General features: G+C 39.2%; 1 protein-coding gene across 1 annotated transcript; it reads right to left on the bottom strand.

Annotated features, from left to right (window-relative positions):
* Positions 1-26,007: 26,007 nt before the first annotated feature.
* Positions 26,008-68,840, bottom strand: CRISPLD1 (cysteine rich secretory protein LCCL domain containing 1). The gene is given in 16 exon segments (XM_066266345.1): positions 26,008-27,032; positions 27,035-27,051; positions 29,633-29,763; positions 34,846-34,921; positions 38,109-38,181; positions 38,278-38,321; positions 39,949-40,079; positions 40,286-40,352; positions 40,462-40,522; positions 40,697-40,837; positions 42,371-42,471; positions 43,190-43,305; positions 44,296-44,428; positions 44,765-44,883; positions 67,191-67,507; positions 68,455-68,840. Coding segments are annotated over 15 exon segments (1,530 nt in total). The 5' UTR covers positions 67,449-67,507; positions 68,455-68,840; the 3' UTR covers positions 26,008-26,970.
* Between the last annotated feature and the right edge of the window lie 3,249 nt (positions 68,841-72,089).

The following is a 72,089-nucleotide window of genomic DNA, read 5'->3' as shown; positions in this document are numbered from 1 at the left end:
TCCAGCACCCATTCATGATCAAAACTCTCAACAAAGTGGGAATACAGGGAACATACCTCAACATGATAAAAGCCATCTATGACAAACCCACAGCCAACATCATACTCAATGGCTTATTTCACTTAGCAAAATATTATCCAACTCCATCTATGCTGTCACAAACGGTAACATTTCCTTCTTTTTCACAGTCATATAGTATTTCATTGTGCATATGTACCACCACTTTTTAATCCAATCATAAATTGATGGACACTTAGGCTGTTTCCAGAGCTTGGTTATTGTAAACAATGCTGCAATAAACATGGGGGTGCATGTCTTCTTTTGAATCAGTGATTTGGTATTGTTAGGATATATTCCTAAAAGTGGGATAGCTGGGTCAGAAGGCAGTTCCATTTCTAATATTTTTTTTTGTATTTTTCTGAAATTGGAAACAGGGAGGCAGTCAGACAGACTCCCGCATGCGGCCGACCAGGATCTGACTGAGATCCACCTGGCATTCCCACCAGGGGGCGATGCTCTGCCCATCTGGGGCATCGCTCTGTTGCAACTGTGCCATTCTAGCGCCTGAGGCAGAGGCCATAGAGCCATCCTCAGTGCCCGGGCCAACTTTGCTCCAATGGAGCCTTGGCTGTGGGAAGGGAAGAGAGAGACAGAGAGGAAGGAGAGGGGGAGGGGTAGAGAAGCAGATGGGCACTTCTCCTGTGTGCCCTGGTCAGGAATCGAACCCAAGACTCCTGCACGCCAGGCCGACACTCTACCACTGAGCCAACCGGCCAGGGCCCATTTTTAATATTTTGAGCCCCATATGGTTCTCCACAGTGGCTGCACCAGTTTGCATTCCCACCAGCAGTGCAGGAAAGTTCCCTTGTCTCTACACCCTCACCAGCACTTATTGTGTGTTGTTTTCTTAATGAGCACCATTCTGACAGATGTGAGATGGTATTTCATTATGGTTTTACTTTGCGTTTTCTGATGATTAGTGATGTTTAACATTTTTTCATATGCCTATTGGCCATCTGTATGTCCTCTTTGAAGAAGTGTCTATTCCATTTTTGAATTGGATTGTTTACCTTCCTGTTGGTGAGTTTTACAAGTTCTTATAAATTTGGGTTACTAAACCCTTATCAGACGTATTGACAAATATGTTCTCTCATTGTGTGGATTATCTTTTTATTTTGTTCATGGTGTCTTTTGCTGTGCAAAAGCTTTTTAGTTTCATATAGTCCCATTTGTTCATCCTGTCCTTTATTTCAATTGCCAGTGGAGATAAATCAGCAAAAATATTGCTATGAGAGATATCAGAGAGTTTACTGCCTATGTTTTCTTCCAAGATATTTATGGTTTCACAACTTACATTTAAGTCTTTTATCCATTTTGAGTTTATTTTTGTGAATGGTGTAAGTTGGTGGTCTAGTTTCATTTTTTTACATGTACCTGTTCAATTTTACCAACACCATTTATTAAAGAGACTGTCTTTACTACAGTGTTTGCTCTTACCTCCTTTGTCAAATATCAATTGACCATAAAGGAATGGGTTTATTTCTGGGCTCTCTGTCCTGTTCCATTGATCTGAATGCCTGTTCTTATGCCAGTACCAAGCCAGTACAATGGCCTTGTAATATAACTTGATGTCGGGAAGTGTGATACTTCTCATTTTATTCTTCATTTTCAAGACTGCTATGGCTGTTTGTGTTCTTTTTTGGTTCCAAATACATTTTTGGAATATATGTTCTATATCTTTAAAGTATGCCATTGGTATTTTAATAGGTATTGCATTGAATTTATATATTGCTTTGGGTAGTATAGACATTTTAATAATGTTTCTTCTTCCTATCCATGAACATGGTATATGCTTCCACTTGTTTGTATCTTCCTTAATTTCTTTTATCAATGTTTTATAATTTACTGAGTACAAGATTTTTATCTCCTTGATTAAATTTACTCCTAGGTACTTTATTTTTTGTTGTTGTTGCAGAAGTAAAGGGGATTGTTTCCTTAATTTCTCTTTCAGACAGTTTATTGATGGTGTATAAATATGCCACTGATTTCTGAATATTAATTTTATATCCTGCCACCTTGCCAAATTCATTTTCAAGTCTAGTAGTTTTTTGACTGAGACTTTAGGTATTTCTATGTACAGTATTATGTCATCAGCAAATAATGATGGTTTTACTTCTTCTTTTTCAATTTGGTTGCCTTTTATTTCTTCTTGTTGTCTGATTGTTGTGGCTAGGACTTCCAGAACTATGGTGAATAAAAGTGGTGAAATGGGGCACCTCTGCTTTGTTCTTGATCTCAAGGGGATTGCATTTAGTTTTTGCCCATTGAGTATGATGTTGGTTATGGGTTTATCATAAATAGCCTTTATCATGTTGAGGAGTTACCTGTATTCTCACTTTACTGAGAATTTTGATAATAAATGGGTGCTGGATTTTATCAAATGCTTTTTCTGCTTCTATTGATATTATCATGTGATTTTTATCCTTCCTTTTATGTGATGAATCACATTGGTTGATTTGCAAATATTGTACCAGCCTTACTCCACAGAATAAATCCCACTTGATCATGATGTATAATTTTTTTCATGTATTGCTGGATCCAGTTTGCTAATATTTTGTTAAGAATCTTGGCATCTAAGTTTATCAGGGATATAGGCCTATAGTTTTCTTTCTTGGTAGTGTCTTTACCTGGTTTTAAAATAATGATTATGCTCGCCTCATAAAAGGAGCTTGGAAGTCTTCCCTCCTCTTTAATTTTTTGAAATAGCTTGAGAAGGAAAGGAATTAGTTCTTTTTTTGAATATTTGGTAAAATTCACCTGTGAAGCCATCTGGTCCAGGACTTTTGTTTGCTGGGAGTTTTTGATAATTGTTTCAATTTCTTTTGTTGTAATCTGTCTGTTTAGGTTTTCTGATTATTCCAGGCTTAGTTTTGGAAGATTATATTTTTCTAGGAATTTATCCATTTCATCTAGGTTTTCCAATTTTTTGAATACAGATCTTCATAGTATTTTCCTACAATCCTTTGTATTTCTGCTGAGTCAGCTGTTTCTTTCCACTTTCATTTCTAATTTTATTTATTTGAGAACTCTTTTTTTTTTCTTGATGAGTCCAGTTAAAGGTTCATCAATCTTGTTCAACTCTTCAAAAAACCATCTCTTGGTTTCATTGCTCTTGTCTATTTTTTTTTTTTAGCCTCTATGTCATTTATTTCCACTCTGGTCTTTATTATTTCCTTCCTTTTACTTCCTCTGGGCTTTATTTGTTGTTCTTTTTTTAGTTCTTTTAAATGAAGGGTTAAGTTGTTTATTTGAGTTCTTTTTGTTTTGTTTTGTTTCATTTTGTTTTGCTTTTTAAGGTATGCCTATAGTGCTGTGAACTTCTCTCTTAGGACTGCTTTTGTGGTGCTCCATAACTTTTGAGTTGTTGTATCCTCATTTCATTTGTTTCAAGAAAATTTTTTATTTCTTCCTTGATCTCATTGTTAATCCATTCATTATTTAATAACATGTTATTTAGCCTCTAAATGTTTAAATGTTTTTCAATTTTTCTATTGTAGCTGATTTCTAGTTCCATGCCATTGTGAACAGAGAAGATGCTTGATATGATTTCAGTCTTCTTAAATTTATTGAGACTTGTTTTGTATCCTAAAATGGGGCCCATCCTAGAGAATGTACCATGAGCACTTGAAAAGAATGTGTATTCTGTTGCTTAGGGGTGAAAGGTTCTGAAGATATCTATTAAATCTAGTTGATCTACTGTGTTATTTAAGGCTGCTATTTCTTTGTTTATTATCTGTCTGGAGGATCTATCCATTGATGTTAGTGGGGTATTAAAATCATCTACTAGTATAGAATTGTTGTTGATCTCACCCTTTATGTCCATCAAAATCTGCTTTATATATTTAGGTGCTCCTATATTAGGCACATAAATATTATCAATGGTTATATCCTCCTGTTGGTTTTCTCTCTTATCATTACATATTGACCTTCTTTATCCCTTATTATAGCCTTTGTTTTAAAGTCTATTTTGTCAGATATAAGTATTGCTACTGCAGCTTTTTTTTATATCCTTTTGCATAAAATACCTTTTTCCATCCTTTCACTTTTAGTCTATGTGTATCGTTTGTTCTGAGGTGGATCTCTTGTAGACAGCATATGTATGGATCCTGTTTTCTTATTCACACAACTGCCCTATGTCTTTTGATTTGAGCATTTAATCCATTAACATTTAAGGTTATTATTGCTATGTAGTTGTTTATTGCCATTTTATTCTTTAATCCACAGTCCTTTTTTTCTCAAATTTTTTCCCTTTGCTCTTTTTACAGCAGGTCCCTTAACATTTTCTGCAATACTGGTTTGGTTATAATAAATTCCTTGAGTGTTTTTTTGTGTGGGGGAAGCTTTTTATTTCTCCTTTCATTTTAAATGATAGCCTTGCTAGATAAAAAAAAGTCTTGGTTGTAGGTTCTTGCTTTGCATCACTTTGAATATTTCTTGCCTTCTGGCCTCAAGTGTTTCTGCTGAGAAGTCAGATATCATCCTTATGGGGGATCCTCTGCAGGTGATTAACAGTTTTTCTCTTGCAGCTTTTGGTATTCTTTTTTTTGTCTCTTAACTTTGACACTTTAATTATGATGTGTCTTGCTGTAGGCCTCCTTGGGTTCCTCTTTAATGGGACTCTCTGTTTCTTAAACTTGTGTGACTTTTTCTTTCATCAGTTTAGGGAAGTTTTCAGCTGTGATTTCTTCAAACAGATTCTCTATTCCTTCTACGTTCTCTTCTCCTTCAGGAACCCCTATGGTACGGATGTTGTTTCTCTTCATGTTGTCACAGAGCTCTCTTAGAGTTTCTTCAGACTTTTTGAGTCTCCTTTCTTTTTGCTGCTCTGCTTCTGAGCTTTCATTTATCTTGTCCTCTAAATTGCTGATTCAATGCTCTGCTTCATCCAGCCTGCTGTTAATTCCTTCTAGTGCAGTCTTCATTTTTGATATTGTATTTGTCATTTCTGACTGGTTCTTTTTTATGATTTCAATGTTTTGTTGATTTTTTTTGATCCTTGCTATCTCTTTATTTAGATGCTAATTATGTCCATCCACTGTTGCTCTAAGATTCTTGAGCATCCTAAAAATCAGTGTTTTAAACTCTGCATTTGTTATTTTGGTTACTTCCATTTCATTCAGTTCTTTTTCTGTGGATTTTTTGTTGTTGTTGTTAATACATTTGGGTGGCATTTCTCTGTCTGCCCATTTTGTCTGTGTATTAGGTAACACTGTCTGACTTTGCAACTTTTGTGTGGTCATTATGAGAAAGATGAGCTCATTGGTATTGTTCTCCAGACCACTTGTTTTCCTTGTATTTGGAATGCTTCTTGAGAGTACTATTTTCCCTCTTGTTAAATGTGAGTATTAGATGCAGTTGGTCTTTCTGTGGGTATGTTTATTCCTTCAGGCTGGCTGGCTCTAAGGGTCAAACTTGATTATGTGTATTACACACTGTGCAATGTCTGTCCCCATTGAGCACAGTCTTTCTCCACAGTGTCTGGTGCCTGCTAGACTCCACATTTGGCTGTGCTGCTTCTGCAGGTAGTTGAGTCTAGGGTTTGTGCTGTCTGCCACCCACTACCAGTAGTGTTAGCTCTAGTTCTTCTTGGGTTGGCATAGCTGTTGTTTGTAACTCACTGTGGGCTACCAGTCTGTAGCTACTGCACTTTTTTCTGTTTGTGTCTGCATTTTCTGAGTCTAGGTACTGTGAGAGGGACCAACATTTGCATAAGGATCAGCTTCCTCCTGCTTAGAGATGACAATAGCTACATAAAAGCTCCCCAAGCTCTGTAAGATTTGTCTCCCCTTTTCAGCTTCTCCTCCTCTTCTTGCAGCTGCCTGGTCTTCCCACAGAATCTTCTGTAGTAAGACTGTAGAGTAGGCTAAGATTGGCCTCACCTGACCAACCCCTTATAGGTTGCACACTTGATGGGTTACAGCAGCTGAGGTGGTGAATACATTTATGGGATCCCCTACTTCAGGAGTCTCTTGGTCAGAAGCTCAGTACAGGGAATGTGACCCCTACTCCAGAGCTTGAACCCTCAGCCACTGGTGGATACTAAAAATTTATTTCTCCCCAACAAGTTGAGCAGTAGATTCTGATCGACTGTGGCCAACAGTACCCTCTGAAGAAGTTCTTTCAGCTGTTGAGACCTCAGTCTCAGGGAGAAAAACTGAGAGAGTCCTTTCCTGGGGCTGACTGTACCCCTCCCAAAGGTGGCTAAGCCCCTTGACCAGATCCAACAATAGACTCATAGTGTCCTACACTTTAAATGTCCATACTCAAAGCCTCTCTCCCTTCCCTCTGTGGAATCTAGCCTAGCAGGATAGAATATCCAGCACCCAGGCCAGCTGACTGTGAATCTCTTACCCTATCCAATGCACATGAGCCACTGTGCTGGTGCTGATCACAGAGAGTGGAACTCGCCTCAGCTGGGCCCAGTGTGAGGAGCTTTTCCTTAGGATACCACTCTAGCAAGTGTTGTTAGGTCCTGAGCAAATGCTTTCTGCAGCTGGTCCCTGGATGTACCAGCCCTGGGCCTCCCAAAGAAGAACCCAACACAGACCAGTGGAATTCACTGCCCATGACTGGCCCTCAGCAATTCCTGGAACTACAAGCAATTCAGAATTTGTGGCTGCCTTTGCTAAGCCCAGGTGTACATGGAAATACAAGTTGCATACCTAGGCTGGCTTTTACCAACTCTGGGCCTCGGGGAAGGTCTGCTCAAATGGTCAAGTTTCCCTGAGTCTTGCCTCCTGCAGCTCATTCTATTAATTAATATTTTTTCAATTGATTGCGATACAGTTTGGATATTTATATGGTATATAATTATATTTTTATTAAAATAATATTGTATATTAAATTTTTTCACTCATTTACATTTATTCATAAACAAATTACATAATAAAATTTTGTTTACTTAAATGAATCATTTTCATATTTAACATTTTTTAATTTTAATATTTTGTTTGGCCCATGAAAAAGTTTTCTTTCTAATCTGGCCCAGAGGCAAAAACTGTTGGCCATGCCTGGTCTAGAGCCTGCTGTAATTCAGAGATTAAGAAGGGTGGTGGGTGTGGCTCTGCCCCTTGGCCCCAGGTGTCAGTCTGTTCAGATTTTTTCCACAGACCTCAGTGGGGTGAAGTCCCAGGAGTCTGATGGATGTGGCCTATGAGACTCAGAGGTGTGGTCTGCCTCCTCTCCACCCAGTTTCACCTGAATCTCTTCTGAGGTGGAAGCACCAGTCATAGACTCAGTAGAGTGTGTGGCAGGGAACTCCGGTCGGTCTCAACACCAGAAAACAGAGTCACTGACATACCCCCTGCTTCCTGATCTCTCAGAACGTCCCCTTGCCATCCCTGGGGTAGGAGAGACTCCTGAGGGTGGAGCAGCTGCTTTTTCCAGGTTGATACCACTCAAAGGGGATTGCTCCACCAAAAATATGGCGACTGCCATACCAGAGAATGACTCAGCACAGGAGTTCTGGTGGCCATCCCCTACAGTGTCTTTCTGGGCCTCCAACTTTACACTCTCCTCCTGCAACTTCAGTCCTTTCATCTCTCCCTCACTGTAGCCCCAGTTAAGTGGCTGTGAACAAAGTTTTCTGCAGAGGCCCTTTAAAACGGCATCTATATCCAAGAGGTGTGTCTCTTTCTCACGGACAGAAACCCGGCTCTTTTCAGAGCCAAATGCTGTTTGGATGCCTCTTCTAGGCTCTAGGTAGGGCTCTAGGCCGGGGCTCTGGGCCTGAGGCATAGGACCCACACCTCTCCAGGCAACCCACCCTGTCGTGAGAGTCCCTCCCGGGCCACAGCTTGTTCCTAGGAGAAGTGAAGCCTTTTGCCCATCTCCTCACCCCCTACAACTCTCGGTGTGGCTTCTTTGGTGATCCTCGGTTATTGATTCCTCTTAGTTTAGTCCAAAGTTTGTTTTTCAAGATGTTTGTTCTTAAATTAAGTTGTAATCCAATTTGGTCCTGGGAGGTGCCAGTTGGAACGTCTACCTACTCTGTCTCCATCTTCCTTCCCTTTCCAAAGTAGATTTTTCATTGATCCAACATTTAAGTATAATGAATAAAAATCTTAAAGGGCTTTAAGAAAATATTGAAGATTTTAAAAAATATATGCTTGAAATAAGAATGGCCCTTCTAAGAAAGATGCTATACAATTCAGAAATCATTAAGAAAAAGATTTCATAAACTTAATAATATACATATACAAAATTTTAAATTACAAAAAAATGACCAGTGAAAATGTTTTAAATTAATAAGGAATTAGATAGAGTGGCATAATGGTTAAGAGTTCACATGCATGTATGCATAAATTCATAAAGACATACATATCTGTGATTATAAATACATATAAAACTTAGTTGGATCTACAAAGAATAACTAGAATCAAGGCACTATACTTCTCATCATATAGAATTTCTGAATTTTAATAATTGTTACCATGGGTTACTTTACCTTTTGTGAATAAAATAATTTATTAAAAAATTAATCTTCTCTTTCAACCATAGTAGAACAGCTTGTTTTAAACTAAACCTTCATCACAAAACCAACTTAAAAGCTGGAAAAATGTATAAAACATGAATTTTGCCTGACCAGGCAGTGGCACAGTGGATAGAGCTTCAGACTGAGACATGGAAGACCCAGGTTCAGAACCCTGAGATCATCAGCTTGAGCACAGGATCACTAGTTTGAGCATGGGATCATAGACATGACCCCATGGTCGCTAGCTTGAGCCCAAAGGTTGCTGGCTTGAAGCCCAAGGTCACTGGCTTGAGCAAGGGGGCACTTGCTTTGCTGTAGTTCCCCCGATCAAGGCACATATGAGAAAGCAACCAGTGAACATCTAAGGTGCTGCAAGGAAGAATTAATGCTTCTCATCTCTCTCTTTGTTCCTGTCTGTCCCTCTCTCTGACTCTTTCTCTGTCTCTGTCAAAAAATTAAAACAACAGCAACAAAAAAACCCCATGAAATTAAAAGTTTTTGGAAAGCATCCAATACAGGTAGGGTTGAAGGGCTAAAGTCCATGAGAGAGGGGCAGTGTGTAATGTGAGATCACGTTCTTTCTGAAAAAAGGGGCTTCCCTGAAGTCCTTTTCCAAACCCCAGACAAGAGAAATAGAGCACAAGCAGGAAGAGTAAATCTCCCTGTGCTGAGAAAACTGCAGCCAGTTTGGGAGTTACCATACTGAGCAAATACCAGGAAGGGAGGAATCCTCAGGGACATTTCAAAAATTAGTGCCCTGTTCTACACTAAATCATCAGCTGATTCCTATCCTAAACTGCACTTACAGGTAAGACTCAAAAAGATTTTATTTTAAAACTGAGAAACAGCATCTGAGAGGTTAGAATGCTAAAGAAGACATGACAGCCAGCCACATGGTGTTGGAAGAAAGGTTGGAGTTCAACCCTGCCAAGGTGGGTAGCTTTGGTAAACACCCAAGCAGAGATAGATTAAGGGTGGTTGAGGCCACGGGCCCAGAAGAAAATATTGGACCTCTTACACTAGGAAAAAGTGTACTGTTTGGGTTTTAGGGGCCATTCGAAAGTTGCGGCTCAGGGCGCACACCAGGTGCACCCGCCATTAAATCTGCTTCTGTACCCAAGGCTTTCGTTTCAGATCTGAGAAGGGCTAACAGGGGTTCCCAAACTTTTTACACAGGGGGCCAGTTCACTGTGCCTCAGACCGTTGGAGGGCCACCACATACAGTGCTCCTCTCACTGACCACCAATGAAAGAGGTGCCCCTTCCGGAAGTGCGGTGGGGGGGCCGGATAAATGGCCTCAGGGGGCTGCAAACTACAGCCCATAGGCTGTAGTTTGGGGACACCTGCAGGGTCACACCTTGAGAATAAAGACAAAACTAATATAAGTAGCCCTAGGAGAGACTCAGGGCAAGCCTTACTAGGACCAGGTATTCCATTAGTACCCTGCTGTTCTCCAAAAGAAAATTTAGCCCACCTGGAGAGAGATAACATCATTTAGAATTTCTACAATTTTCTTCCAATCCAAACATATGAGGCACGCAAAAAGAAAAAAGAAAATCAAAGAAAATTAAGAAAAAAAGAGATATCTACAAGTGATGTATATATTTTATATACTAGTTAGTTATTAGTGTCAGGCTGACAAGAAATAAAGAGAAAATTTAAGAACAGCCAAAGAAAATCAGTTTGCTTTTAAAAGTGCAAAAGTAAAACAGATCATCATTACTGTGGAAGGGAGAAGACAACAGAATATCTTTTTTTTTTTTTTCAAATTTTATCTAGAAGATTAAATTTAATAGCATGACATTGTTCAATAAGAGTACATGGGTTTCAGGTAAATGTTTCTATAGCATTTGAATTGTTGATTATGTTGTTTACCCATCATCCAAAGCCAAATAATTTTCCGTCACTGTATATTTGTCCCTCTTTACTCTCTTCCCCCGTCCCCTTCCTCATAATAGAGTATCTTTAAAGAGATTAAAACAAAAGACAATTCACCTGGAACTTTTTATCTAGCAAAATATCCTTGAAAAATGAAAGGAAAGTCAAGATCTATCAGATAAACAAAAGTTGAGCAAATACACGATCAGTAGGTCTACACCATCAAATAGTTCCTCATATTAAATAATTATGGCACTATATGGGAACACAGAACTTCAAAAATAAAGATAAACACTGGAAATGGTAAATATAAATGAAAACTGACTACTTCAATGAACAAAAATATCTTGTACGGTGTATCACAAAACTAGAAGTAAAATTATGACAACATGAACACAGAAAGCAGGAGTGGGGTAAATGGAGTTAAACTGCTAGAACATACTTATGTTGAGAAGTAACAAATATGCTAATTTAAGGTGAACAGTAATATATTAACCAAATGCATAGTACAGTTTCTGGAAATTACCACCATAAGGAAACTAAAAGAATACAAGTTAAAACGTTAATGGAAAAGAAAAAAAAATGGAATAATTAAATATACTATTCATCCAAAGGAGACAAGAGAGAAGGAATCAAGAAATAAAAAACAGATGGGCAAATGGAAATTATATACTAAAGTGCAAGGGGCTCAAGAAATTCCAGAGCTGATTAAGGGAAAAGATGTCAAGTCGAAGATGGCAGAAGCACACACAGCTTCAATGGGCTACGCTTTGACAGGTTTGCATGATCAGAGGCTAATTTGTGGGGAAGAAAATGAGGAAATGTAACCAAGATGCCAGGGTATCACATAGGGGACTTACATGTTCTGGATGAGGTCTTCCAGCAGCCTGGTGGGGAGAATGTCTGTCTGTCTGGTTACTGGAAGATCCTCTGCATAGATGACTTCTTCTGGACATTTGCTTTTGACAAAAATAGTTGCATACTCTGTACCAATTCAGAAAAGTATATTTGCTATACAGAAATTAGACTCCCTAAATGTGAAATAAAAAAATGCTGGCTGTGAGAGGGGAAATAATAAAGGCACAGAATATATGGTCATAATTTAAGAGTTTAAATCCTGGCGCCAATATTTATTTCCTGGGTGATTCTAAGGAAGTTACTGAACTCCTCTTATCCATAAAATGAACATGATAATAACAGTATTCTCCTCCTGTATTATGGTGTGGATTGTGTAAATTTAAGTATAAACTGCTTACTTAGTGGCTGGTACAAAATAAGCACTATATAAAAATGGCTATTATTAGTACAATTTTAAAATGGATTTGATAGGCTTCTGAGTATTTAACACAGAAATACTAGTTGTCTGGTACCTTTTTAATGCTCGAGTGTATGTGTTGTAAAGATGTTTTTTACTTTTTAAAAACTAAGTTTAGATGCAAAAGAATACGTATATATGTTTCTAAATTAACACATCAAGTTAACACATTAAACTACCTAATTAGGTTTATTTCTGTTAGTATGGTGCTCACACTTACATGTAGAGTATAATATAATTACCGACTTTTGATAGTTACTGAAGTGTGTGAGGATGTATTCAAAGTATTTAAGCAATAAGACTCTAACATTTGGTTTGTGTTCTTACTCTGGCTTTATCTCAAGGAAACAGAAACTATTATTGGAAATCTGAAGAACCTATTTAAAATTGGTTACAGCTCTGTGACTTTGGCCAAGATCCCATGTTTTCCATCTGCAAACTGACAGAATGAATGGTAGTTTGATGAACAGTAAGATATTTATCTAACATGCCATCAGTCTGTGAAAAATGTAAATTTATACACATAAACTCACACACAAAATAGGCAGAGGTTGTCCAACCATCATTCTCAAAGGAGCCTAAGATTTTGTTTTGTTTTGTTTTATTTTGTCCATTAAAACCATATCAAAGTCATGGGACAATTTCCAGCACATCTGTTCTGGATAATATTATAATTATTTCTGTCCATTGACCATCTCAGCTGTGCCAGAGCAATAAGCCAAGTAAGAGCAAGTATCTTATTAAGTAGTAACAACAGTCTCCAATTCTTTTCTTCCTCTAATGGATGATAATTGAAGTCAATTAAAGACTTCTGGTGGAATTCTTTAAGTTAAAATAATAGTTATTTGGACTTAACAGCTATAAATGAACACTCACCTCTCAGTTAAGTGCAAATACAGGATTTGGCTCATTTTTCTTACTGTAAGGTCTAGCATACCGCCCAACTGGCTGTGGGCAGTGGAAGCGATAGACCAGGACACAGGCTGGGACTTCAGGGGTACGCACAGTGGTGCCAAAGCCCAGCCTGCCCCATAAGAGAGGGGCCTGTACCCCTAAAGCCAGATCTCAGGGGGACACCTTAGTCCTGCCCTCCAGGGAAGTGTCAGGAAGGCAGCTAGTTAGACACATCAGGGATCTGAACCAGATAGAGACCCTGCACAGGCCATAAAGTGGATGGTTCAAACGACCTCCCCCACTCCGCATTAGAAGTGCAGTAGGGGAACTGCTTGGTCATAAGACGTGGCTCGCACCACACCTGTTTGCACAGGGCTCGAACTCCTGGGTGCTGCAGCACAGGTGGGCCTGGAGTGAACTGCTGAACTGCACGTGCGTGTCTGGCAGACTTGGCAGCCAGACTCCCTGGGATCTGTCCTGGGGTCTGAGGCATATAGGTATAGAGGGGCCACAGGAGGGAACTTGTTCAAGACACCCCAGAATGCCACATGATCCTGCTGCTCCAGGACAGAGTAGCTGCTTCCCCTTAAGTCAGATCTCAAGGGATCTCTGATCCAGCTCTTGTGAGAACTCAGAAGCCATTCCTGGACTGACCAGAGTCACATGGGATTAGAGCTGCCAGTGAATCAATTGCAGGACAGGCCTCCAGTTCGATCACGTCAGCAGGACTGGGTAGGGTAGGACAGTAATCACCTCTAACGTGAATCATGAAGTAGTGTCCCCAGGAGGATCTCCTGATGGGAGAGGGCCTGATGCCTGGGGCAGGTGGGGAGCTAACCGCACTCCAGCTCTCAGCTGGCCAGCTTCCTGAAGTCTATCCTGGGCCTTATATGGATAAATGGGACCTCAGGCAGGGACTTGGGTGGGACACCCATGATGCCGAGGTCCAGCCATATGCAAAACGGGGATGCCTGTTCCTCCTGAAGCCAGATCTCAGGGGAACTCCTTAGTCCTGCCATCCAGGGCAGTGTTGGGAGGTCTCCTCAGAGAGCTGACTCCAGCAGAGGCCCTGGGTGTCTTTCCTCCACAGGTTCTCAGGGGTCTGGCCCAGAGGACCCTCCATTCCACACTAGGAGTGCTGTGGGGAAACCGCTGGCCCTGGGAAATTGGCCTGCTGAGCTTGCCCAGGATTAGAAATTTTTATGAGATCACCTTCAGTGTTTGCTTTATACTAACCTAGTCACATACGATAAACTTGCTAGACCCTAAACAAGAGCAGTCTGAGAATAAAATGAAACCATTTCCAGGGCTCAGGAAATAATCAAGTTCTAATAAACTGGAACGGTGATTCATTGTATCACTGGGAACACATAACAGAGAATCCAGATAGACTGAGTCCCCAAACTTTTTACACAGGGGGCCAGTTCACTGTCCCTCAGACCGTTGGAGGGCCGCCACATACAGTGCTCCTCTCACTGACCACCAATGAAAGAGATGCCCCTTCCGGAAGTGCGGAGGGGGGCCGGATAAATGGCCTCAGGGGGCCGCATGCGGCCCGCGGGCCGTAGTTTGGGGACGCCTGGTAGACCTTAGTATGAGGCTATACTGTCTCTACAATAAAGAGAAAAAATTTTAAAGCTGCCCAAGAAAGAACTATTACATAGAGATGAGCACAACTAGAAGGATTGCAGAGGTCTCTTCAGAACATAACAGAAATCAGAAATCAATAAAATGACATCTTTAAAATGCTAAAAGCATTCAACTCTCAACATAAGAGTTATATATCCAATAGAAATACTTCTCAAAAATGAAAGCAAAATAAAGACTTTTGAAGAACACTTGTAGTAATAAATTTTGAGTGAACAAAAAAAAAAGTAATCAGATGACTGAAAATCTATAATTCAGGTACTATCATAATCCTGAGGAAGGAGGGGCAGACCCCCTCTGGCTTAGAAGAAATGAATAGAATGAAAAGGAAAGAAGCCTGCAAGGGCAACTGAGTCAGCCAATTATAGATTAACTACTTCCTACAGTTCTCTGAAAGGTTGCCTGGAGCCAGTTGCAACACAAAGCAAGAACTTGTAACTAGCTGAGACCAGTGTCCAGAAACACCTTCCCCCATTGTTTCCCTACCAAAACTCACTCTCCCCTCCTGGAGTCATGAGAGTGAGGTATACCTCTGTACAAAAGAATCACAAGCCCCTTGCATGGACACATGTATCCGGTAGAAGGTATATAACCTGTAAGAAAATCAATCTTGGAGAGCACGTGTCTTTGGAGATACTAACCCTACATGCTCCACTGGCTTTTAATAAATTCTCTTTTCTTCTGATTACTAAGTTATCTGAGTGCCTTATCCTCTACTGGGTCACTTCCTGCTACAATTCTAGAGTTGTAATATTAATAACAAATAAACTAGTCTTCTGAAAAAAATTATTACCAGATATTTTTATGTAGATTACATGTGGAAATGATCATTTTGATACATTGGGTTAAATGTATTATTAAAATTCACCATTTTTTTCTTCTATTCTTGTGGTTCTCAGAAAATTTAAGATATATGTGATTTTAAGTTATAAATTAAATAAATTGTATATTAAATTATGTCATTTATATAAATATAAGTATATTTAATAATTATAAATTGTTAACTATATAAATTAATATATTTCATAATTATAGATTAAATCTATCATAATTATATAAATATATGTTACTTATAAATTAAGGTCCTACTTAGAAGTCATTACTGGAATAAAGTGTCCAGAAATAGATTCACATATATATGGTCAGTCGATTTGCAACTGAAATATCATGGTAATTCAATGTGAAAAAATAATTTTTATCATATTGGTGCTTGAAAAATTGGATATCCATGTGGAAAAAATAAACTTCCGCTCTTACCTTATACAATGCACAAAAATTAATTCAAATAGATCATCGAGTTACTCTTAAAATATATTTGCATAATATATATGCATATATAAGCCAAAGGCCTATATAAAACATATTTTAAAAACTTTTACTATTATAGTGTGATTGGTGGTGGCAAAATGGATAGAGCATTGACCTTGGACATTGGAGACCAAGGTTCGAAGTCCCAAGGTTGCTGGCTTGAGTATGGGCCCATCCAGCCTGAGCAAGGGGTAACCAGCTGGAGCGCAGTTTTGCCAGCTTGAGTGTGGGATCATAGACATGATTCCATGGTCGCTGGCTTGAGTCCAAAGGTCACTGGCTTGAAGACCAAGGTTGGTGGCATGAGCCCAAGGTTGCTGGCTTGAGCAAGGGGTCACTGGCTCAGCTGGAGCCCTCCAGTCAAGGTACATATGGGAAAGCAATAATTCAGGTGCAACAACTATGAATCAATGCTTCTTTCTCCCTTTCCATCTGTCCCTGTCTGTCTATCTGTCTCTCTCCCTCTCTCTCCCTTTGTCTTTTGTGCACACACATGCACAAAAAAATAAATAAATAACATTTTTACTATTATAAATAAATAATTAAAAGACAACCATTCATAATTTTTAAATATGCAAATATTTTAATAGACAGTTCACGCAGTAGCTATACAAATGACACATGAAAGATGCTCAACAGTATTAATTATCAGGTAAATGTAAAGTAAAACGCAGTGAGATAGCACTACATACATGTTAAATAGCTAAAATTATGTCTAACTGTTATGTTTTCCATTTCTATAAAAACCCCTACTTTTAGATCACATGACAACTTTTAAGCATGTCTCCTTTTTTTACTCCTGGAGTTCAGGTAACTTAGGTATCTAATCTCTTCTAATCTCTTCTAAGACCTGGTACATTTCTTGTTCTGTTTCTTTTCTCTGCTAGCCTGTTCTTGTTTTATGGGTATAGTATCTTTTAAATACCCGTTGAGGTCATTTATATTTTTAGAGATACTCTTCTTTGAAATGTCTGCTTCTTCTTGCATCAGTTGATGTGATATTTGCTTATCTGTGGATATGCCTGGGGTACTTTTGTCTGTTCATATATAAGTTTGAAGAACCAGTTTGATTAACCTGGTTACCTCTGATTGTCAATCTATTTCTTGAATGAGAAAGGTCTAAGTTTGTGTGTGCTGAAATGCTGATTAGTTGGAGTCATTTGAGAGAATATAGGCAGGTTGGGGTTGGAGAGAGTAAAGAATGAAATTGGAAAGTCAACTGAATGAAAGTAAGAAAGCTCACTTCAATCACTTTTGATTTATAGCTTTACCATTAAGAAAGGCCTTTTGTCAACTGCAGCCTTCCCTTGAGGGTCTGTGTGCTCTGAATCAATCATTATCACTATGATTTCAACTGCATTCCATCTTCAAGATATTTGTGCTTTAATGAGTATATTACTTTTCTTCCTCTTTGTTATCCTTTTAACAAATTGGGGGAGGGAGAGTACTTAATCTATTGTCTTAAAAAAGTACTCCATTAGTTCAAAATCTACAGAACATAAACCTCATTTTTTCCTGGTGTTCTTGAACCAATGTTTCCTTTTATCTTATAGTCCACTTCTAAAGAAAACTAAAGCCATAATTCCTCTTCTACAGATCTTCCTGCATCTAGCAAATTTTTGGCATAGCTAAGTATAATAAAACTTTCTGCAATAGTACTTCTTAACCCGGTGTGGGAGAAATTACTGAAGTTATTCAGTCTTCATGTAAATGTTTAGTAAAGGTGATTAAGAAGCAAGGGCATGGGCTTTGGAATTAGATAAATGTGATCAGGGGAACTCAAGAGTTAAATTTTTAGCTTGAGTAATGGTGACTGTGGTTGTGGTCAATGGGCTTAAAGGCTAATGGAAGTAAAAGCTTTGTTACAGAAACTGGGATACCTAAACAGGCTTGCTTGAGTTAAGGAAACTTGTAAATAATATCCTTTTGGGTCCCAGGGGACCTGAAAATGATCCACCTTTGTGCCCCAAAGGACTTCAAGCAAAGCCTTTGTGCTCCAAGAACTGAATGCCCACTGACTCTGGTCCAATGAACTCTGACTATGAGTTTACCAACTCTCCCTTGTTTCCAAAACACTTAGCTACCCTCTTCTTCCCCTAATAAAATGGTTGGTGGGGATAGGGGGTTGTGAAGATTTGGAAATATCCTCCCCAACCCCATTCCTATCCCCTCAGATTGCCAGCCATCTGAATAAAGCATTTATAAAAGATTCAATCCTTGTCTCAACTTATTTGGCTGAATTGATGACAAGTAGCACAAACTCCAATATTTCTGGTTTCAAATGGAGTCTTGAATTACATTTCTCAAATTCAAGACCCTAGACAATGTTGTTCAACCTTTCAGAATCTACATTCTAATACACAAATTGAGAAAAATAATCTTGCCTTTCAGGATTGTTGTGTGAATCAACTAATACATATGAAATGCAAGGCACTGTGAACACAGTTTGGGTACTCAATAAACACCATTCCACTCCCTCTCATACAATTATATGCAATCCATGCTTTAGACAAGTTAATCATATAAGTACCTTTTTTTTTTTTTTTTTTTTTTTTACAGAGCCAGAGAGAGAGCCAGAGAAAGTGATAGATAGGGACAGACAGACAGGAAGGGAGAAAGATGAGAAGCATCAATCATCAGTTTTCTGTTGCGACACCTTAGTTGTTCATTGATTGCTTTTTCATATGTGCCTTGACTGTGGGGCTACAGCAGACCAAGTAACCCCATGCTCAAGCCAGTGACCTTGGGTCCAAGCTGGTGAACTTTGCTCAAACCAGATGAGCCCACGCTCAAGTTGGCAACCTTGAGTCTCGAACCTGGGTCTGTGCATCCCAGTCTGATGCTTTATCCACTGCACCACCGCCTGGTCAGGCTATAAGTACTCTTTAGATCCCAATAACATTAAACATTTTGTTTTATTTTTATGAATTTATTGGAGTGACACTGGTTAATAATATTATATGGGTTTCTAGTGTACACTTGTAGACGAAGAAGGGACCACTTGCACTCCCTGGCAAGCTCAGGGGTGCCCTGCTGGTGGCCTTGCAGACTCAGAGACCTGAAGTAACCACACAGGATAGTTTGAAATTAAAACTTTCTAACAAAAAGCAGTGCGTGATGGGTAGTCATGTCCTGGAGTGATAATTTTCTCTTACAAAGGTCAATGCTTACCATAATAGAGCCTGTTTGTTGTCTTCTACACACACACACACACACACACACACACACACACACACACCTACAATAATGTGCCTGATAACTTACCTTTGAAATGTAAGAGTAATCTTCTTTTCCTGCCCCTCAGAGCACAGCCAGCCCACCAGAGCTGAAGCCACAAACCTCTTCATTGTTATTATCATGTTAATTGTTAACCATTAACTATTCTTTACCTGTTTATGTTTATGTAAAAGAAGTACCTTTTACTTTTTCTTCTTTTTTATTTTTTTGTATTTTTTCCAAAGTTAGAAGCAGGGAGGTAGGCAGACAGATTCCCATATACACTCGACAAAGATCCACGCTTCATGCCCACTAGGGGGCAATGCTCTGCCTATCTGGGGCGTTGCTCCCTTGGGGCTGGTGACATTCTAGCGCCTGAGGCGGAGGCCATGGAGCCCTCCTCAGCACCTGGGTCAACTTTGCTCCAATGGAGCCCTGGCTGCAGGAGGGGAAGAGAGAAATGGAGAGGGAGGAGAGGGGGAAAGGTGGAAAAGCAGATGGGCATTTCTCCTGTGTGCCCTGACCAGGAATCAAACCCGGGACTTCCACATGCCAGGCTGACTCTCTACTGCAGAGCCAATCAGCCAGGGCCCACCTTTACATTTTTAAATCCAATCCCAAAGATTTCCCAGCTTTGCTTTCTCCCACCTCCCTAATCTATTACCAATGGATTTCCTGTAACCTTCTTATATCTTCCCCTTTGATTCTGATATATAAAATAAATAGTAAAACTTCTGTTTTCCAGAGCATTTTCTCAAAACATTGAGACTTTGCTTCTCAGGAATTGTTGACAGTTTGGCTCAAATAAAGTCATAAAAAATTCTTATAGGTTTGGATGTTTCTTATGTTGACAAACTCTATAAAACATTACCTGTGTATTGCACCACGTGTTCACCACGCAAAATCAAGTCTCTTTCCATCACCATTTACCCCCCTACACTCTTCTATTCCACCGCTCCCCTTCCCCTCTGGCAATCACCAGGCTGTTATCCGTGTCTTTTTTTATCTTCGCTTAATTCCTTCACTTTTACCAAAAGGCCAGTTTACCAAAGGCCATCCCCTTTGACAGCAGTCAGTCTGGTCTCTGTATCTGAGTCTATTTCTATTTTGTTAGTTTATATTGTTCATTAAGGTTGGTCAAATAAGTTTGTAAAAAAAAAATTTATGTGATTTTTATGTTTGCTTGCTTATAGTTTATATTGGGGGCTGGGCAGTGCCAGGTATATGTCCTCTGTGAAATTACAAGTTACCTTCCTGCTAGGGAAGGGCCATTGTTTTGCTAATGTTTGCTGGAGGAGAAGTTTTTGCACCAGAAAGTTTTGAAAAGAAGAAAAGAAGAAGAGGTAGAGAGAAGCCATATTTATATAGTGAGAGCAGAGAGAATGCAGAGTGCTGAGAAAGAAGCCAGTTTGTGCAGAGAGAGAGAGAAGGTGTACAGATGGGGAACCAGAGCTGAGGGGCTTTTGTGAGCTCTGCTGAGACTGGTGAGGCCTTTGGTTCTAGGATGAACTAAAGATTCTCCTGGTTGTGGAACCAGATAATGTATCAGGGATTTGTGAGATCTAAATGAAGGGGGAAGTGTTTTCCCTGCCTGTTTGCTCGTCAGCCGGTGCGAGACTTTAATAAAAAAGTAGCCTACCATTTTTTGGCTCCACTGTTTCTTTACCGTCTGCCCAAATTCAGTGAGAACCTGCATGTGCATGGCCTTAAGGGCCACAACTACTGGCTATACAATTAGATTCTGCAGAGAATTAAAATAATGTGATATTCATCTTTATCTGACTGGTTATTTCAATTAGGATAATACTCTCTATTTTAAAATGTCATAAAATTTGTACTGTTATAAATTCTATTTAATTCTCTTGCTTCTCTACTCAAATGCTGAATACCTGAGTGTCTTTTGAGCGTATTAATATGTGTCATTGTTGGGCAGATAAAATGTATTATGCTCACTTTTTTAAAGATGGTGCTGCCCACGTGAGGCCGTCACCCAGGTGATATTAATGTGTGTTGGGGATTGTTGTAGCCTGGGGCTTGGTTTTGGGATTAAGCCTTTCCCACCCTTTTTGATGTGGGGCGGTACAATCCAATCATGCCTCAGAGGAGTGACTTTGTATTAGAGACTTCCCTGTTATGTATATTGGATTAGGGGTTTGGATTTCTACACTATAAAATGGGGGCAGAACAGGAGCTTGCTCTCTTGGTTCCTGGGATGATTAGCATGAGAGAGCAGCGGAGCAGAGCAGAGAGCAGAAAGAGGCCATGTGGCCAGGAGAAGCAGCCAAGATGGTGGAATGCTGAGTGAGATGCCAGTTTGTGCAGAGTTTGTATCTGGGATAAGGAAGGAGATGGGGAACTGAGGAGAATAAGGCTGGTGAGCTAGAAACCCTTTGATTCTAGGAAACTCAGATAAGTCAGTGGCTTTGTGAGCACTGAATGTGAGTGGGTTTTGGAGCCCAGTGTGTATTTTTACTTGCCCGCCAGGTGCAAGCTAGAATTAAAGAAAATGGCCTATCAGTTTTTGGCTCCGTTGTTTCTTTACCAACTGTCTGAATCCAATGGGAACCTGCATGGGCCAGGAGGCTGCTGTGATGGTGGCCCTGGCCATGCCCACTGGCTTTACAGTCATGTCATCGTATTATTCAATTTGGACATTTCTGAACTCCAACCCTCTGTAGTTACTCCTACTCATCCTCTAGAGCTAAGCTTCAATGTCAATTCCATGGTAAAGTCGTCTTCCCTCTCCCCCATGAAGCCAAGTCCCACTTTAAAATACTCCCACCATACCATAAACACTTTCTCTATAACTGCAGTTTTACAGTCTTCATGGTTTGCAATCATATTATTTCTGTGATTATTTAATGTCTGTCTTGTTTACTAGGTTCTGATTTCCTGAGGGCATTTTTGCTAATAAATTTATCTATACTGAATAGCCAGTTCATAAGCAAATTATAGGAACTCAGTATTTTTGGAATGAATGGAAACAGAAAGCTTTAGGAGGGGCTGTTTATTTGTTTCTCATTATATTGTTCCTGACCAAGTTGTTCTCATACAGATTTTTTTTTTATTAATTTTGTTTCAGGTTAAGAGTTCAGGCAGGTTGGGATTTAACATTTCTAATGTTATTTCAATCACTTCTAGCACTTTGAAATATTATTCATGCTTTCCACTTAATTTTTTTTTTTTTTTTTTGTATTTTTCTGAAGCTGGAAACTGGGAGAGACAGTCAGACAGACTCCCGCATGAGCCCGACCGGGATCCACCCAGCACGCCCACCAGGGGGCGATGCTCTGCCTACCAGGGGGTGATGCTCTGCCCCTCCGGGGCGTCGCTCTCTTGCAACCAGAGCCACTCTAGCGCCTGGGGCAGAGGCCAAGGAGCCATCCCCAGTGCCCGGGCCATCTTTGCTCCAATGGAGCCTTGGCTGCAGGAGGGGAAGAGAGAGACAGAGAGGAAGGAGGGGGGTTGGAGAAGCAAATGGGTGCTTCTCCTATGTGCCCTGGCCGGGAATCGAACCCGGGTCTCCTGCATGCCAGGCCGACGCTCTACCGCTGAGCCAACCGGCCAGGGCCTCCACTTCATTTTTAACATGTTCTTTCTTAAAACTGAGCTGTCAAGTACAGCCTAGTACAGGCTGTCTACTTTTCATCCTCATCAACATAGTCATAAATGTAGTTGACAAATAATTGTTTTTAATTAGAAAATTTTTAATAATTATTGAAAACTTTGTTTTCATAATTTAATGGTGTTGGGCAAATGAGTTTGTAAAATTTGTATTTTTTTAGTTTGTTCACTTTATTGTTAAAAAATGTCACTGGACAGCCACGTGTGTGCTTGCCCTCAGAGCAGGGCAGAGGATTGCAAATTAGGCATTGCATTCTTGCTTGGGAGGGGCCTTTGTTTTGCTAATGTTTGCTGGAAGAGGGGTCTTTGTGGGCCCAGGCAGTTTTTGCAGAAAGAGTGGGAGAATGCAGGGTGCTGAAGAAGAAGCTAGTTTTGCAGAGAGAGAAGAAGAGGCAGAAAGAAGCCATGCTTTGCAGAGAGAGAGAAGGGGATGCAGATGGGGAACCAGAGCTGAGGGGCTTTGCAAGCTCCACTGAGGCTGGTGGGGCCTTTGATTCTAGGAGGAACTGGAGAAAATTCTCCTGGTTGTGGAACCAGAGAATGCATCAGGCCTTTGGGAGCCCTGAATGAAAGGGAAGTGTTTTCTCTGTTTGCTCATTGGCCGGTGCGAGACTAATAAAGGAATGGCCCACCATTTTTTGGCTCCACTGTTTCTTTACTGTCTGTCTGAATTCAATGAGAACCTGCATGACCACGATGGTGGTGGCCACTGGCCATACAAATGGTCTAGTACAAAAATGTTTGCTTATTAGCATTGCTTCATACTCTGATTATGTTGTGGGACGTGACATAGGGATTGGATGATCAGAAGAAAAGAGTCCCTAATTGCTAAGCCTAACAGAGTTCTAAAGACTTTGCCTGCTTCTTAAAATCTCAGACTGATATAATAGAGCTCCTAATTCCAACAAATTAGTGAAAAAGGATCAGATTATTTGACTAAACTGTTTCTTTAGCTCTTGAATATTATGGTGCCAGGGTTGAAGTATCATCTTAGATAAGTATTTAAAATTAACCTAAACAATGTAATTCTTTGTGCAATCAATTAGCTTAAATTCCAGATATGAAGTTGGTCTATTTGCAAAGGATGGCTCTGTTTCTTTCCTTAGCCCACTGTGGTCTTCAAAATAATTAAAATTTCTTACAATATTGAATAGGAAAGCATACATTATAATATACCAATTATGTAATAGATTAAGAGAGTATTTTTTGGAGAATTCTGCTTTACTTGAAATACACAGATTTATTTTATTAGATACAAACATTAAAGAAATAAAAAAAATGTGGTCTGGTAAACTTCTAAAAATAAATTGATATTGATACTATTTTATAAGCATTGACCTGTTTTAAATACACAAACAGAATTTTGATTAATAATACTGTCATTAGCTATAACAATGTACCTTTTGCTGTGATAATATGCTATAATATTCACTTATGTCATCAAGAATAAAATTAGGGATCACTGAATATTCATGTAGTAATATTGATCCACTGTGTCTCTGCAGAAGAGACTGATAAAGAGTACAGTATTACAATTCTCATGGAGTTTACCCTTAAATTTAAAGAACTAAACATAATAAAAGGCAGAATTTTAAAAATTAAGATTGTTAGCCTGACCTGTGGTGGTACAGTGGATAAAATGTCCACCTGGAACGCTGAGTTGCCAGTTTGAAACCCTGGGCTTGCCTAATCAAGGCACGTATGGGAGTTGATGCTTCCTGCTCCTTCCCCCTTCTCTCTCTCCTCTCTCTCTGAAAAATGAATAAAATCTAAAAAAAAATTAATATGATTAAAGAAAAAGGCATATTGCCTGACCAGGCAGTGGTGCAGTGGATAAAGCATCGGACTGGGATGCAGAAGACCCAGGTTCGAAACCCCAATGTAGCTGGCTTGAGTGCAGGCTGATCTGGTTTGAACACAGGTCAGCAGCTTGAATCCAAGGTTGCTGGCTTGAGCAAGGGGTCACTTGGTCTGCTGTAGCCCCCTGGTCAAGGCACATATGTGAAAGCAATCAATGAACAACTAAGGTGCCGCAACGAAGAATTGATGTTTCTCATCTCTCTCCCTTCCTGTCTGTCTGTCCTTATCTATCCCTCTCTCTGTCTCTCTCTCTGTCATAAAAAATAAAATAAAATAAAAAGCCATATTAAAGAGCATTATTTAATTACCAGGAATAATAATAACAGGGGCATTCCTGGAGGATTTCCACATTGAATGCTGAAGGATGAGTATTGCACTATAAGAGATGTAGTTTCCCCAAGGTAAATAACAAAAATGGTTAAAATAATATTAATAAAAAACTGACATATATTGACCACATGCCAGATGTGTGATGCTCTTTTAAGTGCATTATAAATATGTCAATTAGTTCTTAAAGCAATCCTTATGAGGTGTTTGTCCCTTTTTATTCTTCAGGTGAGGTCTCTGAGACAATGAAAGTTAAGTAACTCAAGACCACATCTTGCATCTTGTGTAAAAGAGCTTATAAGAACAATATGAAACAAGACTACAGAGGTCCTCAAGTGCTTTCATAAGGTGGTTTTGTTATATTAAATAATGGAAACTTATAGAAGAGAGTGATGTCAGTACAAAATTAAGGGTGCATTGTAAAGGAAAGGAGATGAACAAAGTGAGCACACTCCAGCTAGAGACACTGAGATAGTTTGGGAAACTGATGATGGATATCTAAACTAAGGACAATACTAGAAATCTGACTGAATCGATGGTGCTTCCCCACTGGTGGGAAAGTGAGAAACAGAAGTTGAAGCTGGCTAAAGTTTACCTTTCAATCATGCTATTTAAGAAGGTGCAATGCATCTTTTGGGGCAAAAGATGTTCCCACAAAATCTGCTTTAAGTTTTGAAAATTTCAGTGTGTAAGTGCTTAAGTTTTTTTAATTTTATTTTATTTATTGATTTCAGTGAGAGAGGAAGGGAGAGAGAGAGAGAGAGATAGGAACATCAATCTGTTCCCATATGTATCCTGACCAGAGATTGAACCGGCAACCTCTGTGCTTCTGGACAATGCTCCAACCAACCGAGCTATTTGACCAGGGCTAAGTGCTTAAGTTTTGAATACCTATATTTTGAACCATTTAATTCCTGGCCAGTACTTGATAAGTGATTATATGTGTTTTATTTTTTTATTTATATTATCCATTTCTCTTGTTTTCCCTGACCCGTTTATAATTTATTATCTGCTCCTAAACACCTACTCATTTACTGTCTAAAAATATTGTAAGTATCTACTGTCTTGTTGATTCTTTCATAATCACTTTATATCTTTCAGATTATTTCTTTCTACTTTAGAAATTCACTAAACACATTTTATTCAAATTTTCCCTTAATATAATATTTCTAAACTTATGATTGTCTTGCCTTTCACATACAATTACCTAACTAGTCAGGTTGACTTTGAAGACTTTTGGTATTAAGGATGTTATTTATATTAATTTCAATAGCCCCCAAATAAAAGACAATAATTTTATAGATGTAAAATGATTCTAAATCAAAACAAGGATGCAAAGGAAACTAAAAATAATACTTTGAAACACAATTATTTTAATATGTTTACAGAGAAAGAGTAAATTCAACAGCAGGAAAAAACAAAATTAACATTTTACAGATTTTTAGACTCAAAGCACAATAAATTTTTCATAGAAACAAATAGATCACCATTATAGGTACCATAATATGGCAACATTTATACACACAGCCATTTACCATTAAGAAATTCAGTGGCAATGGTGATGCAATACATTGGTTCATCTTTGTTAAACATGTTCTATTATACTTCCTGGCCTGCAGGAGTATTTGCCAGGACACAAAAGAAAATGTGACGTCAGTGTGAACAGCACACAGAGAGCTCTGGCTGCCCATGCTTAGCCCTCATTTACTGTGTGATCACCAGGAATGCGTTCCGACCACCACCTTGACTTCATTCCCAGGGAATCGAACATTACAACAGATTTATTTGGATATTAAGGACTTGCTTTATACAAAATAAGAAGTACAGCATCAGGACTTAATATCCTATATGCCTAAACTTAACAGAAGAGAAAAACTAGACAAGTAGTAAGTGGAAAATTATTGAGATTATTTGGAGTAGGTAATGGCAGAGTATTAAACTGGGGAAAATGTAATAGCATGGTTTCTTTCATTTTTAGTTATTATTTTTGCCATTATTGTTTTTAAATGCACCAGATGACTATCTGAGGGCCATTCACATTCAATGTTTAGATTCATGTTATTAGTGGCATATACAAAGCACCATGTAATATAACATATAAAATGTAGAACAATCGTGACTATGTAATTAACTGTAGAAATAACTGCTAAGAAAATATAGCAATATTTAACACAGGATTTCTAAAACCATTACATAATTCATTACTTTTTCCAAAGCTAATAATGTCCCATGTTTTATTTTACAGAGTTTGTCTATCAAGATTTATATGCATTTGGCACTTTGGGGGGAGCTGAAAATAGCTGCTATCTTCTGTACAGTAATGTTACAGTTTTGTACAAACTTCAGAAACAGGCACTTGGAACAGTCTCTACGAGTCTCCTCCCAGTGTGTTCCGTTTCACACGACAGCAAACACTCTGAACGCCTTTCCTCCTGGAGGGTTCTGTAAACTGCAAAAATACAAAACGGAGATTGATGTCATCTCCATATATAATCCCTCAAATAAGTCATGTCTGTTCGCGACGGTCAGGAAAGCAGCTCTGTGAATGCAGATGGTCAACTTGCTTAGACTGCTGTTGTTTACGGTTACTGGGAAGCCTGAGTGAGGATAACATAATTCTTTACATCTTGGTTGTATGCTGAGCTACATGTTTACCAAAGAAAAAGGTCCATAGTAAAAATAGCAGTATTTTATATAGAAGTTGGCTGATTCCAGAACATTCATTTGTGTATTACCACATTTGATGGGAACAGAGCAGAGTCGGGCAGCTGTGATTCAATTACCCTGGGGGAATACTGAGATGCTGCTCTTCAGTACCGAGATCCAGGTTTACTGCCCCATGGACACGGTTAAAAATTGACTGCTAGTTAAAAAGAAGGTCATATTTAAGAAGTACTCCTAATACTATCATTTCCTAAGTCTGACAAAATTTAAATTTTATGCTATCATACTTATTTAATATTTTTAACATCTATGCTTTAAAAAAATCTTAGTGAGAAAATTTAATGGTCAAATCTGAAAAGGCCTAAGAATCATTTTATTAAAATTTATTAAAATGAAAATACATGTACACATGCACACACACAGCATGCAATCTCAATCTGGAAGTATTTTAAAACAAGTTAAAAGCAATACAGAATCATATGTTTTACTCCTTCTTAAATTATTTATATTTTATTTGGCAATATCAGCCAAGGTGTGTTTTGTTTAAATGCCTAAAATTTAAAACAGATTAAAATGCCATTAACCATTATTTATTCTAATCAAATTTATACTTTTAAAGTCTTTACATTTTTGTGCAAAGTTTTATTTTCTTAATAAAAAAAAAGGCTTTAGAGACCAACACAATAAATGATAAGAGGGAGAAAGAGTCTAATTCCTTTGATATATTGATTTATGTACAAGGAAAGGGGAGAATTTCAGAAAGAGGATATCACAAGTGTGCACACACAACAGTCGCACGTGCCAGACTTTATACACAGGCAGATGGCCACTCAAAAGCCACTTTATTTATAGGACACAGAACGAATCACTTTTAGAAAGCAAATGTGTTTTCCCTGTACACAGTGATAATACTGGGGAAAATGATTTCTGAGCCTACTGACATTTGAGTGCCAAACCCGAGCTCTGAGACTGACCAGTTCCGTGGCCTTGAGCATATCACTTAACCTCTCTGAGCCTCTCTTAACACATCTACCTGTAAATCAGGGTTGACAGAAATCAACTTTGCGGCGCTGTTGGGGGAGCGGAGGTAATATACTTCAAGTACCCAGAGCATTCTGGAAAATTCATAGCGAATTCTCAAAAAATAATTATTCTCAGTTTTCTTAGGCTGTCACCTCTCATCCTATTGTTTAAAAATAAATTTAAGAAATATGACAGGTAAGTGAAACCACATCACCTACTTTAGCCTATAAAACTCAATATCAGAGTCCTGTAACTCAAGAATCTACTTTATATATCATATCTGCTTAAGGAGACCATAAGCCAAGCTATAAAATGTCCTTGATACAGTTCCTCTGAAAACAGATACTAAATACCAATCTGTCTTTTAATGAGGATGGCGCCCAGATGGTTATGTAGAAAGCAATAGAGAGCCGACCCTGCAGAGCACACCCTCTGGTGTCCTTCAGAGAAAAGTTACTATAATCCAGGCATCCCCAAACTACGGCCCGCAGCCCGCATGTGGCCCCCTGAAACCATTTATACAGCTCCCGCAACACTTCCGGAAAAGGGCACCTCTTTCACTGATGGTCAGTGAGAGGAGCACTGTATGTGGCGGCCCCCCAACGGTCTGAGGGACAGTGAACTGGCCCCCTGTGTAAAAAGTTTGGGGACCCCTGAACCCTTCCATTAGTGATTTTAAGAGCTCACTAAATATCTAAAAGCTAGGAATTTTTCTGTGTCTATACAAAATACATGAGACTTAATATTACTTCCACCACAAATACCACTGATTTGACAAGTTACTATAGGTTCTTTTCTCTGAAATTTTATAAATACTTCATTAAGTAAGCTCCATGAATTTTCTCAAACCATCATAATACATAATACTAATGAGTCACAGACTATGAGATGACTTGAATAAGTTCATTTATGTCATATTAGGCGCCCAACATCCAATCAAAAAGAAAATTTGGTCCTGGGGAAAACCAGACTCATTGTTTCCGTCAAATACTTTGTCAGATAACTGGATTAGAGAAATATTCAGTGCCTTGCTCACCTAGAAAGAATTACATCTAAAAACTTAATCTAGAAAATCCAAAAGAGGATGAAAGATATTTCCTTATTATAAGATCAATTAACAAAGAGCAGTTCTGACTTGTAATCCGATTTCCATTTTGATTTTTATAAGCCTGCAGGAGACAGGCACCTTGGGTTACTGTGGCCTCTGCCATCCCTGGAAAGCCTACTACTGCAATCCATAAAGGAAATACTGGCTCAGCCCACGCAACTCCAAACCTGCATGAAAATGAACTGGTTGTAAAGCAAGCGTAAAGGATAGAGTCTATATAAAATTTAAATTGTACCTTTCTGAGAAGATTCCATTCTGAAAAGAAGCAGTGTAAGCCTTTCTTTTGTCCACAGGCATAACGTCAATATAACCACCATTATTTCGAACAACCCCAGCGTGGACCGCTGCTCTGCAGATACTGGACAGCTGAGGGACAAAGGAGAACTGCCATCAGAAAATTTGTGAACTCCTCCAGCTCACTCTCCCATGGGCTGCAGTCACTGACATCTGTCTCTCTGCGGGTACTCAGTGAGCAGCCACAGAATGATGGTGTTTTGTGTATAAAGGCATGTTTCAAAAGCCACAAGGTTAAAGCCACTTCTGAGCAAGTCTGAAGGCAGAGCTTAGGGACTGCTACAGTGCTAAGATCCCCTCACCATCTTATCTAGCAAACACAGGCCCGTCTCAAACAGCAGGCTTTTTCTATTGTCGAAGCAATAAAATGCAACTTAGCTTCTTTTATCTCTACATGGGTCTATTTATCATTCTTACGTTTCAGCCTTTGTTAGTCCCTACTGGAGTTCACAGGCTGGGTTATTGGTATCTCATTTATCTTCAGTTTTGACTTATAAACAGCTCAAACATAGTTCTGCATATCTTTACGGTCCCTTTCCCAAAATACAGTTATATTAATGGGGAATATTTTTCTATTATATAATGTAATCTCAGAAAAAATTTTCCCAGAAATGTACCCCCCCGCAAAAAAAAAAAAAAAAAAAAAAAAAAAAGAACAGTCATGGCCCCCACCTAGATTTGTAGAGTCTATAATCACCCTGGTTTAAATGGTCTGACTTGAGTGAGGTACCTGGGAAGTTCTATGATCATTATATTGTATCAGTTATATATAATCTGAATTGAATGGGATTTCTATGGAGAAGAAAATTATTGTTTCAGGTCTAACACTTTCAAATATTTAAAACACCTGACTTCTAGAAGTCAGTTTTTACCTTTGAGTCCATCAAAGTCTTCTCCAGATTTTAACGTTTGCTCTACCCAAATGTGCTGCTGAAATTTGTCAAGACAGCAAGTATAGCCCAGAGAAATTCCTCCAAGTGAAACACGTACTGTGTTCAGTACCAAGCGCTCCACCTCACTTCCCCACGGGTCTCTTCCGATCCCACTGGTGTCCTCTTTTCTCATCTCCATGCACGTGTGAGTGACCTAATGTGCTTTTCAAAGTTCACATGAGCATGCGCATCTTACATGACCTCGCTTTATTCCTGTGCTCTGAACCCTGTGGCATCCGTCAGCATTTATTAGATCAGAGAGCCGGAACGCCAAGCTGGTTAATCCTTTTCATGTTTTGCTCTGTCACAAAATGCCATATATCTAAAACCTCATATCCCTATTCTCAGGAGGCATTTTATTCACTAGTTACATTCCTTTGCTGAATTAATATTTATATCCAATATAGTTCATAACAGACGGAATTAAAAATAATTCTATACACATTTCAGTATTTATCTCGCTCCATTAAAAAAGGCATTATCAGCATTTTCCCCAAGGCAATAAAAGTGCTTAGATATAACATTCACTAAATCCAAGCACTTAATATATTTTGAAACTATTGTTTTGCTTGTAACTATGCAGTCAGCAGGCATTCCTATTTGAGTTCAAAAGTCAGAAGAGATTTTCTGCTCATGCCCACACTTTATAAGCATTAATATAACATGCAGAAAAAAAAGAATTCATCTGTGAAAACAGCGTGGAACATTTTAAATAAATGCTGACATTAACTTCATCTGTCACAAATGAGAGTTAAAAGCAAAATATATAAGTTGTAGCATATAAAGAGAGAGAAAAGTAGGGCAGGGGGGAGGGAGAGGATGAGGGAAGTTGGTAGACTGGTTCTCATCTTTCCATATCTTGGATTTAAAGGGGTAATATACTTTGTAGTGGTGGGAAGATTGGCAGATAATGGTTGAATCTCTTCTTCTGCACTTATCAGTAATAGTAATCTTTATACTTCTAACTTATTCTTAAAAGGATCTACATAAAAACACATAAATCTGCCTGACCAGGTGGTGGTGCAGTGGATAGAGCGTCGGACTGGGATGTGAGGACCCAGGTTTGAGACCCCGAGGTCGCCAGCTTGAGCGCGGGCTCATCTGGTTTGAGCAAAAGCTCACCAGCTTGGACCCAAGGTTGCTGGTTCAAGCAAGGGGTTACTCGGTCTGCTGAAGGCCCGCGGTCAAGGCACATATGAGAAATCAATCAATGAACAACTAAGGTGTTGCAACGAAAAACGGATGATTGATGCTTCTCGTCTCTCTCTGTTCCTGTCTGTCCCTATTTGTCTCTCTCTCTGACTCTCTCGTCTCTGTAAAAAACAAAAACAAAAACAAAAACAAAAACAAAAACGAAACAAAACATAAATCTACCCATTTCACTGAAGTAAGAAGATAAAATGATCTCAGGATGTAAGTTCTAACAAATCCTTCACTCTAGCAAAGAGATGGCTTTCTGTGTAGGCTATTTTCAAAGATTTTCATCAGAATTAACTAAAGTTTAAAAGGTTTTGGTGCTTAAAGGGACAATCCAGGGAAAAAAAATGATTTCTTTGGAACTCCCTGATGATTCTAAACATGCTTATTCATATACACTTATTAATTTATCTTTTCAGCAAATATTTATGTGCAAGGCATGTGCTTAGTTTCTGCCGTTACTCTGTGCTCTAAGTTCTGTTAAGTCAGGAAGCCAGCCTGTCTTGTTTACGGCTTGGCACCCATACAACTGTTGATGAAAAGGTGATGTGTGACTTGCCCAGCTGCTGCCCTCGAGGGACTTAACATTAATATAAGAGCTGGGGAAACAATCATAATACCTAACAGAATCAGCTACAAGGAGAAAACAAAGGAACAGGGTTGAATGAAGGGTAATGTCATCCTTGGATTTGGAGACCTAGTGATACACTTCCCAGAGAAAGTAGCCACAATTTAGTATGTGAAAAATGACCATGATTTTGACCAAAAGAACATTAGAGAAAGGGTGCTTTTAAACAGAAACAGGAAGATAGGAAACAAATGAGAAGTCTAGCAAATTAAAATACCAGCAGGACATTTAATCTGCAGATAAGAACATTGCAAAGCAGGAGCTTGGGAGAGACTTCGATTTAGAGAATAATTTCAAAGGTAAAGCTGGACTGAAAGAAACACCTGGACATAAATGATCTTACCAAGATAAACAGATTGGTAACATACATATTTCAGGCCTCTCTTGACAGTCATTTTCACAATATTTGACTGAATATATGCATTAAGAGTATTATATATTTCCTAAGTTTGATTTTGTAATTTTCCAGTTTAGAAATCTGTAAGTTTCTAAATGTCTGCCACATAAATCTAAGCTCACCAGCATGGATTCATACTCCACCTGTATGTTTCAAGAGCTGTGTTCCTCTACCATCACACGACATTGGCGGCAGCGTTTCTGGCTCTCATTCTCACCAGCTTACAGACAAGCAAACCTGTGTGCTAGGCTCGCCTGCAGCTCATGTGTTCTCCCCTGCTCGTTTCCACAGACACCACTCACCCCACCTCAAATGTGTTCCTTAATCTTATTTACCAACCCACACCTGAAATTGGGCTCAAGAAGAGTGTACCCAGCCTGACCAGGCAGTAGTGCAGTGGATAGAGCATTGGACTGGGACACGGAGGACCCAGGTTCGAAACCCTGAGGTTGCCGGCTTGAGTGCGAGAGGTTGCTGGCTTGAGCGTGGGGGCATAGACATGACCCCATGGTCGCTGGCTTGAGCCCAAAGGTTGCTGGCTTGAAGCCCAAGGTCGTTGCCTTGAGCCCAAGGTTGCTGGCTTGAGCAAGGGGTCACTTGCTCTGCTGTAGCCTTCCCCCCCCCCCATTCCTGGTCAAGGCACATATGAGTAAGCAATCACTCACTGAACAGCTAAGGAGCTACAACGTAGAACTGATACTTCTCATCTCTCTCCCTTCCTGTCTGTACCTATCTGTCCCTCTCTCTGACTCTCTGTCTCTGTCAAAATAAAAAGGAGTAAGTACATCCATACTAAAGCCAACAGAGCTAATGTTCCCAGTCCAATCCTAAGAATGACACTCATTTCAACATTTCCTCAACTTGGTTTCCTTCTGCATGTATTCTAGCATATTTTCTCTTTCTGATTCTATGCTGCTTTCTACATGCACCTTTGGAACGTAAGATATTGTTAATATAGTTGACACAGATTCTTAATTATCCAGTTTATACTTCACATACTGAAGAACCAGAAGGAAGATTAAAGAAAAACAAAATGAGTTCTTCTTGCAAGAATGCCTCCAGACTATTTCATTGTCTGATGTGAGAGAGATGGATAGGATATAAAGAAACATTTAAAATAAATTATTGTGCACCCATATTTACATATGGGCATTCATTTTTCAGTATTATTGATGGTTAACTTCTGAGAACACAAATATATCAGCACAGAATCTGCTTCCTTATTGTGTATAGGAGTCCTCCCTTACCCCTAAGGACTACTGTTCCAAGAACCCCTAGTGGATGCCTTAAACCGCAGATCATACTGTATGCTATGTATAATCTATGTATTTCCTATACATATACTCTATCATAGAGTTTACTTTGTAAATTAGTAAGAGATTAACAGCAATAATAAAATAGAACAATTATAACAGTATACTGTAGTAAAAGTTACATAAACATGGTTGTGGTGTCTCCCTCTCTCTTCTCCCACCCCCTTAGAATATCTTGTACTGTACTCATCTTTCACCTAAAGGAAGCACTTTCTGGCTGCTCTTTGGCACGTCTGAGTTGCCAGCATCACTGCTCTTGCACTTGGGGCCATAATTAAGTAAGGTAAGGGTGACTTGAACACAGCCCTGAGATACCATAACAGAGATGGCGACTCAATGACTAATGGGAGGGGAGCATCTACAGTATGGAGATGCTGGACAAAGGTATGATTCACATCCTGGGTGAGACAGAGCAGGACATTGCGAGATTTCATCACGCTACTGAGAATAGCATTCAATTTAACACAACTTCTTTCTGAATTTTTTTCATTTAATATATTTTAACCATGGTTGGCTGTAGGTAACTGAAATCATGGAAAGGAAAACCCTGGGTAAGGGGGGACTTTTGCGTATTAATATACATATACACATTTAAATTTGTGTGCTGTGTAAATATGTATGGAACCAATACATACACACATGCACACACTCACGAATGCTGAGAGCTGCATGAATTAGGGTACTTACATCAGAATAAACTCGAGTTCCAATTACACGAGCATAATGTGGGTTTGCTTGCATACAGTTATGAGGGCAGTACACTCTGAAAAATAAATATATATTTACAAATACCAAGTAGCTGGTTAGTTCAAGCTCTCTTATTAGTAACACTAAAAACATAAATACACAAAAGAAAACTGAGCATTCTAAACCCTACTCATTTTTTTATTCACGGAGAGGAGGGGAGGCACAGACAGACTCCCTATGAGCCCTGACCTGGATCCACTTGGCAAGCCCCCTATGGGACAATGCTCTGTCTATCTGGGGCATTGCTCTGTTGCTCAGCAACCAAGCTCCTCTTAGTGCTTGAAACATAGGTTATGGAGCCATTCCATTCTCAGCACCCAGGGCCAACTCACTCCAATCGAGCCATGGCTGCAGGAGAGAAAAAGAGAGAGAGAAGCGAGAGGGGAAGGGATGGAGAAGCAGATGGTTGCTTCTCCTTTGTTTCCTGACCGGAATTGAACCCAGGACAGCCACACACCAGGCCAATTCTCTACCACTAAGCCATCCATCCAGGGACCCTACTCATTTTTTTAAAATTTCTGAAATAGTTCAAATGTAAAAGCCGGGCATTAGATACAACTGCTTCTTCTTATACTATACACTTCCAGCTTTGGCACAAATGCATTCCTTTCCTTTTTTATAAAAAAAAAACAACTAGGAAACTTTCACAAATATTGTGTATAGAGATGTGTTGTAGAATTAGTACCTGAAACCTGTATAATTTTGTTAACCAGTGTCACCCCAATAAAGTCAATTTTAAAAAAATAAAATAAATCGGAAAAAAAGAAAATACATCCATAATCAGAGCATTACTAAGCACCTCATCACTGTAACTCTGAGCTCTATCATCTGACATCTGGCTCACTGAAAAAGGCTCTCCTACGACCTCCCTGCTTTCTGCTTTGCCCCCTCCAATTTACTTATTCCACACACTTACATTGAGGCACATAGTTCAACCATATCATTCCTTTGTGCCAAATACTCTAGTGGTTTTCCATCTCATTCAGAATAAGATCCTTGCAGTGGTCAATAAGCCTTGCATACTCTGCCCTCCCCTCCCATTTCCTCTCTGACCTTCTGTCCTGCTCTTCCACCTTCTCACCCAGATCCAGTCATACTGGGCTAATGGCTCTGCCTCAGGGCCTTTGCACTCACCTTTCTGTATGAATGTTCCTTCTCCAGATATCCAATAGCCTGCCTTACTGCTATCTGATTGGCTTAGTCAATTTTAAAAAGTTTCTAAAGCATTTTATTTAAAATAGGGTCCAATTATCAATGTTCAGTCAATTATATGATATTAAAAAAAATCACTCCCAGAGGTTAAACCTAAGTGGCACCTTTTTTAATATATGTATTTTAAATCGATTAGCTATTCTGAGTTCATTTTCTCTTTTATGCACAAAACTGGAAGAAACATAATTCACTTTGCATAGCAAATCAGCCTCAACAGAATGACGGAAACCATTCTCTGAGGAAGGCATTGATAATTTTCCTAAAAATATTCTAAAAACTCCAATGACAACTACCTTTACCAAATGAAGCATTTAAGAATTAACTACATTTCTTATTTAAATCTCTTAATTGAGTATGTATACTTTCTATAACCTCTAAGCCTGAACCATTTAAATATAAGTAATAAATTAACCTGAGTTTTCATAACTTTGAACTAAAGGGTTGATTTTTATGAGACAAGATGCTGTTGGGGGTTTCAGCAGGGGGAAGCGTATCCCCACTGACTAACATTTTCTCCTTCTACTTGAGAACGTTGGATATTCAGTGACCACGCTATGGTGGTAACAGAAACTCTGCACTTAGGAGCATGCTGTGTGAGCTCTACCTTGACCTTATTCAGTACTTGGTCTGTCAGTAGCTCCAAAGTGGGTTAGTTTTTACTTAGGTGATTTCGGGTCAAAGAAAGACTAGAGGAAGTTTCTGCTTGTTTGTGCTCTAATCTCTGTTTTTTACACCTTATTATGACTAAGAAGTCTGACAATGTAGATAGTGATCTGAGTAGAAGTTCCTTTACATATAAATTGCTTATAAGCTTGGAATGAAAATGTGCCCAAAACTCAAAAACATTGGTACGTAAAGACACATGCAGCCCCATGTTCATTGCAGCATTGTTCACAGTGGCCAAGACATGGGAACAACCAAAAAGCCCTTCAATAGATGACTGGATAAAGAAGATGTGGTACATATATACTATGGAATACTACTCAGCCATAAGAAATGATGACATCAGGCCATTTACAACAACATGAATGGATCTTGATGACATTATACTGAGTGAAATAAGTAAATCAGAAAAACTAAGAACTATATGATTCCATACATAGGTGGGACATAAATATGAGACTCAGAGACATGGACAAGAGGGTGGTGGTTGGGGGGGGGAAGGAATTGGCAGAGAGGGGAGGGGTACAAAGAAAACCAGATAGAAGGTGACGGAAGACAATTTGACTTTGGGTGATGGGTTTGCAACATAATCAAATGTCAAAATAACCTGGCGATGTTTCCTCTGAACATATGTACCCTGATTTATCAATGTTACTCCATTAAAATTAATATAAAAAAAGAATTTCTTTTCAAGATAAGAGAGCAAAAAGGACAAAGAAAAAAAACAAGAAAATGCTGACACATTTCAATGGCATCACTACATTGTGAGCATACAATAGGTTTTAAATATCTAATTGTTTACAGATATATATCAAATGGGATAAGGTTGCCAATGGTGCACACATGGGCACACAACGCATATATTTTCTACAAGGTTATGGCACTAAATATTAGAGGCCATTTCTTCTGGGCTGATCTGCCAGCTATGGAATCTCTCCCCGGCATGATGTCCAGGTAAATCCTGTTTCTTCATGCTTGTCTTGAGTTAATATCCTTTCATTTATCTGCTTTTGGCATTTTTCCCCAGAATAGATTTATGCAACTTATTTAAGTGATATAAAATTGGTTTCTTAAAAGGCATAAAATGTCATATAAATAACACCATTATGAGCTAATTTATGAAACTATTATAAATTTTATATAGGGGGGAGAAAACCTTTGTTTCACCGGTATAGAAAAAAAAAATGAGAGGACAGTAAAAGTTGAATTTTGACTTTAAGTGGTCTAAAAACTCCCTCCTCCCATTTTATTTCTAGAGCATCTCCTATAGGGAGTACTTTCTGTGTTCACTGGTGAAGAAAAGTATGAGAACATTTAGAAAACATTACCTTGGGCAGTGTGAAGCTGGCTTATGAAAGGGACAGAGCTGTTCCACCGTTGTCTCACAAGTGACAGCCTGAACTACAGCATTCAAACACATAACAATGAGCAAATTCTTTGGAAACAATAACATGCAGCATAGTAGCAAGAAAGAAAGATAAAAAAAATAGTGCTAACCTGTTACTTTAGTGACTGTGAAGGAATTAGCAGACTGATATTTGCTGAAGATGAAAACAAAAAATTGTAAATATCATCATCCACATAACTTCTGGTATTTTTAGGTCTATAAGTACATTTTCTTAAACCCTTCCCCCCCCTCTTTTTTTTTTGCTAGAGGCAGAGACAGACAGGAAGGGTCAGAGATGAGAAGCATCTTGTAGTTGCATCACTTTAGTTGTTCATTGATTGCTTTCTTATACGTGTCTTGACCAGGGGGCTCAAGCTGAGCCAGTGACCCCTTGCTCAAGCCAGTGACCTTGGGCTTCAAGCCAGAAACCATGGGATCATGTGAATGATCCCACGCTCAGGCCAGTGACTGGGCACTCAAGCTGGTGAGCCTCTGCTCAAACCGGATGAGCCCGCGCTCAAGCCAGTGACCTTGGGGTTTTGAATTGGGGACCTCAGTGTTCTAGGTTAATGCTCTATCCACTTTACCACCAGTCAGCTTTAAACATTCTTATTTAAATATCTAAGTAAGTAGTAATATAAAAGGGATAGGGGGAAGTAGAATAGGGTAGAGGGGGGAGAGATGATATATTATAGAATTGTACATCAGAAACGTGTATCATGTTTAACCAATGGTCACCCCAATAAATTCAACAAAAATTTTTTTAAAGTAGTAATATTAGAATACATAATCTACTTTATGCTAAATCCACATTAACTTCAAGTATAAACCAAATCAATACCATATTAATATTATTTTTATAGAGTATATATGAAAATATAGTGTTTTAGAATAATATATTTCAGTGTTTTTAACATGAGAAACATTTTAAAAGGTATTCAATGTTTTTATGTTGAATTAAATTACACTTAAATGAACAAAAGAATGGTGATAAATTACATAGCAACTTTTCAAGATGATCCTTTAGCTACCAATCTACGTTTATTAACAAAGTTACTGCTGCAGGAATAAATGATTCTCTCTAAATAGGGCAGATAGGATATGCAAATCCACTAGCCTTTTCTGCAATATTTTCTGTCATACCTGAAAAGTTTAAAGTTTACTGGCTCACATTGGAAATAACTGTAAATTTGTGCTTTTTTTTTTTTTTTTTTTTTTTAACAAAGACAGAGAGTCAGAGAAAGGGACAGACAGGAACAGACAAACAGGAAGGGAGACAGATAAGAAGCATCAATTCTTTGTTGCAGCTCCTTAGTTGTTCATTGATTGTTTTCTCATATGTGTCTTGACCGGGGTGGGAGGCTACAGTAGACTGAGTGACCCCTTGCTCAAGCTAACGACCTTCGGGCTCATGTCTATGATTCCACACTCAAGCCAGAGACCCCATGCTCAAGCTGATGAGCCCGTGCTCAAGGTGGCGACCTCAGGGTTTTGAACGTGGGTCCTTTGCATCCCTGTCCAATGCTCTATCAACTGTGCCACCACCTGGTCAGGCAATCTGTACATTCTTGGTGAAAATTTGGAGTTTTAGCTGTTTAGAAGCAAAAGGGTTCAACTTTAATTTAGATACTTTTCTTATTTTTTGTCTATGGCACAGCCATAATGAACCTTGAAAATTACTTCTCTCTTATAAATTCTTCTATGCTTTGCCCCCAAAAGATCTGTTACCTCATCAATACAATTTCAAATCATCTGGTCCAAAAGATCACTGAGGTACTTACCCAATTGTTTGAACACCATTTCTATTGGATTTGATGAAATAATGTTTTCTTCCTTGTCTAGTGATATCCACCCAGCCGCCATCATTGTCTATTATACCATAGTGAATTGCAGCTCTACAAATGCTGGATTGCTTGGTGACAGGAAGGGGGAGAAAAACATAGTAAAGTATTAGAGTTCAGCATAAAACACAACTAGTTACTATTTACATGATTTTAAATTGGACAGACATTTTTGAGAAAAGCATCTATACTTATACAAATTATTTTCCACATTAAAAAAAATAAAATATTATATGAAAGGACTCTACTCTCAAATAATTATATTTATAACACTTACCATTTCATAATGTACACTGCCAATAACTTTAGCTTTACTATCCAAACAGCCAGCAGGGCACTCGTATCTAAATGAGAGAAAATGGAAACAACATTTAGTTTCTCTGAATATCAGTATAAAATCAAAATATTTCCTACATTTTGTCAGTTAATTTTGAGAATAATAATGAACATTACCGATTGCAGGTTGTTCCTTTGCACTGATCTCTTAATCTTACTTCACAAGAAACGATCTGGGCTAAAAGGAAGAAAAAAACAAATTAATTTAGATAATGTAAAAGCTGCTACAATTCTTCATATTCGGTCTAAGGTCAGCTTTAACTATCCTAAAAATATTAAAGCCAATAAAATAATGAGGGATATGCCGCCTATGTAAACTTTATAAATTTTGCAAATACTGTGCAAGGCTTACACATTTGCTGAGTGCTTATGACCTCGTTTGTGTTACTGTCATCTGCTCTTGTCTGAATATGGGTGTCATGGACTTGTGACTGCTGTCGCTCAATTTCATTGGTTTCTTCTTCTCGAGGGGTGTAGTACCCGTCTGATCCTTCTGTTAGAGAATGGAATTAAGAAATATGAATCCTATTTAAGTGAGCACAAATTGCCAAGTAATGGTAAATTTTTACATGCCTGTTTAACATTTAAAACCAGAAAAATCAGTACTGTTTTTGGCACAGGTTGTAGCTTAAGGGGGTGCTCTTACGCACTACATTGGAGTAAATGAAACACACATAGCCTTTGAGCCCAGTTTTTATTTTAACAGGTTATCCGTGGTTGGTTTTCATGACACTATGAGTCATTAGATCTACACAGTGTTCTAGTAAAGTCAGAACTCAGTGAATTTGAATTTGTTTCCTCAGATGCAATCATGTTCTCAATGTTTTCAGGCTAGATTATATCAAGGGCTTGACATTGGCACATTTTGGACAGTTGTGTTATTTCCATGTGTGTCTAAGGATGCAGAAGCTAGAAAAAGGAAGTCTGAGTCAAGTTTGCCTTAAGTAAATAAAATATAGTGGCCAGTGGTAAAGGGGCAAGTAGCCTGGAGTTTCTGGGGGATAGAAGATGGAAAACAGATTCCACACAATAAAAAATGCTTCCAGAATTATAAAGGGCTCATCTAACACAGTGAAATATATGTTCACTTCCTGTTTGTTTATTATAGCTAATGAGCATTGAGTAATTAAGGGGGGAAACCGGCACATTGCCTTATAAGTGCAGAGAAAGGGATGCGTTTATTCTTAGATTCCTAATACACTTAGCCTGCACTAATTTTCATTTAGACATCATTAACAAAAAAGTGCAAGAGAGTAAAAAATGTTCACATTTTTGGCTTTCCCAAAGCTTTGTTATATACATTTTATCTCCATGTGCTATAAATAGAATGCCTTATTTGTATTTACCTTTCAGACATCAAATGCATTTGAGATTACTACTTTTACAATACTATTATAATTTTGTGTGTGTGTGCGATTCTGGCATGAGAAATTGTGTACCCTACAGAGAGAAGGAGAGAATCGGTACAATTCATTAAGCGTGGTTCAAGTAAGCATTAGGGCCGTGATGGCGAACCTTTTTATAAAAACCGCCCACTTTTACAGTGCTGGTCAGCCTGGTCCCTACCGCCCACTAGTGGGCGTTCCAGCTTTCAAGGTGGGCGGTAGCGGAGCAACTAAAGGGCGTTCACCATCATGGCATTAGGGTATTTTACAGTGCTAAAAATAAATTGTGTTAAATTCTAAATCCTTCAAAATGATTAGTTGTGGAAAAAATTCCAGTCAACAATACATCAAGATGGCTTTTAAGAATGTAAATATACAGTCCTTGTCAGTCTGGGATAAATCCCAAATAAGTTACCTAGAAAAATCATGAAACTTTTCTTTAAAGACATATTGGTATAAAAGACATTAATATTATAAATATATTTTTAAATATTCTAACTGCTTTTTTCAAAATATTTGAAATAGAGTTCTAGAAACATTTTTGGTAATTGAACACACATTTGTTTTTTAAGTCAGAAATTAATACATAAGTCAGATTAAAATATCACTCAAATTAAATACCATGACACAACAGCACACACCTTTGTAGCACAGATTTTCTCTACAACCTCCTCCAAAACTGGGTGGGCAAGCAGAACAAGGCCTTCCGTGTTTGTAGGGGGCGTGGCCCCACCAGTTTCCCCTTAAAGAGATGATCAAGTACCCTTTTAAGAGGTAGTCTAATTACATAATTTATAAGACATTGCAAAACATCACTAGATAAGAATCTATTAAGCAATGATTTTGAGGTGCAGATTTAAGATATTTATATCTTTTATCACAGAATCTTTTTGTTACTAGGTTTAAATATAAATTGCTGCCTCATTCCTTTGAAATATACTAAATAATTTGTTATACATATTGTTAAAAATTACAAAATCAAATTTTGCAGAACACCAAGCTCTGATTCATCTATATTCCATTTGTTTTAATAAAAACAGACTTTAGACTTAGCTTTTTTTTAAGAGCCAGAAATAGACTTAGCTTTGATTGTGTAATATTTTCAATGTAATCATTTAAATGGTCTTTACATGGAAAAAAGCATTTCACAGTTAATCCATTGTTGCTCCTAACAAATAACAATTATTGAATACCTATGCAATATAATAGTGCACTGAATAAAACTGAAGGCGTAAATATGATTTCTATCTTCACAAATATCATATTTCCACTTTCTATTCCTTTTAAGTATGATTTTATGCATCAGGCAACCATACTACTGCCATATTAAGTAAACTGAGTTATACCAATATACTTTACTCAAAACACTCTGAAAATGAGAAAAAAAATTAGGGAATAGAAAGTTGTATTCATGTTATTAAGGACAATTTACATATGTCAGTAGTGTTTTGTCTACTTACTTCGGGGAATAATTGCACACCAGGTAGACAGCTTTGGGCCACATCTGGCCCCAGATGTTCATGTTGTGACACAAATTAATGGCACATCCTATTCTGCTACTTGTTGCCCACACAACCTACATGAGAGAAAAGAAAGGCTCAAGACCGCAAGCTGAGATGAAGACACAACACAGCAGAGACAAATGTATAAAACTGAACTTGGGAAACAAACATATATCATCCAGAATTAAATGAGGCAATATCCAAAAGGATATATTTCCTGAGACTTTGAGAAGTGCTTAATTCATTTAAAAGAATAGGTCTACAGCTCAATTACTCTATCTGGCAATAAAATAGAAGCAGCTTCAAAAATGCAAGTTTACTAAATAACTCAAAAGTTACCTCCTCACAAACTCAAATTCTGTGTTAGATTTTCAATGAAGAAGCTCACCTAACAAAAGAACAGAGTTTCTCACCTTAAACAGAAAGCACTTTAACAAAAAATTAGGTGTTGAAATTTCTTATACAATGTGATATTTTCATTGTGCTACTTGTTATTAGGGGGTTCAATATTAATTATGACCTCTCCACACACAAAGAAAGGCATATAGGACAATTTGTCTGCTTTATATTCGCTAATAATCAACCATAGATCTGAAGATTCAGATCTGTGGTGAACTTTATCTAATTAAATCTGCCTTCAGTTGTGTGATTTCAAAGTCAAAATATATCCAATACCAAATGTAAACACTAAATTAAAAAAAATGGTACACACCTGTAAATACCAAATACCATTGGTAAATAAAACTATATTTTTATTCTTTGAAAAATAAAAAACAATAATACCTGATTTTGAAGACAGTAAATCTCTCCACATGTGCAGTTATTGGTGCCACATTAAAAATGTTTCCTATTTGTAACAATGTTTTGTAAGGATGTGTTTGGACAGTTTTTCCTGATCATTTATTTTACTGTCTATAGGAATTCCTGAGCTTGTTTGACATAAATCAATAACTATATAATTAATAACCGTACCAAAAAACATAAGACACAAGTTCAGTAGTTGAGCTCTCCCATAGCACGCAAACTCAGCTTAGAGAAACAAAGTATAATATACCTAGACATACCTGTGTATAATGAGTACAGACAGGACCAGAGCATCGGAACGGGCAATACGGGTTGCATTCATGTTCATATGGGTAGCTAAAGTCTCTCACTTCATCATACCACGCTTGCACGTGAAATGTTGGGGGCCTATACCTATTGAAAATAAAATAACCACAAAGAACAAGTGGGAGAAAATGTAAAACCAGATATTGTAAATATACTGATCAAGTAGGTTAGAGAGATTTTTGTGTAAGTTATTAATCTTAAATACTGATTCCCATTACATTGCCATTACATCAATGATTTAAAACAAAAATAAGTCTCAACTACTGCTGATCATCCTTGTATGTTTATTTTTTTGTTACTCGTGTTGGTGTGATTACTTGTTTTCCCTTCTAGGCACTACGCCTTTGAAAATGGGCAACATGAATTAATAAGCATTTCATTTCCAACATGTTTTCAGAAACAAAAAGTTCCATTTGAAGCTACCTTCCCCAGTGTGCTCCCAAATTCTGTCCAATTGACGGAAGCAAGCTTGCAGGCCCATGTTCCCACAAACAGGTTTCAGCCCAAGACTCTGCAGATCTTTCCAACTCCACATCCCAAGTCTATAGTTCAAAACAAAAACAGAATACGGATACAAACAGTTGATGTATATGTATAGTTTGGGCATTTCTTCAAAATATAACACTGACCAGTTCTTACGTTTGCTCCCCTCATATTTATTTGTAAAGTAAATGTCTTAGTCTGGGTTCTCACCACCTATGAGCAAAGTTTTTGCACTAGCCTCCTACTGAATCTCCCTGTCTCATCTCTCATCCCTCCAATCTGCTCTAACAGATGGTTAGAATTACCTGAGTGAACACAAACACACTTCAGTGATTCCTCGGTCTCAGCACATACAACAAATCCCTGTACAGGTGAAGTTCGAGATCCCTGGTCCCATTGATCCCTGTCAAAAACCCTGCTATTCCCAGCTCTCCCCAGCACAGTTCCCTTTGCTTAAAACATCCTTCTCCCAATTATTTGTCAGACAGGCCCTCACTCCTCCTTCACAATCCAGCTTCACTAAGCATTCTGACCACCTTTTCAGTTCTTTCAGGGGCCAACTGTTCCTTCCCTGGGGCTCCTGAGGCCGAGTCACACTCCTCTGTTTAGCAGCTATTACACTGCAGGGTTGGTGTCCCCCTAAACGTTCATCTCTTTCTTGAGACTGAGTTGCTCAGGGCAGTTATTTATGTCATGCTGGTGTTTTTGGTCTATTCACTGTGTCATATGGACAAGGTAGTTAATAAATGTTGAAGACATGAATAATTACTGAATCCTATAAATCATATAAATGTACATGCATTTTGTATACAAAATTCAATGAGGGCAAGTAGTTCATATTTTTTAAATAATTTATAAAGAAATATTAAAAATTACAAGATTATTATTGAAATGCTTTCGTTTATCTTGGGTTTCATGTTCAATCTGTTCATTTGAAAAACAGACAGTGTATTGAGGGTGGTAGTAAAAACACCAAGTTAGGTAGAACCTGACTCAATCGAAAACAGGATGCTGGGAAGTTTAAGAGAAGAGGAACACAGTCCTGAACGGAGAACGTGAGGACACAACCTACGGTGAGAGCAAGGGGACAAAAAGGGCAGAGAGAATGAACTGATGTTTAGGAATTTAAATTCCTAGAATTTGATAGCTAATGGAACTCAGTCGGTGGGGGGAGATGGGAAAGGTGTAGACTAATGAGGTTACCAAATTGAGAGGAAGAAAATATGGAAGGAGCAAAAGATTGTTGCAGTGGAAATGTCTGTGCCTATGTCAAGGGTGAGGGGTGAGGGGTCTGTGCCTCCCACACTAAACAAGCCAGATAAAGAGTAGAAACACAAGATGGGTTCCGGGAGAAGACACACGCTCAGAACACGGGAATATTGAAGTTATTCACCCAGAGATAAATTTCTTCAAGGAAGAAGGTATAGAATGAGAAGAAGAATGAAAAATCTAGAATATCAATCAACCACTGAAGGGGAAAAAGGAGTTAGTGAAAGAAAGGAAAATGGAATTAGAAAGGTTCAGGGAAAACTTAAAAGGAATTAAACTGTGGAAGCGAAAGGACAAGAGATTCCAGGAAGAGTGGGCCACAATGTCAGTACTTGGAAACAGTCAAGAAAGGTGAGGTCTGCTAAGTGCTCGTCCACGAGAAAAAGCAATTTCAGCTCCATGCTAGGCTGAGAAACAGCAACACAGAGAGCTGGAGGGACAGGAAGGAGAAAGTAGGGAAAGCAAGTATGGTTTCTTTGTTAATAATACCTTAGAGAGAAAGGAAAGAAGGGGCAGAAGTTTATAAAGCTAAGATGCCAGTGTCTCAGGAGAATGTGCTTGCTGGCTTTTATTTTTAAAGGACAACAAAAACCTAATCATGGACTATAGGCTGAAAGGAAGAGACGAGAGGGAGGGAGAGAAAGAAAGAAAGATGTGAGAGTGACATTTTTTCACTCGTTCATACACATTTTTATAAATGAGCAGTCCTCCTCATTTAATTATGGATCTGAAATATACAAATTCATGTTTTCAAAACCAAAAAGTAAAATTTCTACCAAATTGGAATAAGTATATTCTTATTATAGAACAGCTTTACAATCTAGCAAAAATACAAAAATGTATCTGTACATGCAACTAAAATATTAAAAGCCGCAAAAGTTGCCGATTTTCATAAAAGCTTTAATTTTATTTTGATTAAAAAATATTCAAAATGACAGGCTTTGTGTTGTAGATGTCAGAAATGTATTTCCCCATGTATAAAATGCACAATTTTGGGCCCGAAATTTGAAAAAAGATGTACAGTATTACATAAAGTTATTGAACTCGAGTTTTATTCATCATAAAATTCATACAACTCCTTTTCACTGTCAAAATTCCCGTCCATTAGCTTGTCCTCATCTGTGTCTGATGACGAATCACTGTCTTCCTAAACTGCCTTGTTTCCTCAGTTCCATCTATGACATCTGAAATACCACACTTCTTAAATGACTTGACAATAATCTCAATCTTGATGTTATCCCAGGATCTTTTCACCAAGGTACAAACTTCTATAGTTGGTTTCTTCACTCTTCCTGCTGGTGTCAAATTGTCCCCAGAGGATTTCATCCATTGGTTCCATTCATCTCTCATGGCAGATTTGAAGGGTTTGTTAATGCTGAATCGAGTGGTTGGAGCTGGGATATCAAGCCTCCAGGTATGATGGCAAGTTTTGTTTTTTGCTCTGCAGCAATCTTCTTTGTGTTTTTTGTTATGTGTGCCCTGAAATGATCAAGCACCAATAAGGAAGGTTTGTGTAAGAGTCCACCTGGCCTCCTTCTCCAAACTTTCTCAAACCAGATCTTCATCCCATTCTGATCCATACAATCCTGTCATGAACATGGACAATCAATCCTTGAGAAATGTCTTCTTTTGGCATTGTTTTGCCTTTGAAAAACAGCATAGAAGGCAGCTTGGTTCCATCAGCACAACAAGCTAGAACAACTGTATAATGGCTCTTTTCATGTCCACTTGTCTTCACAGTTACAGTTTTCACCCCTTTCTTATCAACAGTTCTATTACTTGGGACATCAAATTGAAGGAGGACTTTGTCCGTTTTTGCAATCTGTCCCAACTCAAACTGATGTGTCTTCCAACACCGAATGACAAGACCGTGAAATTCAAGGTCCTTCTGCTCACAGCTTTCAGGCATCTTTTGGACAAGTCTGCTGCATGTACACATGCTTAGTCCATCATTTCATGACCTGAAGCACCAACTGTGTTCTCCTTTGAAATGAGTAACTTCTTTTTCATCAGCAATTCTTCTTGCCTCATGCTGAACCATCTTTGTGGACACAGGAATTCCAATGGCCCTTTGTTTTTCAACCCATAGCCAGTCTCGACTGATTACTCAGTTGGAGGAGGAACAAACTTACATTCAGCAGCACAATTTCCATTCACTTTTGCAAACTGCATCACTTTTAACTTGAATTCAGCACGGTATGAAAGTCTTTTCTGAGCCATTTCCAGGCAGAACGTGGCAAAATGTAACCTACCGTAATATACTGGTAACAAGTGCGAAACAATGAGCACAAAGACAACAAGCGCAAAAAAAGTGGGAAACGCACGTAAAAAAACCTACAACCACTGTATAAGACGCACCCAGTTTTTAGACCCCAAATTTTTCAGAAAAGGGTGCATCTTATACATGGGGAAATACAATATGCTATAAGTATACTGCTCACAAAAATTAGGGGACATTTTATCGTTTCATATTATCAGGCAAGCCTTTTATTTGCCAAACGTAAGAATTCTGTTTCTTAAGTTAATTACTTAAATTAGAGCTAACTGTATATTCAAATATGTTATGTAATTATACAAAGATATAATTCAAGTTGCTGTCATTATTACCCAAACAAATTAGGTAAGAAAAAAAAAAAGAAAGAAACTGGCTATAAAGTCCCAGAAAATGAGTAAGATGCTGATTTCCTTTTTGTGTCCAGTGTGCTAGAGAGAGTCATCCCTCAAACACAAGCAGGTTTCCAGTTAGAGTTCCCTGGAAAGTAGTTTGTGCTTAGGACAAAAACAAATTCTTGTCTGCAATCTCAGAAATCAGGTTCTTGCAGAGTATTTCAGTCATAGGTACAGCAAAACTATACTTATCCATAGGCTCCTAGTCTCGCGACCTCATGTTCGAAGAGTAGCCAAGAACCAGAAGAAAACAAACAGTTCCTAGATGGCTTAGAAAGAAAATGCCTTGAAACAACTATGATGATTTTAAAGAACAAAATGTGTCACGGAATCCCCTTCCCTTCCTTTAAATTTGTGGGAATAGTAACTCCCTTTTCATGAATAGAATGACCCCGGAAGGCTTCTCAGGAGGGGTTAGGAAATGCAGCCTCTATCTGGGGCTTTCTCTTTTAAGATAGCATCTTGGCAGACCTGAACCAACAAATTAGGAGTCCAGCTGTCCTGCAGAAGTAACTGGAAGAATCATGCACCACACGGAGACACAGAGAGATGCGGGAGGAGCTCCTGGTTTGAGTTTTCCCAGTTCAGGCATGAGACCTGTCACTCTGCAAGTCCAGGTCCCTGCAAACATGTGTGGGTCCCAGTCAGAACCGCCCGATGAGCCCCTCGAAGGGGACCTGACTACCCTTATTCAAGGTTATTTTACTCCTTTTGCACATGATGCTACATTCTTAGATGTCAATTTTCCCCAGGAAGTTGAAGAGGGATCCTTCCTAGAGAGGATATATATATAACTAGTCCCAAATTCACACACAAAAAAAGTTATATTTAAAATGTGTTTACATAGCTGCTGTATAGAAATTGAAATAAAATCTAAATCATAGCATTCAAATCCTTGGGCTAGTTTTCTTACTTGTGTCAATTGAAGTAGAAGATAAGTCAGGCTTCTCCAAGGACAAAAATTCAATTAAGCACACACTATGGATAGGCTGTTTATATAGTATGACAAGTTTTCTATTTAATACTTTAAAAACAAGGAGGAAAATATATCAAGTGAATTATAATAAGGCCAAAATAGGGACATATATTACTTTAATATAAGGACTGAGGCAGAGGGGCCTGCAACAAAAATTCTATCAATATTTAATAAATAGTAATTAGTGACAATTTTAAAAGTAATTATCTACTTAAAAATCTAATCAAGTATAAGTGTTTAGGTCAAGTTCAATAATACAAATCAAGAAGATTCCTTTTTAAAAAGCTTACTAAAAATATAGCTGCCCTAGAAGAAATATCACCATAACATAACAGTGTGGAATGTATATTTTTATGCTACAACATTACATTTCAGGTTTTAAGACCACCAGGGACTCATACCAATCCCATTTAAATGTAGGTTAGTCTCTAACATTTCTATTTAAATTCAAGTTTGTAAATTAAATCAAGATGGCCTGAAGGGCTTCTTTTTTTCCTCTCTGAACTATTCACCCAGCACTAATTTAAAGCCAAACCGCACTTAAATTACCATTCCTTTATAAGATGGGTACTTGAGGTGTGTAGAAATGAAAAACACTCTATTTTCTACTAACATCATAAGCTATTCCTTCTTAGAGCACAGTAAAGCCTTCAATGAAGTTTTATTACTAACAGAAAGAGAAAGCATTTGACATCCTTTGTCTAGAATGACATTTTTAAGCCATTTCAACATGGACGCTCTATCATTTTGTGTGTGTGTGTGTGTGTGTGTGTGTGTGTGTGTGTGAGAGAGAGAGAGAGAGAGAGAGAGAGAGAGAGAGAGAGAGAGAGAAATCTAAAATATTTCCAAGGGGCTTTCAAAACTAAACCTAGAAACATATAGTAATTTTAGTGTGAAAGTATTATACTTGTAGAAATTGGAAATTATGTAGTTATCTAGACGTGTACATTCAATTCCAGTGACTGTATTACTTTGGGAAGTATGAATGAGCATATTTAATCCTCATTCCTACCAGAATACCTGCTATCTTGCTTTAGTAACAGACAGTCAATGAAAGTTGAAAATCACTCAACTATGCAGTCTGAAATAGAGCTAATTTTGCCAGCTTACTAGTACTTTAGGCAAAACCAGACAGTACTGTACACTAGGCAAAAACAGTCATTGATCATATTAATTTTTCTTTCCATTTGACATCGGAATAGTTTTCTCTCTAAAGATGATTACGTATTTTCAAATACATCTTTTTTTTTAATGATTTTGCAAGTCCTTAAGTGTGCACACTCACACATATGAACACAATACAAATTTTAAAAACAAGTGAGATCAAAATAATTTTAATACTATTATTTTCTTTATTAACCTCTTTAACCAAAGAGTATTTTATGTATGACAAGTAGGCCAATTCCAAAAATTATAAACTGTTTTTCTTTTCCAGTGGCACTTTGACATGTCTAATAAAATATAACTAGCAAAAATAAAATATTTTAGAAGATACACATTTTAATCTCATACAGGGGCCCTTACCTAACCATTTGAGCCAAAATTTTAAGCTTGAATACATCTTCTTTACCACAGTAAATTTACAGCTTTGATCCAAATTCACATCATTTGAAAATTCAAGCCCTGGCCAGTTGGCTCAGTGGTAGAGCGTCGACCTGGCGTGCAGGAGTCCTGGGTTCGATTCCAGGCGAGGGCACACAGGAGAAGTGCCCATCTGCTTCTCCACCCTTCCCCCTCTCCTTCCTCTCTGTCTCTCTCTTCCCCTCCCGCAAGGCTCCATTGGAGCAAAGTTGGCCTGGGCACTGAGGATGGCTCTATGCCCTCTGCCTCAGGTGCTAGAATGCCTCTGGTTGCAACAGAGCAGCGCCCCATATTGGCGAAGCATCAGCCCCTGATGGGATGCCGGGTGGATCCCGGTCGGGCGCATGTGGGGGTCTGTCTGACTGCCTCCCCATTTCCAACTTCAGAAAAATACAAAAAAAAAAAAAATTCATGTTCTAGGAATTGTTTAACCTTCACAGCTTCAAAATTATGATGATAGCACATTAAATAAGAGTTGAAAGCCAATGTTAACTACTCACTAAGAATTTGTCTAAAGATGAGCATTTTCTTTTATGCTACAAAAATGTTAGTAAAAAAAGACTAAAGTGAAAGGTGGACTACTTGTCAAATAAAAATCAAACATTAATTTCACATGATAGCTAATGTTAAAGTACTTTTTAATTAATCATTATCATTTTAGATTGTGTTAAAGAACATGGAATAAAGTTTTATGAGATGATGTGTTTGATGCACATTTGTGCAATTAAGATTCTTCATATAGAAATTATCCCAAAGTTCAACATTAAGGGAGATGATGGACAACTACTACTCCATGAAGTTCCTGGAAAGCACTTCACAGCAAAGATATTATGATAATTAGTCTACCAAAGAGAATACCTTAGGTAATAACCTTAGGTGACACTAAGGTTATTAAGTAGTTTATTTTTATAGAGTTAGATTCACTGAAGAAAATATATAAATAAATTATGCAATTTTAATAGGAAATTGACCTGCATGGTCTGACATCTTTAAATGCACACAGAATTAGTGTACTGAATGGAAACTCTCTCATAATTCTGTAATTTACATGCTATTCTAAGTAGAGAGATACAGGATTGAAAGATTTCTTATCATTCTAGAAAACCCACCTAACTGGATGAAACTATAATAGGTCTTTCCAAAGACATGAAGAGAAAAAGTCTCTATATTGTTAAGATGCACTTTAAAAAAAGGGGGGAGATAATAATTAATGTAATTAATTATCTAACAATTTAAAAGACTATCTAAATAATATAAAAATGGTATTTTAATTCATTATACCTTTGTGTAAAATTGATATAACTTTAATGGAATTCCAAAATAAGTGCAAAATAAATTGGTCCTTGACTATCATACCATTAGGTAGCCTAATTAGTGACAATGAACACCAGTCCATGATACAATCTGCTACTTAATATGGACTTTTTTAAAAAAATTTTTTTTTTAGATTTTATTTATTCATTATAGAGAGGAGAGAGAGAGAGAGAGAGAAGGGGGAGGAGCAGGAAGCATCAACTCCCATATGCGCCTTGACCAGGCAAGCCCAGGGTTTCGAACCGGCAACCTCAGTGTTTCCAGGTTGACGCTTTATCCACTGCGCCACCACAGGTCAGGCTAATATGGACTTTTAAGATATGCACTGCTCTCTGGCAAAGCAGTAACATGAAGAAACCACAGTGGTGTTGAAAAGGCAAATTTCACTGGAAGTCCAGATTTAGGCTGGAAGCTCTGGCCTCACCTTCTTACCTCAGAACACTATCAGTGTGACAAAATTATTTCTAAAAACTAAGCATTGAAAATAAATTTTGAAAAGCAAATCCCCAAAAATTCCTTCTTTTGTGGTGCATACACATACATCTGCACACTTAACTGAGAATACCTGCTTGTAGCTCCAAGGCTACTTCCATTCTGAGCGGTGGAGAATAGCCAAAGCATTCCGCTTTCAATGGCACTGGAAATCTCCCTTCCCTAGTAGGGCTATGTCTCCTGGATATTTGCAGGTGATAAACTAGTGATAAATCATTAGTGTTAAATTTCCTTCTTTCTTCTACAGACAGAGATAAAAATATGCTTTCCCTTGTTCAAACTACTCAAATTATGGGTAATTAAAATACATGATACACCCTGGAAGAGTTTTTCTTTTTTGCTACTGATTTTGTATATTTTAAAATTTATCTCTGGCCCTGGCCGGTTGTCTCGGTGGTAGAGCGTCGACCTGGCATGCAGGAGTCCCGGATTCGATTCCCGGCCAGGACACACAGGAGAAGCGCCCATCTGCTTCTCCACCCCTCCCCCTCTCCTTCCTCTCTGTCTCTCTCTTTCCCTCCCGCAGCCAAGGCTCCATTGGAGCAAAAGATGGCCCGGGCACTGGGGATGGCTCCTTGACCCCAGGCGCTGGAGTGGCTCTGGTCGTGACAGAGCGACGCCCCGGATGGGCAGAGCATCGCCCCCTGGTGGGCATGCCGGGTGGATTCCGGTCGGGCACATGCGGGAGTCTGTCTGACTGCCTCCCCATTTCCAGCTTCAGAAAAATACAAAAAAAAGAAAAAATAATTATCTCTTTGATTATGTCGAGGTCTGTTTGTTTCTTTAGCTGTAACATCAGGAAGCTGAAACAAGTCTTCGATTTCTTTTAGCTTTAAAATCCTATTTTGTTCTTATAGTCTCTTACAGAATGCCTCGTCATGCTTGTAAAACAATACAAACTGTAAAATAATCTTTCTCTTGACAATTAAGGGCATTTCTCAACTAAGAAGCAAAAGCTGTTTTTGTGGTTGCAGGGCTGTAAAACCAAGAATATTTCAGATCTTCCAATTTTATGTCTAGAGCAGAGCTCAACTGTTCCTAAATCATCTCTATTTGAGAAAGTTTTAATATCATCCAAAACTGATAAATACAGCTGAATATTAATTAACTGAATAAGACAAGAAAACATTCTCAGTAAGAAATGTAACACCAAGCCTCTCTTCAGCTTCATCCTAAAAACCCTATAGTAAAATTTTTGAAATAAAGCTGTTTTCTACGTGTAATTTTTTCCCACAGCTAAAAGGAACAGCAGGACTTTCCAGCCAACTCATGAACAGAAGTAATTGAAGAAAATCAGACAGACTGAGTTATCTTGTTCTAGATTCCACCTTTAAAAGATAATTCTCAGTAGGCCCCCACTTCGGGAAAAACATGTTTGCAAATTACCCATCCTATGTCAAAACAAAATCCCTGCCAAATCACTGTTGTGTTTTCCTATTTAAATCAGAAAGTGCAATTCAAAACTAAATAGGATAAGTGTCAATGTGATCCTTTCAATGGCAATAACTTAACCTTCAAGAATGAATCTGTTATTCTATGAAAGCAACACATTAGACATTCCATGAGATTTCAGATTTAAGTTCCAAACACAATGCCTCCTTATACAATCTTTAAAGCCACCTTCTTTTCTCCCTGTTGGTGGTATTATTAGACCTGTATGGAAAATGACATCAATGAAATAAATAAGCCAGCCCATCCACGCTGACAGAGTGTATGACATTTTTACGACAAAGTCATCAAGTATAAAAAGTACTATGTAGCAGAGCAGCAACACATTCCTGACAACTCAGAAATGACCTCAGGTGTTTAACTACTCTGCTTCACCTGTTTTGAAAAGACTTTGTAGGCACAGGGAAAATGCACGAGGCTCAGATTTCAAAGGAAACACCTGTGTGACTTGACAGACAAGCCCTCCCAGGTCCCGAGAAAGTAGCATTACCTGGGGCAACACACATATTAGGGCCTCCTGAGAGTTAGAGATGTGGGACAATGTGGCAGAATTTTACTTAAATTTCACTTCAAAACAAGGCCTAAAAAAACCTTTAAAATGGAGCAATCTAAAATTTAGGGAATTGCCTCTTCATTTTATTAAAATTAAAATAATTCTTGAAATGGATATTTAATATGTGGATAAACTCACAGATGATTTCAGTTAAGCCCATTATTTCAATATGACACAGACTGAATCCACAATGTAGGGTAGAGGGTCCTTGCGGGACAGCGGGGCCATCAACTGGACACAATCCTTCCATTTCTACAGAACATCTGCTAATTCACCCCATCTCATCACACGGCCAAGGCTCTCCTGAGTCCGGCCATGACTTACTAAAGCGCTTCTATACCACTCCTCTTCAATGTGGACTGCTCCACAGCTGCCTCTCCGGACCTTTAAAGAGCTTATAAATCACCAGGTCTTTCTATAACCCAAATTCTGATTTGGTAGACCAGGAGAGAAATTCAAGCAACGACATTTCTAAGACCCGATGCCAGAACTGTACACTGCATCACCACACAGGGAATGAGGGTCTAGCACCTGTCCATTCATATTTCTTGGTCATTGAATCCATCAGAGATTTTCCTCTAAAGAAATTGTTCTTTCCCTCCTCTCCTTCTTAATCATATAGTTTTCCAATGACTTGGAAGATCTATTTTAAATGCGTTCGGTCTGAATTGCCAAAGTACAGAAACTCTTGAAAAGCTGAACTTGGATTATTTTTGTAAATGTCATACCCTTGTGCTGACTTTGTCAAAAAATTAGGGCTATAATGTCTTCATTGTTTTCCTTTTATTTTTTATGAGGATTTATTGAATACTGGTATTTATTTATTTATTTATTTATATTTTTCTGAAGTTGAAAATGGGGAGGCAGTCAGACAGACTCCCCACATGCACCCAACATGGATCCACCCAGCATGCCCACCAGGGGGCGATGCTCTGCCCATCTGGGGCATCGCTCTATTGCGACCAGAGGCATTCTAGCGCCTGAGGCAGAGGCCATGGTGCCATCCTCAGCACCCGGGCCAACTTTGCTCCAATGGAGCCTCCACTGCGGGAGGGGAAGAGAGAGAGAGGGAGGATGGAGAGGGGGAGGGGTGGAGAAGCAGATGGGTGCTTTTCCTGTGTGCCCTGGCCAGGAATCGAACCCGGGACTCCTGCACGCCAGGCCGATGCTCTACCACTGAGCCAACCGGCCAGGGCAATTCATTGTTTTTCTTGTCAATTAAGATAGGAGTAGTTAGTAATCTTTAAGATTATGTTCTGGAGGCTTGAGATGACCACAGTATTTAAGGAAATCCTTTAGCTATTGAGAAAATACCATCTACCTGTACTTTATGCATTGGCTCAATTTATAATAACGAACACCCATATTTTAGTTTACTGATAACCCTATGATTTTAGATAGATTCAAGACTAATCTGAATCTCAAGCCCAGAAAAATATACAAAAGGGAAAATAAACTCTCACAATAAATCACTCTATAGCATCTATTTATGCATTAGTTTATAGTTTACATTTGAACAGCAAAATAACTTGGGTGTTGAAACTAAATAGAGTACTAATTGCTTTTATTTATTGTACTAAAGGATGCTTTTCTAACTTTCAAAGAAAAAGAGATAAGTTAGCAAATGAAAAACTTTTTGGACAAAGTAGTACAAGAAAAAGATTATGGACACAGAAACCGAAATGTACAATTTAACACTATATAATCTATATTTACACCAAAGGCTAACATAAAACAATTAAAAATGTATATGTTTACATGCTTTTAATAAAATTGCTATATTAAGTTGGTCATTGTTCTTATATTGAGAAATGTGTGTTACATTTTCACTAATGATTCCTGCATCAAGAATGATAAATTGTTCTTTTCCAAACAGTCATTGGTTGCTATGTAAGCCATATGGTTTCCTGTTCTCCCCTGTTAGTAGGAACCTTAAAGCTACTTTAATAACCATAACATTCTCAATGAGCTTTTCAGACATCCTTTAGGAACATGCCTCTTAGCTTTGTCTTCTTCAACAATTAAACAATGATTAAGGTGATAGTTTTTAAAAATATGGTTTTTCCTTATTTGAAAATCTGAGAAATACTATGTTAAATACTCATTTTTTCCTACATAGCCTTTCTCAGTCCCTAAGTGTCATTCTCTCTGTCCCCAAAGTCTCAACTTGTAGATACCGAGTTGCTTCAAGCTCTCTGAGCCCTGGATTCCAGTTGGATTTGGCCAGTGGAAGACACAGACAGAAAGTCAGAGCATGGGAGGTGAATTTAAAGTATGTATTCCTCCCTTTTCGACCACACTCATCACCTCTGAGTACAGATGCTTTTCGATTTAGGATTGTTAGTACAGGTAGCTAGTTACTTAAGGAAAGGAGGAAATGGAATCAGACATTAAGCCTAATTAATTAGGAAGCTAGAGGTTCTAGACACCCCAGGGATTGCAACATTTGCCTCCCAAGGAGATTAACATCCTCCCCTTTCTCTTAGGGGATGAGCAGTGTAATGGGATTATGGGAGGGGAGAGGGTAGTGCAGGAAATTCCTCTGCTTGGTGCCTGTGAAGTAGAAGTCAAGATGGCGCAGGGAGAAGTAGATAACTACATGTGCAGTAGACACCAGATGACAATGCAGAAAACCTTTGGGGCATGCACAGTAGGAGCCAAAATGGCAACATAAAGGGGCACAGGTTAGCCTGGAAAGCCTGGAAAAAAGATCAGTTTGAAGGATAAAGGGAGGACCCAGCACAAGCCCATGAAGGATTAAGAAAGACTGGTTAGTTTGAAAAAAAGCCTGCACTCTTCCTAGCTGGAGGTAACATAATCAAATCTTAACAAAGGCCCCTATCTGTAGCATGTGTACGCTCCAGTTTGCCCTCTCACTCTCTCATAGCAGCCATGTGGGACCGGCAGCAAGGGCATGGGTGCAGCATCATAATGCTGGCAGGAGAAAAGCCGGGAGCAGAGACTATGCTGGATCACAAAAGCCCAGGATGATGGGTTTTAGCTCTGGATCCTGACCTTCCTCATGGGACACTTAAACTCACCAGGCTGGGACTTATTCCACAGCGAGACAGAGCTAAACCACCTGTCTGTGGATAAGATACCAGGTATCTGGGGACAGTCCTTTGTTTCTACTACAAAATATCTTACCACTACACCTCATCTTCCTACATGTGGGTCCCGGAAATGCTTTTCTTTCTTTCCTTCTTTTTCTGTGTGACAGAGAGAGAGAGAGAGAGAGAGAGAGAGAGAGAGAAAGAGAGAGAGAGAAAGAGAGGCACAGATAGGGACAGACAGGAAGGGAGAGAGATGAGAAGTATCAATTATTCATTGCAGCACCTTAGTTGTTCATTGATTGCTTTCTCATATGTGTCTTGATTGAGGGGCTACAGCAGAGCAAGTGACCCATTGCTCAAGCCAGAGACCTTTGGGCTCAAGCCAGTGACCACAGGGTCATGTCTATGACCTCATGCTCAAGCCAGTGACCCTGCGCTGAAGCTGGTGAACCCGCGCACACGTCAGCAACCTCGGGGTTTCTAACCTAGATCTTCTGTGTCCCAGTCCAACGCTCTATCCACTGTGTCACTGTCTGGCCAGGCTGGAAATGCTTTTCTCATGATTATGCAAGAGCCCTATTTCCACCAGCAACATCATGGGCTTACTTACATCAGGATAAACCCATTATTGGTTGAAAACATCATCGTCAAAAAGGCATTTAATACAAATAATCTAGTGAACATCATAGCTGAGCCTAGCCTACCTTAAGCAGAATATGGTAATTTCTGAAGAGGAATCAGGCCATTGCCTTGTTCTGCTTCTCCTGCTAAAGTTCTCATCTTCTGTTGCTTATGGAGGGAGTGAGAGTAAACCAGCTTCTGAGAGGGGAGGGCAGATCACACGCGAAAACAGCATGCATTCTCATCCTGGGAAGTGAGGAGGCAGAGGTTGGTGCCAACTCCTCTAATCTCTTGAAACTGGGCTGGCAAGCAGGTGATTTCTGGAATCTCACTATTCTAAAAGTCACTACCTGTTGAAAGATTCAGAATCTTCCCCATTAATATTTAAACCAGAATGAAAACTCTCACCGATTTTCAAAAATTGGCAGCCAGTTTTTGGATGGATTTAGACTTGCACCAGATTTGGAACTCCCAGGCTACTGTCAGCCTGACGGACCAAGTCAGTCAACATCATTAGTCCTGCAGCAAGGCTTCCTTGAAATTTCCAAGACTGATATAATTACATAGGGGTTTTCATGTGTATCCACACCCTTGCCACTCTCACTACCTTTACAGCAACCACCCCACTCCTAGCCACTGTCACCTGTAAGACAGATTATTGCAATAGCCTGTCTTCCTGCTCACACCTCTGTCCCACCTCCTTACCACCTAACATCTATTGTCAACAAAGCCTGAGTGATTCTGAATAAGATCATGCTATTCATCTGTTCAAATAGCTTAACTATCTTTCTAATACTCAGACCGAAAGTGAGCCTTGACGGTGATCTGTACCTGTCCTCATTTAAATCCCCAACCCTGTTTTTTTTTGAGGGAACCCTTGTCACTTCGAGCCTTCACATGTCAGCCATGGACCCCCTTGCCGAGTTTGGAGATTCAAGGTCTTTCACACTTGTTCCAGGCAAAGAAGAATATTTTGTGTGTACTACTAAGCTCAAGACAGTGCCTATATTTGGTCAACTCCTAGTACCTGAAAGGAATAAGTAACAGTAACAATTTCAAAAGTTTGTGGCATTTTTCTGATTCTGGGTGTTCCATTCGTATGTTGAAACTACTACTTTTTCCCTGCCTTGCTAAGACCTTAGATTTGCTGCTTACATTTATGGAGGAATCTTTTTTTTTTTTTAGCAAGAGGGACAGTGAGGCAGGAAGGAAGAGAGATGAGAGACAGAGAGGACCGACAGGTAGGAAGGGAGAGAGATGAGAAGCATCAATTCTTCATTGCCGCACCTTAGTTGTTCATTGATTGCTTTCTCATATGTGCCTTGATGGGGGGTGGGGGTGGGGAGGCCTATAGCAGAGTGAGTGACCCCTTGCTCAAGCCAGTAACCTTGGGATCAAGCCAGCGACTTTGGGCTGCAAGCCAGTGACCTTTGGGCTCAAGCCAGCGACCATGGGGTCATGTCTACAATCCCATGCTCAGCCAGAGACCCCACACTCAAGTTGGTGAGCCTGCACTTAAGCCAGTAACCTTGGGGTTTCAAACCTGGGTCCTCCACATCCCAATCCAACACTCTATCCACTGCACCACTGCCTGGTTACTCTTTAATCTCCCCAAACTCCAGGGTAATTACTAAATGTAACAGAACTGAAATGTAATGTCACTTTTTTCCTAGAAGTGTTGACATCTACAATGCAACAGTCAACCCCCCCCAAAACAACAATATGTTAATTTGGAAGTGTTATTTTTTTAAATACAACTATCTATTCAAATTAGGTTTTGTAAAAGTTTAATTCTGTAGACAAAGATACTTAAAACAATGTGTCTAAACTGTGTTATTTATTAATAAACTGTTATTAATTTTATAACCATGTTATATAAATACTTAGAAAAATTAGATAAGCTACTTCAGATAGAGAATTAAAAAGCCTTAGTAACTTTAAATAATGATAATATGTTTTGAACCCAGAATGATATTACGTTTCAGTGCATGTAAATTATTTTATATATCAATAGAAGCAGATATATTTGAAATTTCTGTATTTTTGAAAATTACCAGGCAAGTGCAAATAAATAGAGAGAAAAGTATCATTTTAGAAATCAAGTTGCCATAAAACCTTATTTGCAGTGAATTCCTGCCACTTTTGGCAAGATAAGAGCTGTGTAAACACTGAGCCTTCACTAAAGGAGTCACAGGCCATCACTTCATTATCAGCATTTATTCTGAATCTATGTCGCTAGCAGCGAATAACATCAGAAGACTCGGATTTACGAGAGTAAACAAAGAAACTCACAATCTAAAGCACACTTTTTCAGGGCCCTGGCAGGTTGGCTCAGTGGTAAAGCGTCGGCCTGGCGTGTAGAGGTCCGGGTTCAATTCCAGAACAGGGCACACAGGAGAAGCGCCCATTTGCTTCTCCACCTCTCCCCCTCTCCTTCCTCTCTGTCTCTCTCTTCCCCTCCCGCAGCGAGGCTCCATTGGAGCAAAGATGGCCCGGGTGCTGGGGATGGTTCCTTGGCCTCTGCCCCAGGCGCTAGAGTGGCTCTGATCGCGGCAGAGCGACGCCCAGGAGGGGCAGAGCATCGCCCCCTGGTGGGCAGAGCGTGGCCCCCTGGTAGGTGTGCCGGGTGGATCCCGGTGGGGCGCATGCGGGAGTCTGTCTGACTGTCTCTCCCGGTTTCTAGCTTCAGAAAAATACAAAAATAATAATAATAATAATAAAATAAAGCACACTTTTTCAGTCTTGGATTCAGGCTACAGACTGTCAGAAACAGGACAAAACCCACACTTTCATGACTGTGGGACCTAAAGAACCCTTGGTTGGTTGGCTCAGCGCCTCTGGTTCCCTAGCAAAAAAGGAGAGGCCCCAGCATTGGGAAATGTGTGTGCTAATGTTCTCCCCCAGTGGGAGCCACAGGTGAGGGGCGAGCCAGCAGGCATAGGATCCACCTGTCCGCACAGGCTGGCACAGTGCTCCAAAAGGCATGGAAATAGTTATTACAATGGTGGAAAATGGCTCATATAATTGGCCCATGTGTCCTTTTTAGGTAAAGTATCCTGGTTGCTAAAAGCACCTTCTAGACTTAGGTACATTTTGTATCACAGTGAACTATTTGGATTTTAGTCATCTATGTTAAAAATTTGTAGCAAGAGGTACGTACCCATTAATTCATTCTGTTGTTTTAAGTTCCAGAACATTTGAATATTTTTACTGTTCTCTCAGTGGCTCTGTATGATTGGACAATTTATAGTATACCATGAATATTTTTAAAAGTAGGAAATAAAAATCCTGAAATATTTGAAGCATTTATTCCTACAACTCTGGTGGTTCCAAATTCCATGTCTGAATCTCTGGTGTTGGTGGTATCCTACCTACCAGACCTTTTATTATTTTAATTCCTCTTTCTCACCGATCCCTCATATTTATCTCATATGTAGCCTCACCTCATGTTCCATACACCCCTTCATTCAACATTTATTGAGCATTCGACAACAGTTAATCAACAAGCATTTATTGAGTATTTCTTCTATGCCTCAGGCACAGGTTTATAAAGAGAAATAAGGCAAGATCCCTACCTTTCTAGGAATTCAAAGTCTTGGAAAAGAAAACACATGTCAATATTTAATTGCAATAAAATTTTAACACTAACTAGGGTTGCACAAAATACTTGAGGGGCACAGAAGGCATGCGGCAGGGGAATGGGTGTGCCAGAGAAAGTTTCACAGGAAGGTGTTTGTCCTGAGTCTTGAGGAAGACTGTGGGAGGAGACAGAAGCACAGGCATGGTGGGCACAGAGGACACGGAGCAAGGAGGCACAGAGCATAAAAAGCACCACCATCTTTAGGAACAGTGAGTAGTTCACTGTGAACCCAGATGCAAACATACAAAAAGCAGTTGAGAGGAAGAGGCCCACTGGACTGGACATGCTTCCTCTTCTAAGCTAGTCAGTGTGGGCTTGACCTGGGAGCAGCAGAGAGCTAACACAAGGCTTGTGCAGCTGGGCGACCATCCAGGTTTGTTTGAGGGAAAACAAAGATTTTGTAACAGTGTGACAGGTGGAGTAAAGTAGAAATAAAGTAGGAGTAGACTGGTTGAGGCTGTTGGATCGGAGCTGTGGTACCAGCCTCGGGGTTAGCAAAGGTTAGGATGAAATAGAAGAGACAGATTCAAAGGACATTTCTGAGACACAGCCCGCCAACTGGCAAGTAATTGTGCATCTCCACTCGTGTGTGGAAACAGGTGGGGAAAGCAGAAGTTGAGGATGTGCCTGATTTCCTGGGTCGCTATTCTCGTTATTTGCTTAGAGATGGCTGAGCAGATGTCAATGAGAGAGAATCCAGGAAAGGCAGTGAGATGACAGGCAGGGGTGGAGGAAAAGGGCAAGACGGTGTGTGTTCTCTTTAGACATCTTAAGCTTGAAGTAACTGTTGGTAATATTACACAGAGATGATCCAGGCAGTAGCAAATGACTCTCAAAGAGGATTGCTGGATGGAGATATAGACTACAGACCCATCAACAAATGGAGGGTATTTATAGTCAAAGGAATAGGTAAGGCCCTGAAGGAAGGATGAAGGCCAAGAGCAAAGACCTGAGGAAAAAAGTTTTAAGAGATGAGCAGGAAACAAGAACGTTTTGACAAAATAACCAGAAAAATAAAAGAACCAAGTGATGGGGGTCTTAGTACTCATGAAAAGGAAAGGTTTGAAGAAAGTAAATATGCTCAACAGTTCAAATCTGTGATCTCACTACAGCCTGTGGGATTCACGTCTTTACAGGAATTTACCAATGAGTAAAGCAATGCCCAGAACGGTTGCCAACTATTGGAGTTCACAGACGTATATGCAGGACAGACAAAAAATGAACCTGCTGCTATCTTGATCCTAAGCCAGTATTTTTTGCTCTGAAATCTGTTGCCCCTTCAGCAACAACTTCATTTGATAACCAAAAAGCTCCAGTTTCTTAATTTACTCTAAATTAAGGGTGGGTAACATCTCTCCTTAGGATCACTGGTTTCCATCATAAATAACCCATTCTCCCCTTTCTGACTCCGCCTCAGGTCTGTACTTTCATCAATCTCACTGCTTCTAGTTCTCAACAAAAACCCTGCCACCCATGTCTGTCTGTCCATTCCTGGTCCTCATCCTGAGATACGCCCTCCACCCTTTGCCACAGTTCATGGTTCTGACCACCTTCCAGGAACAATATACATACATCATCTTCCACCCTTAACTCTGACCATTAGGAATATCCCACTATTCTATGTTCCTTTGGCATTATTCACACATGCGCACAGAATTTGGTTCTCTCTGCTTACTTGAAAATTTTCCAACGTATCTATTCTTTCCTCCCAACTAATCTGTAAGCTCTTCACAGGAACATGTGGCTTTCCAGAGTCAGTGTTTAACCCTATTAACTAAATGAGTGTAAGAGTAGGGGTAGGAATGTGGAGTCAGTGAGTGTTGATGTGGCCTGGCTGCCACAGGCTGAAGGACAAAGAATAGACCAAAATAAACACCAAATGTAAATAAAGTAACTGGCTATTCACACATTTAATGTAATATGACCAAAGGTGGTGGCGTTTAGCATACAGCATTACACGGATTGTACAGGGAACAGCTCTTTAGCGATTTTTTTATTTTTTTCTCTGAATAAATTCACTCTATATAATTATTTGAATAAATTATGTTTTCACCTGGTTGAGAAACATCTGCACTTATAAACACATATACTGCTCCCAAAAACTAGGGGATATTTCAAAATAAATATGAAGCAATACAATATCCCCTAATTTTTGGGAGCAGAATTAGGGGATGTTTCACAATGAATATGATGCAATAAAATATCCCCTAATTCTTGTGAGCAGTGTACATCAATAGTATTTCAAACAAAACAGTATTGTTCGTTCCTTTAACTCCCTTTTGAATGTGTAGTCTAGAAAATGTGTCCCAGTATTACAGATGGGCATGAAACTCCTGTGCAGCCCAGGTAATGGCCAAATCACAGTTGTCTCTCAGGGCAACACAACATCAACCCTGGCTGGTTTCTGAATCTGCATTTCAAAGACAGAATAAAACCAGTGAAACTAAAAAAGGCAGATAAACAGCCCAGACTAGACATCATACAATAGACAGTTATTTTCTTTGGAAGTCAGACAAAAACGAATCACAGAACTGTTCTTTCATTATTTCCATATTACTTAAAATACACACAAATACGCTAAGATTTCTTTTTGAGGGTTTGAACTCCCAAGTTCTTTCTTATTTTAAATAAAAAGCAACTGAATACCTATCCGTGTGGAATGAGCACACCATGGCCTACTTGGAAAGGCTCCATAATTGCCTCTTTCTGTCTGAAAGCTCACTGATGAAGAAGTCATTAAACTATTTTACTTTGGACAAACATTTAAAAATATACAAAAAGCAGAAACAAGACATTACCAATGTCATTTCCTGCACAGAACTTTGAAAAGAGCTGATGATTTCCTCAGATACTCTAATTAAACACTATGTGGAGATATAAAATTAGTCATGTTTTTTGTAAGTGTGTGTGTGTGTGTGTGTGTGTGTGTATGACAGAGAGACAGAGAGAGAGAGAGAAACCAACAGAAATGAGAAGCATCAATTTGTAGTTGTAGTGTTTTAGTTGTTCAATGATTGCTTCTCATTTGTGCCTTGAGGGTAGGGTGAGGAAGGGCTCTAGCCAAGCCAGTGACCCGGTGCTCAAGCCAGAGACCTTGGCCTCAGGCCATCGGACTTCAAGCCAGCAGCCACTAGACTTCAAGCCAGCAGCCCCTGGGCTCAAGCCAGTGACCATGGAATCATGTTGATGATCCCCCCTCAAGCCAGTGACCTTGGGCTTTGAACCTGGGACTTCAGCATCCCAGGTTAGCGGCTTTATTCACTTTGCCACCACTGGTAAGGTAGTTATATGTCTTATTAACATTTCATGAGACCTTGCAATATACCTGATAATGAGCTAAACTTTACACAGGTCATGTCATTCAATTCTCATACCAACCTTCAGAGGTGAGTGCACATGCTAGATTAACACGAGGAAACTAAAGTTGAGACAAGTTAGTAAATTACCCAGTCACATTGTTAAAGGGTATCAGTGCCAAAATTTAAACCTCGACAGCCTGATGGCTGAGCCCCAGTTGTTAATTTAGGATGAGTTCTAAGGAGTGCTACCTACTTTCTTTAGGGTAAAGAAGCTAACATAATAATGCCATATTTTGTAATGGGTAATGTAAACTTTAAATTCCCAAGTTTGACAAAAGTTACACCTAAACAGACTATACCCATCAAAACTAACATAAATGCAGAAAAGAAAAACTAGAATATACTGAAATTAACTTCACCCTGCAATGTATTCAAGGAAATATGGTATTCCCAATACAGTATTCATTAAATAAGTTTGCTATCACCAATGATTATTTATGATCAGTCTTTGACAGTACATTCTTAACTAATGTAAGAATTATAATAGATTTTTAAAATTTTTTTCTAAATATTGAGGGTATGAAGTACTATATCAATGGGTTATACGCCAGTGATATTAAAAAATAATTTGTTTCCCAAACTTCATATTTTGCTATAAGAATAAATATAACATTCTTAAAAATATGTCACATATTTTTATTTAATCCTTTGCCCGAGCTGAGTTTCACACTTCAAAGTTCACAAATACACCCTAGAGAGAAAAAAAAGCTACTGCCAAGCACTAAACATAAAGCCAACACAGAAATGTAACCTTTACAATATTTCATGTACATATATGTAAGAAACATGAGCCCTTTGCAAAAAGATTATACGTATATGTGTGGAGGCAAAAGGAGGTTTACAGCTGTGAGCACTTGAAATTCAGTTTCTTTCTGTAGAGTTTATTCTTGTATTACTATTTATTAATCATTGTATTGTTTTTATATGAACAACTGTAAACCTCCTTTTGCCTCCTTCTCTATAATCAGCAATCCAGAAAGCTTCTTCACATTACTGGTCCCCGATTTTTAAGACCCACCATTCACAAGAAGGTTCCCTTAGTTAAGAAGTAGAAAATAATTATTCTACTTAGTCACTGAAAAGCAATACACCAGCTGTTCATATTTTCTGGATTGGAATATTCCTAATCAGAGTAGAATTTAGAGCACTTACTAGGAGCATTGACGTCTAGAGGTATTTAATTTGACTCTGAAATTCAAAAAGCTCTTATAATGAAATAAACACTCATAAATAAATATGCATTGAAAGATACTCTCGAAGAAAAAAAAAACTTTTTTGTTTCATACAGGACAAATGGTAAAGATCAAATAATAGCATGAGGGAATTTAACCAAAAAGGCAGAAAGAATCAAAAGACATTTCTTTGTACATACCATCAGACAAATTTCCTTACCATATACTCCATATTAGATGCGGTTGGATACACCTGACTTCGTAATTTATTATGAAGGTCCAAGATACTCTGCATGTCATTGTCTGTGATGGCCCTTTTCCCTCTTTGCTTGGCTGTCCACCACTCACCATCCTCATCCATGTACTTTTCCAAAAGTTTCTCCAATAAAGTGGCATTAGGAACCACCATGGCTGGAATTGCTCTAGCCACGAATAGCAGTGTGGTCAATCGGAGCCACTCCCGTGCAGTACACTTCATAATGAATGATCTCAAGATTTCCCCGGGAAAATCTCCAAGACAAGCTCTTCCTCGCTTGGCTATAACGACATGCAGTGTGATTAATGTGAAAATCTAGGCAGAATTGATTTTCTAGTAATGAAAATAAGACAGTTACAAAGCGGAGTGTACCAGATTGATCTGTCTATGCATAATGCCAGCAAATGGACATGCACTTTTGAAACAACTAATCCTACACATTATTCCTTCAGTGTATTGCTCCTACAAAACAGACAACATATTTTCCAAGAAAATATACATAAGGCCAAAAAGAAATGGCAAAAGTAGCCCACAAGAGTCAAAATCTGACAATAATTTCTGAATTACAAGGCTGTACATGGCTCTAATTACACACAGCCTTCAAAGGGCATTACCTATCTAGTATGTTTTATATCAATCTAGAAGTCCGAGTTCCCCTGTAAGCCATTATTTTGATCCCAGTGTCCCAGCTTCAGTTCACAGACATTCAGAATGCCTACAACATTCTAAAACTTAAGTGACTATTCTAAAGAAGTATAAAATGTTATTCATAGATGTATCCATAGGTACAACTAGAGGGCCCACTGAAGGAAAGCGAACGAATGGTTCAGGTAACTGTTGCAAGTCTCGTCTATACTAGTACGCTAGCTAAGAAGATTCCACCATTCTTTCCTGGGAAGTGTGCCTAACCCGTGGCCCGCACACCAGAGAACTGACACTTCACCCGCAACTTCAGAGCCCTCCTGGCCACACGCCGCAAGCGCACACGGCTCACCCAACCCCAAAGGAAAGCGCGCGCCAGAAGGAGGGGGTGAAACTCGGTCACTTACAAGAGCCAGCTTCCCGCAGTCTCCATCGCGGCTGCTTTCCGAGGAGCCCACCCACCCTCCAGTCTAACCTTGCTCTCTGCAAGTTGGTTTTTTTAAAAAGTAGGTGTTAAGAAGAAAAAAAGTAGCTAGGAAAAGGGAGATGCATGATACTCGGCGATAAGTTTCAGAAAGGTCCTTACCTCTCCAGTGTGAGGTTCCCTACGAAAGTGGAGCCCAACGAGCTCGGCGGCCTCCCGCCCCCGATGCACACGCTACCGCACACAGAATGCCCGGTTCGAGAAGGACCGGGGACCGTGCGTCCGAGGAGACCAGGGCGCCAACTGCAGCGGAACGCGAGCCTGGGCCTCCGCGTTCCTCCAAGACCTGCACCAAGGAGCAGGCAAAGCTCCCCAAAGTTACAGGCTGGAGTTGGGGCGCACAGGAGGCAGTCTAGTTAGTTGGCCAGGGTGCGCGCCCGGGCGTCTCTGAGCGTTCTCTGCAAGAGATGGGGGCGGGGACAGCAGAGCCCGGCGGCGGAGGCTGGCGGCGACCTGGGGCTCCTGCTCCGTGCAGCTGCGGTGCGCAGAGCCAGGCGCCGAGAGCTTCAGCCGCTCGCTCCAGCCCGGGGCATTTATTGCGGTCCCTGCGCGCGCACGTGACGTGAGCGCCCTCCTCGCCCACCCCACCGCTCCCTTGCCCTGGATCTGCGCCCGCCGCAGGCGCTGGGAGCCGCCGCCAGCCTCTCCGCGGGCCTAGCCGAGTCAGGACGCACGGCCTCTGTGCGGACCATGTGGGAGGCGTGTGCAAGGAAAGACCCAGTTCCTACCGCCCCTCGCGGCTCCCCTGCTCCGGGTTCCTTCCAGATGAGATACTAAAATGACTTTAACAACCCTTACAAAGAAGGAGCTGCCCCGGAAAGCTAGCTGAGGGAGAGGCAAGGTATTAGCACCTCCGCGCTTGGAGATGCCTAAGGGGAACTGGGGGAGGGGGGATAGGGAAAGTAGGGTTTTCCCCTTTATTTTTCCCAAGGGATCACTTCTGTTTCCAAGAGCCATTGTCTAGAATTCAGAAGTTGTTGGGTTTGGCTCCTTTAAACCTTAATGATGACCAGATGGGGAAGGGGTTTCATAGAATGATGAGTGATCTGCGACTCTGGATTACCTGACAGTTGAGAGCCCACTCCATTCAAAAAATATGTGGCATTCGCTTCCCAAGGTGACCACAGCACTTTTTTTTTCTGATTATGTAGACATTTATGAAGTTGATATGAAGTGTACCCTCAATTAATTTATCAAAGCTATGTGAACAGGAACTCAAACCTAGAATTGAGAGTGAAATGAGCAGTTGAGTTTCTTTTGTTGCTTGTGGTGTTATAATCTGGTGTAGGAAAATTGCTAATTTTACATTCACAAAGGCTCATCCTGCGGAGTAACAGCTTCTACAGGCACTTTTTTTTTTTTTAGTTAAGAAACAGTTAATTTGCCTTTGCTTTCTTTCTGTAGTGAGGCATGAGCTGAGTTTTCTTTATCTCTAAATGTTTGGGTAGGTAGTTTATGATCAAATAAAGTAAAACATTCTGATAGTAACTCCCAAACCATCCCGAGCTGCTGCCTGTCTCCACCATCCAACTACACTTTATCAAACCTAAAACTTCAGATCTAAGCTTCTGGTGAATATAATACCTTGCTTCTCAAAATAAAGAAAAAAGGTAGTATCACCTAGCAGAAGGGTGCAGAGGTGAGAGGTTTTGGAGACATGCGACTTTCATAGATGGTATAATTTTGCAATTTCATAGCAGCTTAAGTACAAGAAGACTGTGACATTTGTACTTTACAAAAATTATTTATAACACTCATATGTGGGGTTTAGAAAACTAGCTTTCCCTCCTGAAAAGTGATCGAAGACCCCAAAGTTTATGGTAAACGAACTATCCTTTATCACAAGAGATGAAGAGCATGTTTCTATACTGCAGTTTTAATGAGGTATTATTGAAGTATACGGAGAATAAAAACCCATTAAGAGTAATAATAACATTACTTGAAACATTTTCAAAGAGAATTCAGTTTAGGAAGAAAGTAATTAAGATGATAAATGAAATAAAATGCATTAACTTTTTTTTTTTTTTTTTTGTATTTTTCTGAAGCTGGAAACGGGGAGAGACAGTCAGACTCCCACATGGGGAGAGACAGTCAGACTCCCACATGCGCCCGACGGGGATCCACCCGGCACGCCCACCAGGGGCGATGCTCTGCCGTGACCAGAGCCACTCTAGCACCTGGGGCAGAGGCCAAGGAGCCATCCCCAGCGCCCGGGCCATCTTTGCTCCAATGGAGCCTTGGCTGCGGGAGGGGTAGAGAGAGACAGAGAGGAAGGAGGGGAGGGGGTGGAGAAGCAAATGAGCGCCTCTCCTATGTGCCCTGGCCGGGAATCGAACCCGGGTCCCCCGCACGCCAGGCCGACGCTCTACCACTGAGCCAACCGGTCAGGGCCTGCATTAACTCTTGAATGTTTCCATTATAAAGTTGGTGTATATTGTATACAAATTATACATTAGACACCTACAGACTTACATTAAGGAAAATAAGATTTGGTTTTAAATTTTAATTCTTGTCTTTTCCTAGGCAAGAAAAAAAAAGTTTATATGCCTTTTCTCAGTGTTTCTGTTACCTTTCAATATGGTACTGCAGGTCTTACATTTATGTAAAAGAATAAACATTCACTATATTAAACATTAACATACCTGCTTTAATATATATTCTGGAAATGTCATTTTAAAGAGCAATCAGACACAATATTCGTGAATACTCAAAGATGATACTGTTGGCATTTGTATTTGTTCTTGAGAAATGTGTATTGTAGACAGAAGAAAACATCTCCAAACAGAATTCATGCAAAAGTGGCACTTTGGTGTGGCTAAGGCTGTTACTTGTAAAGTCGCGGTTGTTTTTAGCATTACTTCTTTCTTGTGGCAGATTCTGGTTGATTGCATGATCAAAACCAACCTTCCACTCCTGTCTTCCAATCCTATAGTCCCCAAGTTGCTGGGGGTGTTCACTTTCACATGGGTGGTCAAACTGGCATCCTTTGTTAGTGAATGTTGGTTAGTCAAAGCCAGTCATCACAATTCATCCCCTCTACCAGTGCCTGACTTAGCATGGACATGGCATGCAACCCTGACTACTGAAAGAAAAAAGAAGTAATGAACTTGACAGTAAGGGGGAGGTTTGGCAAGGGTTTTCTTTTGTGATAAAAAGAGATACAAAATGAGGAAATGTCCCTCAGGTGCTGATGTGTAAGTTTGCAAAATTTAAAGATTCAGATGTTATAGTGCAAAGAGGGGGACAAGCCTGAGGACAGAGATCTATCATCTTAGCTGAGCAGAAAGACAGATAGTGTTTGGGTCTTCCTTCCATTGACAATCACTGAACACCTAACCTCCATTCTCCTGGTTATAGGAGACAGTAAATGTATTGTTCAAGCCACAGTGACATGGGAATTCAGTTATCTGCAGCTCCAAAATTTCTAACTGATATATTTCTACAAAGAAGATACTTTTCCCTATCAATGTCCTATTTTCTCTATGCAGCCACTGCTATTATTTTCTGCTCATGTGCATACTTAGGAGTTATCTTTAAATAAACCCACAGGTGTGCTTTCTATCCGTGACCTTACCAAAGTGGGTATATATTCATTTTTAGGCATTTCATCCACTGTATGGTCATATGACCCCAAACCTCAGTCTCAAGCTCAGGCACTGGCTGTTCTATGACTACTTTGTTGGTGAGTACATCCTCCATGGGAGAATGTAAAAATAGAGTTTGTGTTGTTTAGGGAG

This window comes from Saccopteryx bilineata, chromosome 3, assembly GCF_036850765.1.
Source record: "Saccopteryx bilineata isolate mSacBil1 chromosome 3, mSacBil1_pri_phased_curated, whole genome shotgun sequence".
In the NCBI taxonomy this organism is placed as follows: Eukaryota; Metazoa; Chordata; class Mammalia; order Chiroptera; family Emballonuridae; genus Saccopteryx; species Saccopteryx bilineata.
The sequence above is the reverse complement of the archived record's forward strand: the minus strand, read 5'-3'. Positions and strand labels throughout refer to the sequence as shown.